Source organism: Bos grunniens, chromosome 19, assembly GCF_055505025.1.
Source record: "Bos grunniens cultivar Pamir isolate PY7600 chromosome 19, Bosgru_T2T1.0, whole genome shotgun sequence".
NCBI classification, from domain to species: Eukaryota; Metazoa; Chordata; class Mammalia; order Artiodactyla; family Bovidae; genus Bos; species Bos grunniens.
The window spans coordinates 49315276-49387364 of record NC_141183.1 but is presented as its reverse complement, the minus strand read 5'-3'; the positions used below and the strand labels follow the sequence as shown (position 1 = coordinate 49387364).

General features: G+C 44.4%; 1 protein-coding gene across 2 annotated transcripts; it reads right to left on the bottom strand.

Moving 5' to 3' along the window:
• Window positions 1–38494: 38494 nt before the first annotated feature.
• HEATR6 (HEAT repeat containing 6) lies at window positions 38495–71133 on the bottom strand. Of its 2 annotated transcripts, none has more exons than XR_015148271.1 (20): window positions 70904–71133; window positions 68354–68461; window positions 65752–65892; window positions 65171–65286; window positions 64222–64336; window positions 62653–62754; window positions 61467–61604; window positions 59404–59702; window positions 58454–58631; window positions 54410–54616; window positions 53915–54014; window positions 50682–51037; window positions 48322–48444; window positions 47874–47960; window positions 44886–45020; window positions 43944–44066; window positions 42877–42982; window positions 41986–42082; window positions 40746–40950; window positions 38495–39479 (listed from the first exon to the last, which is right to left on the bottom strand). XR_015148271.1 is itself a non-coding variant. In XM_086360353.1 (20 exons), exons 1-20 carry the CDS (start codon window positions 71120–71122, stop codon window positions 38908–38910), a joined length of 3546 nt encoding a protein of 1181 aa, XP_086216479.1. In that variant the 5' UTR covers window positions 71123–71133; the 3' UTR covers window positions 38495–38907. The 2 variants fall into 2 exon arrangements, 1 of the variants encoding a protein (XP_086216479.1); XM_086360353.1 differs by having other exon boundaries at window positions 42877–43001.
• Between the last annotated feature and the right edge of the window lie 956 nt (window positions 71134–72089).

Sequence of the window (72089 nt, the reverse complement as noted above, 5' to 3'; positions counted from 1 at the left end):
TTGGGAGCAATGACATGTGGCTGCTAATAGGTAGGGGGGTTTCTTTGGGAGGTGATGAAAATGTTCTAATATTGATTGTAGTGACGGTCGCACAACTCTGTGAATAGACTGAAAACCATTTAATTGTACACTTTAAATATGTGAACTGTATTTGAATAAGTGAAAGTGTTAGTCACTCAGTCTTGTCTGACTCTTTGCGACCCCATGGATCATAGCCCACCAGGCTCCTCCATCCATGGAATTCTTTAGGCAAGAATACTGGAGTGGGTTGCCATTCCCTTCTCTAGGGGATCTTCCCGACCCAGGAATTGAACTCAGGTCTCCTGCACTGCAGGCAGATTCTTTACCATCTGAGCCACCAGGAAAGCCTATATCTCAGTAAAGCTGTTAAAAAGATGTGGATCTAGGGAAAAGAAACGAATGGCTTCTCTCAGCTATGTGCTCTTCTGTGTATCTACTCCGGCAAGCAGTTATCTCGTAGGGAAAGAAACAAGATCCTAACAGTGGGTTTGAGACAGATTTCTGACCATCAGTTCTTCCTTTCCCTGCTCAGCACAGAATAGTCAAGTATCAGAGTGGGCTGCAGCTGGGTAGCCTTTAACATTCATTTTGCATTCTGAGTTTCTCCATTTTCTTCCTTCTTCCTTCTTCTCTTCAGGGACCCCATTGTCCTGCGAGGGGACGAGGCGGACCACAGCTTAGATTACAGAACTGCGACAGCCAGTCTGTCTGGAAAGGGCATTGAGTACAACACCTATTCAGGGAACTTTGAGTGCATGTGGATTCAAGATGGTCCTTCAGCTTTTCTCTGTGCAAGATGCTGTAAAGATGGTCCCCGCCTGTAGAAAGCTTGTGGTCAAGCAGAGAGATTGGCCAGTTCATGTCAAAAAAAGAGCTCGGAATGCAGGTAAAATTCCTGCTTTCTTTCCGATGAAATATTAAACTTGAGGCTGCCCATGGGAGGTCAGCTGTGGCTAGGAGGTACAGCACTAATCTTTTCATGTTTGTCACCAAAATTTGTTCAACGTGGAAAACTTGCTTTTCTTACAAACGAACACTGTTTTCTGTCCCATTGAACACTGAGACTGTGCGCCTCAAAGCAACGTTGATCCAACTTTAAAAGCTAGGAGACGTACAGGAAAGTGGCATTCGAGCCAAGGAAAGCCACAGAGTATTCCAAACTGCTGGAGTATTCCAGAAGTTTACCTTGATTCCATAAGAGGTACGACAGGGCAGGAACAGCTGGATGTGTGCAGTGATGTGGAGCAAACCAGGGAGTTGAGTTAACCATTAGGGCTTTGGCCCCTGAAGACTGTGTCACACCACAGATGTTGAGATTGTGCTGTAATAATTGCTGACTTGTTTCATGTTGCTTTCATATCCCTTGAAGTATGCCAGCCCAAATTCTAGTATTTGACATAGCTGAGAGAGCTAGCGATTATCTACTTATTTTCTAAAGTCCCTTCTGATTAAGATTGTTGGGTAAAATACAGGAAGGGCTTCTCTGGTGGCTCAGACAATAAAGAATAAGCCTGCAATACAGGACACCTGGGTTCAATCCCTGGGTCAAGAAGATCCTCTGAAGAAAGGAATGGCAACCCACTTCAATCTTCTTGCCTGAAAAATCCTATGTGTGGGGTGTTTTTTTGCCTTTTAAACCTTATTTTTTAACTTTTCATCTTGCATTGGGATATAGCCGATTAATAGGGCTTCCCTGGTGGCTCAGATGATAAAGAATCCACCTGGAATGCAGGAGACCTGGGTTCGATATCCTGAGTTGGGAAGACCCACTGGAGAAAGGAATGGCTACCCACTTCAATATTCTTGCCTGAAAATCCCAGCCCATGGGGGTCACAAAAAGTTGACAATTGAGCAATTAACACTTACTTAGTTAAATTAAAGGCAATCCAGTTAAATTTGAATTTCAGAGAAATAAGTAATTTTTTAGTGTGTGTCCCACGCAATATTCATTGATCTGAAATTGAAATTTAACTGGGAGTCTTCTATTTTTATCTGCTAAATCTGGCAACCTTACCTCTGATTCCCTTCTAGTCACCACAAAAATGATAAATGCAGCCCCACTTCAGGGCGAATATTTTGTGATGTGCACCATCTAGTGGTTACACGAAGAGGAAACAACTTGAAAACTGCAAACCAGAAAGCTGAAGAGAAACAACTAGGCTTAATTTTTTAAATTCTTAAAGAAGTTTTTTTTACTTACTTCTTTGGGTGTGCTGTCTGTGATCAGGTTAACCCCTTAAAATGTCCAGCAAATATCTGAAATCCTTGGTAAATTGGCCAATGTTTAAACAGCAACCCTCCCTGGGCTGAGGCTCTGGGCTCCTCCGTTAATACCTAAAGGCAAACACCCAGACCTTGTCCTGGTCTGTTGTGGTCCCCAGCGTTCCTGGTGATGCTTTACAATAAGCATGTGGCATCCAGCCATATCCATCAGGTACAGTAAATGTCAGGCTGGTGCAATTCTATTAAACCCAGCCAGGCCTGCATGAAGACTGGAGGAAGCAAGTATTTCCTGTTTACTATTTTACCAAGAGAGTACAGGGCAAGTGCCAAAGGGAACTGGTCCGATCTGATGGGCCTCTAGCTGCACGTTGCTATCACTTGGGGTGTTTTTTGCCTTTTAAACCTAATTGTTTTTATTTTTTAGCTTTTTATTTTGTATCGGGATATAGCTGATTAACAGGGCTTCCCTGGTGGCTCAGATAATAAAGAATCCACCTGGAATGCACGAAACCTGGGTTTGATACCCTGAGTTGGGAAGATCCACCGGAGAAAGAAATGGCTACCCACTCTAGTATTCATGCCTCAAGAACTCCATGGACAGAGGAGCCCAGCGAGCTACAGTCCATGGGGTCACAAAGAGTTGGACATGACTGAGCATGCATGCACGCATCATTGATTAATAGTGTCAACTTAAGAAATAGTCACAAGCTAAAAGCTAAGAGCTACGTTTTATTTGGTGGGAATTTTTAGGACTTCAAGCCTGGGGAGACAGCATCTCAAGTGACCCTGAGAGAACTGTTCCAAGGAGGAGGCGGTGGGGAGGAGTCAGATTATATAGAAGTTTGCAATGGGAGGGGAGGGGGTGCTGGAAGGTGGGGAGGTGGAGGGGGTGTGGGAGGGCAGCTAGTCTGCACATCAGAAGATTATTGTTAAGGAAAACCAGATATCTCAAGTTAAGGAATTTAGCGCTTTTCTATGTATGGGAAGATGGCTAGAGTCTGGGCTTACTGAAATCATGCCTTTCATATGCATCTCAGCTATCTGGGGCCAGTATCCAGTGTGTTCACATCCCCTCAGCTCCTTAGTGCTCACTGTAGGGAGTGGCTGCAGCTCTAAGGCTGCTAGATAGCAGGCATTGTTCTTTCTGGTTGCCCTCTGGGCTCAGAAATTCACTTTCGGAGGGCTGGAATCGCTGATGCCTGCGACATCCTTATTTATTGACATGGCAGGAAATCCTCCATTTCTCAATAGTGTTGTGATAGTTTCAGACAGACAACTCAGCCAAAATAAACATATCCATTCTCACCTGGTGGTGCTAGTGGAAAAGAACCCGCCTGCCAATGCAGGAGACATAAGAGATGTGGGTTCGATCCTTGGGTTGGGAAGATCCCCTGGAGGAGGAAGTGGCAACCCAGTCCAGTACTTTTGCCTGGAGAATCCCATGGACAGAGGAGCCTGGTGGGCTATAGTCCATGGGGTTGCAAAGAGCTGGACACAACTGAGCGACTGAACATTCTCACCAGGGGTGTTTTTAAAAGTCCGAGTGCCTGTGCCTTCCCACTTCAGCCTCTGTCTTTCCCTTCTCTTCCCTTGCCCTTCCTTCTCTTCTCTTTTTCTCCTATTTAAATCATGTGAGTTTATACATCCACGTGGGGTTACTCTAAAGACCAAGCTGACAACAGTAAGAGATGGTCAGATTTCCGAAAACTGAAATCAGATTTCACCCTAGAACTTGAGATATTTTACGGACAAAACCTCAGCATATTCACTGAGGCCCTTTCTGGGTTCTTTTGCTTTACAGACCAGGCTGAAAGGCAAAGGAGCTTCCCTGCAGCCAATTCAGTGTCTGTGGTTCTGTGATTTCATCATAAATGCTCCTTACAAAATGATATAGAAACTCCCCTGGCAGTTTAGCCTGGGAGAAAATTCCAGAGCTCAATTTGTTCTCTGAATAGGTTTTAGAATAAACCTGAGGGGGAGAGAGAATTTGGGGGATAGAAATTGAATTTCATAATACCCTCCAAATGGACAAGGTGTCTCTATCATAATAACAATTTTAATAGTGAAAACTAATACCTGCAATTTTTGATGGTCCCTTATTGATCAGGATGGTTTGCACACACACTATCCTCTTTAACTCTCAGAGCAACCCTAGCTGGCTGGGGACTATATCACCATTTTGCACGCATGCATGCTAAGTCGCTTCAGTCATGTCTGACTCTTTGTGACCCTATGGACTGTAGCCCGGCAGGCTCCTCTGTTCATGGGATTCTCCAGGCAAGAATACTGGAGTGGGTTGCTGTGCCCTTCTCCAGGGGATCTTCCTGATCCAGGGATTGAATTTGCATCTCCTATGTCTCCTGCATTGATAGATGGATTCCCTGGTAACTCAGCTGGTAAAAAAAATCAACCTGCAATGCAGAAGACCCCGGTTCAATTCCTGGGTTGGGAAGATGCTGGAGAAGGGATAGGCTACCCACTCCAGTGTTCTTGGGCTTTCCTTGTGGCTCAGCTGGTAAAGAATCTGCCTGCGATGTGGGAGACCTGGGTTCGATCCCTGGGTTGGGAAGTATTCTGGCCTGGAGAATTCCATGGACTGTATAGTTCATGGGGTCGCAAAGAGTCGGACACGACTGAGTGATTTTCACCTTACGACTAGCACCACCTGGGAAGCCCGTATTACGCACAAGCAAACTAAGGCTCAGGATTGGTGTAAATATTTCCTGCAAGGACACAGCTGGTGAGCGGCACAGCTGTTTTTCACACCCAGCGTTCTCTGACTGCAAATCCTGGGCTCTTCCTGCTCTGATATTCTGCCAAGACTACAATGCATAGTGCTGCAGATTCCTTTGCCTTTTACTCAGGCTTATGATGGAGAGCTCTCTGCCAAGTCACTCACATGTCAATGACACTCCATTGCCAGCCACAGCCGCCCAGTATGTTGAGGCCCTTAAGATTTTCAAAAATATTCACTTCCTTCTGGCTGGGTCAAGGAGGTCAAAAGGCAGTTTTGGTTTTTATGACACTTACCTTTGGGTAGCTGAGTCACCTTGGGGAGACTTACTGGGGCTTTGGTGAGGATATTAAAGGCTGTCTCTAAGGATCTGTGGAGCCCTCCCTGGAAAGAGCAACAGGAAACAACCACTGGTGAAAGGAATAGTGGAGATAAACCAACCCAGAAACTGTGTTGCAGAATCAATTCATTGCTCCTATCTGACCGCCCCTCATGCTGAAATGTCACCTCCTCTGGGAAGCCTTCTGGGATCTGCCTCTGTCCCAGGCCCATGTCCTTCTCACCCCACTGCCATTGACACTGGCCTCTGCTCTCCTTCTCAGCACACACAATCAGAAGCGGGAGTGTGTGCATATACATCTCTTTCCAGAGTGAATCCGTGGGTGTCCAGAAGAAGGGGTCCCAAGGAGCAGGCATAGGTGGTGGCTGGAAGGAGGCAATTTTGCAAGACTTTGCTTGGTGATTCAGGGTCACATGGATTAGTCACTGGGGAGGGTTTTGAAAATCTTTACAGTGTCCTGGTACGGTCAACCTTGTCTATGTCACAGCCTGTGGTTTTCCAGAGCACACTAGGTTTTCCCAAGCACCTTTAGCCTCTCCTCTGTGATCTGTCATAGGACTTAACACACTTACTCTTTCATTCAACAAGTATTTCTTGAGAGCTTGTTAGGGCCCAGGCACTGTGCTGGGTGCTGGAATCAGTAATGAACAAATCTGGACTTCCCCTGTAGTCCAGTGGTTAAGACTCAGTGTTCTAAGTACAGGAAGCACAGATTTGATCCCTGGTCATGGAACTAAGATCCAGCATGCCGCAGGGCACAGCCAAATAATAATAATAATAATAATATAACCATCAGGGCTCCTGTCCCGTGCAGGTTACTGACAAGGGGAAAGGCTTACAATCACCTGGACTGAAATGTCTCCCACAGGACACCAAGCGCTCCTTGAAGAAACAGACTAAGTTGTATCTACTTTTTAACATTTTCATTGTATGTTTCAGTTTATTATGTAGTTCACACATCATAAAGTGCACCCTTTTAAAGTGGACAGTTGAGTGGTTTTATATATTCACAAGGTTGTACAACCATCACCACTGTCTCATAGCAGATCATTTTCATCAGCCCCACAATAAACCCCACGCCCATTAGCAATCACTGGTCGCCCTCCCTGCCCCCAAGCTCTGGAAGCCATTCATCTGCTTCCTGTCCTCTGGGTTTGCCTTTTCTAGACATTTCACACAAATGAGATCATGCAATAATGTGGTCTTCTGTGAGTGACTTCTTTCACTTAGTGTAGTATTTCCAAGGCTCATCCATGTTGGACCAGGGCTCCATTCCTTTTTATGGCCAATATTATCCCACTCTGAATATTCCACCTTCTGTTTGTGCAGCCATTGGTGGCTCAGTTCAGTTCAGTCACTCAGCTGTGTCTGACTCTGCAACCCCATGGACTACAGCATGCCAGGCTTCCCTGTCCCTCACCAATTCCCGGAGCTTGTTCAAACTCATGTCCATCGAATCAGTGATGCCATCCAACCCTTCTCCTCCTGCCTTCAATCTTTCCTAGCATCAGGGTCTTTTCCAGTGAGTCAGTTCTTCACATCATGTGGCCAAAGTATCAGAGTTTCAGCTTCAGCATCAGTCCTTCCGATGAATATTCAGGACTGATCTTTAGGATTGACTGGTTTGATCTCCTTGCAGTCCAAGGGACTCTCAAGAGTCTTCTCCAACACCACAGTTCGTGGGTGGCTAGACTGTTACTTTAAAAAAAAAATCCGTTTACATTTAATGTAATTGTTCAGAAGGTGGGATTTATGTGTGCCAATTTGCTGTTTAATCTCTATATGACATACTTTTTTTTGGCGCCGTGCTGCATGTGGGCTCTTAGTTCCCTGACCAGGGGGTGAACCCACACTCCCTGGATTGAAAATATAAAATTTTTTTTAAAAATAATTTTATCTATTTATTTATTTTTGGTTGTGCTGAGTCTTCATTGCTGTGAGTGTTTTTCTCCAGTTGTTGCAAGTGGGAGGCTGCTCTCTAGCTGCAGTGCAGAGCTCCTCATCTTACGGCTTCTCTTGTGGAGCACCGGCCGTAAGATGCTCGGGCTTCAGTAGCTGTGGCACGTGGCTCTGTATCGTGATCCTGGGCTCTAGAGCACGGGCTCAACAGTTGTGGAGCATGAACTTAGTTGTTCTGCCACGTGTGGGGTCTTCCCAGATCAGGGACTGAACCCACATCTCCTGCACTGGCAGGAGGATTCTTCACTGCTGAGCCACCTGGAAAGTACAAAATCTTAACCCCTGGATTGCCGGGGAGTCCAGTGACAGTTACTTTTGAAGTCTGTACTTTTCGCTGCCTTCCTGCTCCCTCTCACCCTGTCCTCTTGCCTGCCTCTCTCCTCTCTCCTTCCCTCCTTCTCTCCCTGTTCCTGTTTTCCTCGCTCCGATGCTTGTTACTCCACACATTATGAGCCCTGTGATTAAACATCTCAGAAAGGTTCCAATCATAGGGACCATTTTAAAAATTGTTAAGTAAATGCTTTACTTTGAAATAGTTTTAGGTGTATAGGAAGGCTGCGGAGATGGTAGAGAATTTCCGCACACCCATCCCCCAGTTGTCCCCACTGTTAACATCTTACATACTGTGGAACATTTGTTCCAACTAAGGAGTCAGCATTGTTACCTTACTATTGACTAAACTCTGCCCTGTATTCAGATTTCGCTATCTTTTCCCTGATGGCCATTTCCTGTCCTAGGATCCCACCCAGGACACCTCACTGCATTTAATTAACATTGTCTCATTAGACTCTGCTCATCTGTGATGCTATCTCAGGCTTCCCTGTTTCTGATGACCTGGCTGGCTTTGAGGAGGACTGGGACCGTTCTTGGTGGAATGGCCCTACATTGGGGTTTGTCTGATGTTTTTCTCATGGTGAGGTGGGGGATTATGGGTTTGGAACAGGGGGATGACCACTGAGGTGACATAAATTGCTGAAAAGCCCCAGAACTAAGAAAGGAGACTAGATTTTTCAGAATTACTCAGAAAAAGCAGGGAAACTTGACTTTGAACACCTTCAAATGGTAGAAGTGCTGTGTGGGAGGATTCCCTGATCTTTTTTCCAGAGAGAGTGCTAGGCTGCCTGTCCTCAGGTTGACGAGGAAGTGAGTTTTTATCCGATGTGTGAGCACAATGTGACACGTGGTCTCTCTCCTGTCGGCGCTACAGTGACCTTAGGTGAGTCGAGCCCTCTTTCTCGGTTTCTGTAGGACTGGGAAGTTCAGACCCACAAAAACTCCAGGGCCTCTTCCACTGAGACAGTTTATACTCTGAGAGATGACCCATTGGTCCCCGCAACATCCGAGCGATTTCCAAAATTTGGCTTCCCGTTCTTTCTTGTCAGTCGCAGGCTGTCTGTATTCAGTTGTATCTTGTTCCCAAAGGATAAGCCCACCCCAATCCTATTTTTTTGTTTGTTTCCTGATTCACGTGTCCGTTCATTTCTGTCTGGCTGCATGGGGCCTTCACTGCTGTGCTTGCTTCTCTCCTGTTGTGGCGAGCGGGGGCTCCTTTCTAGTTGCGGTGCCTGGGCACCTTGCGGTGGTGTCTCTTGTTGGCGAACCCAGGCTCTAGGCACATGGGCTCAGTAATTGTGGCTCGAGGGCTTAGCTGCTCTGTGGCATGTGGGATCCTCTGGGCCCAGGGATCGAACCCGTGTCCCCTGCACTGCAAGGCAGACCCTCAACCACTGGATGGCCAGCGAAGCCCCCAATTCCATTTTTAAAACGTTTCTTGCAGACAAACACACTGAAAAAAGCCAATCCAGCCCTTGGCCCCCAAGCCACACTGAGGGGCCCTGTGAGTGTCCCAGAGCAGCAGTGCCCGGGGGAGGGGGGGAACCCCACGCTGGTCTCCCTGCTCCCCTGCTGACACAGCACGAGGCCCAGAGGAGGGTCACAGGCACATCCACAGCCTCACGATGCTGGACGCTCTTCACCCCAAGGGGCTGTTTTGGTTCAGCAGCTCCCGGGGCTCGAATAAGTTAATCACTGATGACGAGAGATTAATTTGTAACTGCCCGGCAGACAAGATAGTTCAGATTCCGGTGGGGCGGCACTGAACTGTGACGTGGGCATGTCTCAGAAACTTGGCGCGGAGGCTGAGAACTTCGGATCCACACCGCTTCCTAGAGGCCACCCCTCATCCCTCCAGAGGGAGGGGTGGTGTGCCGAAGACTCTCCCTTCCTCTCTGCAGCGTGTGCGCTGGCCTTAGAAAACCTGTCCACGCACTGGCCAGGCTCAGTAGCAAAGTCCAGCTTACTTTTTAAAGTTATTTATTTTTAAAGGTATTTATTTGATCCGTCAGTTAAATACATCTTTTTTACATCTTTTTTTTTTTTTTTTAATATTTATTTGGCTGCACTGGGTGGCGGCACGTGGGATCTTCAATCTTCATTGCGGCCTGGGGCTCTTGATCTTTAGCTACGGCATGTGAACCCTTTCGCTGCAGCACATAGGGTTTAGTTCCAGGACCAGGGATCGAACCCAGGGCTCCTGCGTTGGGAGCACAGAGTCTTGGCCACTGGACTACCACAGAAGTCCCAAAAAGTCCAGTTTGAAAAACCCAGATAAGGGGGAGCGTCTGCTTGTGGTCCACAGCCAAGGCCTGTGGACCTAATCTTGTGGGAAGGGAGGAGAGGAGGGGATGAGTAAGGAGAGAGGAGGCAATGGACGAATGTGGAAGGATGGATGGGACCTCAGGGTGGTAGGTGGTGGGTAGTGAGAGATGTTTCCTACAGCCTGAAGCCCCCAGCTTGTGGATTGCAGTCACTCCAGGAAAGCCAGGTCATTGAGGGTCTGCTCTCCCACCCCAAGAGCATCCCCTCTGTCATTCCCAACCTTAGCTCCCACCCCACCCCCCATTCTGGGCCCAGGAAAGACAGATGAGTCATGACACGCAGGTGCCCTGGGGGCCTGACCCTTGTGGTCCAAACATCACTTCTATATCAAGTAAAACAACTCTTTCCTGACACCCTGGACATCCATGGCCACAGATGTTGGCTGTGGGTGCTGCCATTCGCCAGTTTGAACCATCTCTTCTTTCTAGCCAGGACAGTTTGGAATTCTCAAGTCAAGCCTATTTATCAAGACAGGCCCTGGCAATAGTGCCCTGATGGCCTTGGGCTCAGAAGGCTATTCTTTAATGCCACAATCTCACTAGAGAAAGAAGATAAGAAAAAGTGAGTGAAACCCAAAGTAGGAATGGGGCCTGCATTAAAAAAAGGGGTGCAGAGGAAATTCTCTGTAGGCTGCTGGAATGTGAGTTCCCTACCCAGAAGGCTCTGGAGCTCAGTTGAGTAGTGGGTGATTTGTGCTTGACTTTTTTTTTTGGCCACACCACATGGCGGGATTGTAGTTCCTTGACCAGGGCTCAAACCCAGGTCACAGCAGTGACAGCAGCCAGTCCTAACCACTGGACCACCGGGAACTTCCCTGGGCTTGATTTTCTACCAGGAACTCAGCGCCTGTCATTCTGGTTCAATCCCACCACCCTTGCCCATGAGTGTGCCCCATGCAGTCTCCTGTCTCTCTTTTGGTTCATGCTGTTCTTCCGCCTGTGAGGTCCTTCTCTCCTTTTCCATGTCACTCACTTTGATCAAGACCTGGCTGAGGCATCATTTCCACCAGAAAGCCTTCATGAGCCTTCAGGATGGCCCTCGATTCCCTCTCTTTGGTATCTAGGCCTCCTTATACCCATCACAACCACATCTGTGGGTTCTCAACCATGACGGGTGGCTTGGAATCACATGAGGCACCTTGCTAAACATACAAATACTGGATGCCTCGGTAAACTTGGAAAACTGTATTTCTTTTTTTTTTTTTTTTTAATGAGTTTGGCTGTGTTGGGTCTCAGCTGCAGCCCTTGGGCTCTTCGTTGCCATGCCCAAGCTTGTGGTGTGTGGCTTAGATGCCCTGTGGCATGCGGGATCTTAGATCCCTGACCAGGGATTGAACCTGCATCCCCTGCATTGGGGGACGCAATGACTGGACCACCAGGGAAACCCCGGGAAGCTGTATTTTTATTCGTCTTTGTGTGTGTTTTGGATGCCAGGCCAGGGTTGGGTGTTTCTTCTCTAGTCTTTGTCCCCTGGGCCTGGGCACAGGGCTGAGGTCATGCAGACTGCATGTCCCTGTGCCCAGACAGCCCCTGTGGTTGTTCAGTTGCTAAGTCATGCCCGACTCTTTGTGACCCCATGGATTGTAGGCTACTAGGCTCCTCTGTCCTCTACTATCTCCCAGAGTTTGCTCAAATTCGTGTCCATTGAGTTGGTGATACTATCTAACCATCTCATCCTCTGCCCTCTTCTCCCTGGTGGAAAGGGCTGCAGAAGTGCAAGACCCATGCCCTTTCATTCACGCTCCATTCATAGTTCCTGCCCCAGATGCTGTGCTGGGGATCCAAGAGCAAAACCCAACATAGTCTGCCTCGCACAGCTGACAATCTGGTCAGAGAGACAGATGAACCAAATTACCTATACACATCTTATTGCAAAGTACAACATGAACTTTATAGAGGGAAAGCAGAGCTGCTCTGAGAACCCGTAACAGGGACTCTATCATCAGCTGGGAGGTCAGGGAAGGCAGGGTGGAGCCCTATGTGAAGGGTAGTGGGGAGCGGTCCCACTGGGTTCTTCCCAGTGGTCTTTTGGGAATTGACTGGGAGGCACTGGGGGGTCCAAGCCTCTCCAGATGCTAAGATGGTTTCCAGAAGGAGCTTCTCCCCACATTCACCCCATGAACTTCCTTTGATTCTGCCTTTCTGCTCTCTCTTCTTGCCATGAGCTCTGGAAAATGGTGTATTTGTAAGCAGGGATTAGGCTGTATCTCCAAACAGGGGCTGTCTGCTAATATCTGCAATGATGTTGCTGAATTTCCAAAAGGTTCACCTCTATTTGACCCAACATAATCATGTCATGTACTGGACACATGGCTTGGCTAGGAAAGGACAGGCTCCCCTCCAGAGTCCCTCCCCACTCATCAGCGGAACACCCTTGTGCAGCAAACAACACAGGCAACCTTCCGTGGTCGGCTTGCTGCCATCTCAAGCAGGACATTCTTGCTTCTTGGCTCTCCCTTGTAGCTAGAAGATTCCCTTTATCCCAGAAGGAGATAATTGCATCTTCTGTGACCATAACTCTATTTGGTCATTTAGACACAAATTTATATGTATTTTCTGGAGGACTGGGTGATTTTCTTATCTGAATTGAAAAGAGGCTTTCTTTAAGTATGATCCAAGAGAGCTCTTTCATATGGTAATTCACACACACACACTGGCGGATAAGCCCTAGACTTGGCAGAAGGTTCAAAGCAGAAATTGTGTTCAGATGAGGCCCATGGACGTTTTTGATCTGATGTGCTTTTGCCACTGACATTGGGATGATTCTGGCCTCTGAGTGGCAGTGGACCTCAAACACCTGGTAAAGGGAAATCTTTTTAAACAAAGTCCGAACCATGTAGAGTGAGTAGAGGAGTCCTTGTTACATTTGGGAGCTGGAAAAAGAAGCATTTTCTGGTGGAAGTAACTCATGTCACAAGCTGGCTAAGCTGGAGTGGCCCTAGAGAGTCAGCTCATCTCTTCCTGTTACCAGTGGGGAAACTGAGGCTTGGAGAGAGAACACGGATTAGCTTAGGTCACCGACTGAGTGGCAGAGCCAGGCTGACTCCTCACAGGCACTTCCTTCTGCACCCAAACCTGATGGCCGGCAGTGGCCAGTGTGAGGATGGAATGAGCTATGTGGGTGACCGTGTGTATGGGAAGGTGAGAGGGGACACATGGGCTGGAAGACAGGGTGTCTCACCAGGTCTAGTGGGACCCCCTCCTGTTTCAGATATGGGAAGCCGCTTTTCCTACTTAGGAAGGCTTAGGGATAAGCATCACCTACAGGATGGGGCATGGGTTTCCCTAGCGGCTCAGATGGTAAAGAATCTGCCTGCAATGCAGAAGACGCAGGAGACACGTGCTCAATCCCTGGGTTGGGGAGATCCCTTGAAGAAGGGAATGGCTCTCCAGTCTGGTATTCTTGCCTGGAGAATCCCATGGACAGAGGAGCCTGACTGGCTGCAAAGAGTCGGACACGACTGAGCGACTAACACTGCTACTAGTACTACAGGAGAGGATGCTGGCAATCGAGCGGGAACTGGGAGGGAAGAGGAAGGGGGAAGTGCGCCTTACAGACACCAGAGAACGACGAGTGAGCCACGTGCCGTGTGACTGTTTCACAAACGGCTGTAGTACTACTTGGAGCTGGAGGAGGATTGGCTGTCATCAGAGTGATATGCTCCCTCAGGCACCATATCTTCCCATGTCTGACCTGTGGGAAGACACTTCTGGTCGTGCAGACAACTTGAACTTCCTGAGCACCCACTAGTTGAGCAACCTCGTGAGTGCTCAGTAGAGATCCTGTGAAGGAAGGGCACAGAGGAAGGGTACATGCTTTCTCCTTCAATTCCCCTTAATGATAGCTTCGAAAGGTATGATTCTCTCTACCTACCAGATGAGGAAACAGAGAAGCTAAGTTTCCTGCCCACATCACACAGCTCAGCAGCAGCAGAGCCCGACTCCCGAGGTTCTGTTTCCACCAGCGTGCCTCCCCTCAGCTTCCACTGAAAATGCCTTTCCGAGCCTCCAGGCCCTGCCGCCCCTCCCCAAAGGACAGGCAACAGAACCTGAGTGCCTTTGAGCAGAGGCAGGGTGCCTCGTGCATTAGCTCTGATGTGGGGAGGCGTATGTTGGTGGTTCAAGCATTTGAGCACTTCCAATGCTGGAAGTGGGAGTCTCTCTCCCCAAAACGCAAGGTCGGCAGACACTGGGGGACATACCTGGGTGTGTTTGTTTTTCACTCCAAGACCAGCTTGTTTGCAGCAGGCCCAAGCTCCACCAGTATGCCAGGACCCTGTTCTGATGGAGACTTAGAAAGTCAGCATACACATCTCCACTGAGGCTGCTCCTTGGGCCTGAGAAATCCAGGGACCCCCTCTTCCCTGCTCTTGTCTCCTGGTTCCTCTGCTTCTGGTGACGAGGCAGGGACAGCTTGGAAGGAAGGCCTTCATCATTTCTGTAGTGAAACTGTCCCAAGATTTTGGCAACTGTGAGTTTTTTTTTTTTAATCAATATTCATTTCTCTAGTGAATTTCAACAAGAGTAACTCTAAAAAAATAAAATTTAACATTTCCATTCCCTGTGAAGGGTGTTGGTGGATATGGAAAGAGAAGTTCTAAAGATGAAATTGCCTACCTCGGAAGGGCGCATGCAGGAGTCCTGACTAGGGTGAGGGTGAGGAGATCTACTCTGTGGTCTTGACTCCCTCCTGCTGCCTGTGTGTCTTGGGCAAGTTGCTTGACCTCTCTGGGTCTCCGTGCTTGCTAAGGACTCTTTCGGTGCAAATATGTTATTATTATAAATAGGGAAAGAATTCTCTCAATTGTGCAGTTCCTTTGTAGAGCTGACTTTCACACATTTGCCGTGGACAATGGTACTTGAGTTATTTCCAATGGTGACTCTAGGTCTGTGGGTTTGGTAGGTCCATCAGGCTGTAGCGTGCGTGCTCAGTCACTTCAGCCATGTCTGAGTCTTTGCGACCCATGGACTGTAGCCTGCCATGCTTCTTTGTCCATGGGGTTCTCCAGGCAAGAATATTGGAGTGGCTTGCCATTTCCTCTTCCAGGGGATCTTCCCGACTCAGGGAATCAAACCCGCATCTCCTGCATCGCAAGTAATTTTTTACTCACTGAGCCACCTAGAGCCATATGCATTTTACATTGTAAAAATACTTCCTATTTGCTTAAATTAAAATCCTGGACATAAAATATGGTGCACACATTTCATGCTCTATAATTTCATGTATTGAAATCATACAGAGTCTGTTCTCTTATCATTGTGGAATTATGTTAGACATCAATGTCAAAAGATTGTTTTATGTCCCTGGCTATGTTCCAGTGTTTCCTAATTTATAGTCCATGGAAACGTGAATAGGATTTATATCCTACTGTGGTGTGAAAATTGTGTACATCTTAATTATGTTGAAAAAAAAAAATCCTAGAGGTGAAATGGTATGTCCAAATTGCTCTGAATTGTAGCCTCAAAACTAGAGAACCAGATCATGTGGTCCAAACTCCTCAGTTTATAGGGGTGAGGGCCCAGCATCAAGAAAGGAAGAACCCCAGGACTCAGGGAGAATTTTAACAGAAGTGAAGCTAGAACCTGGGTACCATCACGCCCAGTCTAGGGCCTCACTTATGTCCTCTCTGTATGCATAAAATCGAGTAAAAGCCAACTGGAAGAGTAAAAGGATTATAAATATCAGACTGTAATCTTAAGAACAACCTTAATCCATGTAAATACAGGCCCAGAGATTTCTATTTATATTTTCAGTTTAACACACATCAAAACCCTGTCGTCTTCAGACACCGATATGCTATGCTATGCTATGCTATGCTAAGTCACTTCAGTCGTTTCCGACTCTGTGCGACCCCATAGACGGCATCCCACCAGGCTTCCCCGTCCCTGGGATTCTCCAGGCAAGAACACTGGAGTGGGCTCAGACACCGCTATGGACATTCTATTTGCATTTCCTGAAGCCACCCCAGTGAGCAACTCTGAAATAAATTAAAAAGAGTGGTCAAGCCTGAATGCACACCGAGGTTTCCATGTGCTCAGCTCAGCAGATTCAGGTATGACCCCTACAGAGCTTGGACTCTGGACTGGCACTAACATTCTCTACGCTCAATGACCATTTCACACAATGAATTCATCTGTGTAATTGTGCTTAGCTGTCCCCAGATTAACTCCATGTTTGCATGAAGATCAAAATGCTTACTTTAAAAAGTTTGGTTTTCTTCCATTTCTGTCTTATCTGGGGAGGTATTCATGCTTGGAATTTCTTGGGCTTTTCTTTTTCGAATCTCTTCTAGGGATTGAGACTGTGAGGGTGTGTGTGTGTGTGTGTGTGTGTGTGGTAGAGGTGCTTTACATTTTATTGTTCTTTTTTAGAACAACTGGCAATCATCCTTCACTGTTTTGATGTCCTCTTGTCAAAGGCAAACCAGCACATTGGGAGCTTAAAGTGGGTGGCAGCATTCTTGATTGCCTCCACTCCCAGATCCTGCGTTAGTTAGGATTCTAGAATTCTGCTTTATTAAACATTTTTATCCTGGGTTACAACGTACGTAAAGAGAACGCACCGGAAGTGTGCCTTTTGGGACACTTTTATATGTGTCTGTACTTCTGCTGTGCTTATACCTTTAGTTACTGTTTGGTGGCACTCGGTAGTGAAATATCCATCCTGAGTTTTCCCAAAGGCTGCCACATTTCGTGGGGTGGAGGCTGAGGTTTGGAGTTGCTGGGAGGGTGGTGGTGTGATTGGAGTCAAGAGGATTCACTTACCACTGTTTGACCTCACTTGTGCCCTAGGCACAAGTTCTGGGAGGGACCCTAGAAGGCACACTGTGCTTTCGCTTGCCATGGGGATCTGCAAGGAGGAGGGAGACGTTTCAAGGGGGTGGGGTGTTGCCACTTAATCATTACCACTGCTGACACCAATGAAAAGCAGGCAGTGGGGATCGTCTGCCTGGACACCTACGATGAGTAGAAAGGAGGCTGGATTCCTATTAAGTGTTAGGATGAGGTAGGGATGGGCAGAATATAAAACTGAGAAGGGGGAACAGAGTGACCTGTATTTCAGCTTCAGTGTACGGTTGATTTTTGTGGTCAAAGGGTCCAAATTGCCCTGGTTATTTCCAAACACTATCAGGAGAGAAACGGTTCTGTTTTCCAGCACCCCAGTGCGTGCCCAGGATACGAGGCAGCCTTGGGGACAAATATGTCCTTCCCTGAAATAGGAAGCCAACTATTTACTTACACAAATAACACTAGAAAAGGGCTTTATAAGCAGAATTGCAGCACCTGAGCTTTGGACGAAACCCTAGATTCGTCTCAAAAGGTTCCTTCCGGAGGAAGGAAAGTCCTAAGACTCTTAGGTGGAGCACTGGCTCAAACAACAATTTAAATCAAGTACAGCCTCCACAGTCTCCAGATTGAACCTGCCCAGACAAACACCCTCGAGACCGCTTCTGAACAAAGATGACAACACTACCATTTCAACCCGAACGGGCATCACAACCTGGTTTCAGTATTCATTGTGTGAAATTAAAAAATCATATATATATCTATATAGTATAAAAAAGAAAATTCCCTTTTAAATCCTATGAATTTTCATCTTATTCACTTTCTCACCCCCTTCCTTCGTCACACTCCTATGACAAAACCACCACCCTGGTTAGATCTGACTCTGCTCACTTAGCTCCTGACCTCCATGTACCTGAAATGAGATTTGAAAAAAAGCACAGCAAAGCCAGGCTGGCAGCTCACACTTCAGATTCACAACCTCGAACCTCAGTGGCGCCTTAGTGCTGCTAGGCAACCGTACGATGCACCCCTAGTCAATGTAGGTTGCTATATATCCCACTCAACCCCACTGAGTGAATGGATTAAATAAATAAACTTTATTTAGGGTCCTGTTGATGCTACAGTTATGCTTGTCCGAGTTTAAAAGTGAATTTTATTTTAGAAGCATTTTTTTAAGGTGAGCACTGGCCTTGGCATATTACCAGGTCAAAGAGAAGTATAGTGAAACGCACTAAATCCAGAATCAGGGGACAAAGTTTCCATCATTTTGCCACTAGCTCTTGGTATTCATCTGGACGAACCACTTACCACTTCTGACACTTGGTTTCTTTCTTTTTTTTTAAATTGAGGTGTGGTTGATTTACAACATTGTTATTAACATTGGTTTCAGATATGCAGCAAAGTGATTCAGTTATATATATATATGTATATGTATATATTATTTTTTGGATTCTCTTCTGTTACAGGCTATTATAAGATATCGAATATAAAAAAAATAAATAAACTGAGCACTGTTCTTGTACCCAGAAGACTTACATTCCAGGCCAAGCCCTGCCACTTCCTAGCGGGATGCCCCTAAGAGAATCATGCTTCCTCCATGGAACTTGGTCTCCTCTATGAGCGGGGCAGCCGGACCAGGACTCTTAAAGATGGAGAGTCTCTCTAGGTATCGGTTGTATGAGTGAGATGAGGTCTCTACTTTCTGCCGGAGTTCACAGATCCATGATTCTTCCAGCCAAGCAAGCCCATAGCTGGGTGTCAAGCAGGGGAGAGACTAGAGGTCTCTGACATTTAAAGGAACCAAGGAGAAACACCGGCAGGAGGACGTGTCTCATCTTTATTGGTCTCTGGTTTTGATTTCTGGTCCTGCAGCTGGGATGAGTTTCCGAAGTACGCAAACCTCTCACACTAAAAGCAAACGGTGACTTTGGAGATGACATTGGACTGGGGTTCAAGGACCCGGATTCTAACCCAACTCTGTCACTGACGTTTGGTCCCACCCTCTTCTTGGGCCTTGGTTTCTTCATCTGTATAATGAATAAGTTTGTGTCCTACTCTTGTTGTTTAGCCGACAAGTCGCGTCTGACTCTTTGCGACCCCATGGACTGTAGCCCACCAGGCTCCTCTGTCCATGAGAATTTCCAGGCAAGAAGCCTGGAGTGAGTTGCCATTTTCTCCTCCAGGGGATCTTCTTCACCCAGGGAGGGGACCCACATCTCCTGCTTAGCAGGCGGATTCTTTACCACTGAGCCATCAGGAAAGAGCCTAAGTACTCTAAGGATTTTTTTTAAAATTATTTATTTATTTATATTTATTTATTTGGCTGCACCAGGTCTTAGTTGAGGCACGAAGGATTTTTGATTCTCGTTGTGGCAAGCAGACTCTTAGTGGGACCTAGCTCCCAGCCCAGGCATCAAACCTGTTTCCCCTGCATTGGGAGTGCAGAGTCTTAGCCACTGGACTACCCCGCCAGGGAAGTCCCCAGGTGTCCTAAGCTTTTATCTGGCCTCTGCTATTTCCCAGTACTGGTGGCATCCTTTTCCCCTTTTAAACTTGCCGGTCCTGTGTCAAATCAGAATTGGCACAGCATCAGCATGTTTATGGTTTTACAAGCCCTGAAACATGCTTTGCAATTAAATGATGAAGTCATTGGAGTATTGCATGGAAACACCAAGGTCTTGAACAAGGGTAGGACTTTGGAATTGTAAGAGGAATGGACAGGCGTTCATGGTAGAAACACCTGTCCTTGATCTTGAAACTGGCTGGACCAGTGACCACAGACTGAGGGAGACCCACTGTTTTGGGAATACTGTCTGGCACTTTCCTCTAGGATGTGGCACAGGGGGCAGTTTGGGTGCTACTTGGGCAAATCACTAAAAACAAATCAAAATCTCCAGGGAAAAGGTCATTTCAAATATCTTTCAGTCTTCCTGATTCCTTTAAGAGGCCAGTTGTGGGGCTCAGACATTTTAATAACTCTCAAACCTTTGCTATTCTGTCCCTCTATCCCCACTTTCTACTAAACAGAGCTCAGGCTCGGAATCTTTACCAGTCTAGAATTTGATAATATTGTCTTGCCTTTACTGCATTTATTTTGTGGTCACTTTCCATGAGTGAAAGTTGGTATTTTTTTTCCCATTTATCTTAAAAGACATATATTTAAGTTAAAAAAAAAGAGCTGATTTCTATAAAATTATTAAGAAATAGCATGTGTTCTACACAGATACTACAATATAGGGCCTGTGGTCCCTGGGGTTTGGTGGGCAGCATTCCCCAGCCCAAACTGGCATCATTCAGATAGGGGAGGGTTTTCTGGATACCACGATAGTGCTTATAATGCCATTTAGATCTACTGGATAACTCAGATTTGGGTCATTTTTTTTTTTCCTTTTAAAATCAATGTTTATCTTTTCCTGATTAATTTGTGCAAAACCTGGAACTACACAAAAACATGTAGAATTAAAGGAGAAAATACTTTTAAAAATATATGGAATATAATGAAAAATAATTATCTCTCTATTCAGAAATAAACACTCTGAGTACGTTGGAAAGTTTTTATTCCTCAGAGCACCAACATAGCCATTGTTATAATGGAGATGTTTTATTTTTGTAGCCAATTTTGCTGCCTTAACATATAACATAAATGCGACCCCACACCATTCAAGACTCTTTATAAACATCTTAAATGGCTGTAAGGTTCTTTAACACAGAGAAGCCCCATAGTGGATTTCACCATTTCCCAGCTGCTGGAAATCTGGGTTATGTCCAATTTTGTCTATTAAAATGTGATGGATAGTTTTATGCATGTTTTGCCTGCATTTGGGTTTCTTAAAAAATTTTTTTATTAGAGTATAGTCGATTTACAATGTGGTGTTAGTTTCAAGCGTACAGCAAAGTGAATTGGATCAGTTATACATATACATACATCCACTGTTTTTTTAGATTCTTTTCCCATATAAGGCATTACAGAGTACTAAGTAGAGTCCCCTGTGATATACGGTAGGTGTTGCTTGCACTTTGGGTGGTTTCTTAATAATAATTCGAGAAGTGGCATTCCTAGTGGGAAGATTTTTAAGGCTTTTAGGATACATATTGCCAAGCTTTTTCCAAAAGCGTGGGAACCTGAAGCTACTCTGATCTGAACCGATGTGATTGAACACACTCAGGTTTGTGCATGTAAGGCGGCCTTGTTATTGGAAAGAGCTCAGACTGGGCCGCTTCGGGTCAGTTACCGAAACTTACCACCTCCTGCTGATGCAGGTCTGACTAACCCCTCCCCCATCTGTAATTCAAGAGCAAGTTTTCTTCACAGCTAGGCTCTCAAGTGTTCATATTTTGGCTCAGAAAGTACACGTGTCATGAACTTCACCTTATGTGATTCTTCGTCATGTAAAGGGATCAACAACTGTTTTTTTTCTTGTTTTTGGCTGTGCCAGGTCTTAGCTGTGACATGGGATCTTCCATCTTCATTCTAGCACGTTGGATCTAGTTCCCTGACCAGAGATGAAATGTGGGCCCCTACATTGGAGCGTGGACTCTTAGCCACTGGACCACCAGACAAATTCCAGGAACCGTCGATTTTTGTTTGAGGAATCTCCGTACTGTTTTCCACAGTGGTTGCACCAATGTACACTCCCACAAACAGGGACCAAGGGTTCCCTTTTCTCCATATCCTTGCCAACACTTGTTATTTGTTTCTTTTTGATGATAGCCACTGCAAGAGGTGTGAAAAGGCATCTCATTGTGGTTCTGATTGCCCTGATGATTACTGATGTTGAGCATCTTATCATGTGTTTATCGGCCTTTATATATCTTTCTTGGAAATATGTCTATTCAGGTCCTCTACCCATTTTTAAACTGGGTGACAGTGAAAGTCGCTCAGTCATGTCCGACTCTTTGTGACTCCATGGACTGTAGCCTGCCAGGCTCCTCTGTCCATGAAATTCTCCAGGCCAGAATACTGGAGTGGATAGTCAGCCATTCCCTTCTCCAGGGGATCTTCCCAACCCAGGGATCGAACCTAGGTCTCCTGCATTGCAGGCAGATTCTTTACTGTCTGAGCCACCAGGGAAGCCCAATTCAGAGGACCTTTGAATTGGGATTGGGCTTCAGGTCTATTCAGGTCCTCTGCCCATTTTTAAATTGGGTAGTTGGTTTTTATGATGTTGAATTATATGAGTTCTTTGTATATTTTGGATATTAACCCCTTGCTAAATATATCATTTGAAAGTATGTTCTCTCCAGTGGAAATATGTCCTCCCGTTCAGGAGGACATATTTTCATTTTGTCGGTAGCTTCCTTTGCTATGTAAAAACTTTTCAGTTTGGTGCAGCCCCATTTGTTCATTTTTGCTCTTTTTTCCATTGCTTGAGGAGACATATCTAAAAAAAAAAAAAAAATACTGCCTTTGCTTTCTTCTAAAAGTTTCATGGTTTCAGGTCTTACATTTGTCATTAATCTGTTCTAAGCTTATTTTTGTGCATGGTGTGAGAAAGTAGTCCAGTGTGTTTATTTGCAGGTGACTGTCCAGATTTTACTGTATCATTGGTTACCTCTGGGAGTTCATCTATCAATACCAGGTAACCCTTTTTGGGAGTCTCTGTGCCTGATTTGGGGAGGTGTGTTTGTGCCTCATAGGTAAGACGGGGCACAGCAGCCTTCAAACCTAAGAATGAGATACATTTGGGATGTGTTGGTCTTTAATCTTCTTTCATAGGTCGAAGTTCTCATTATTTTCCTCCTCCGTGCCAACAGACTAAAATGCAAAACCACTCACCACCATTAACAGAGCCCTCTCCTTTTCACCTGGCTGTGTCCTAGCTTCCCTGTGCTCTGTTCTGGAACACTTTTCCACTAAAATGAACTCTGTGTTCTAAGAAAACACCCTGTCCCCAAATTCCTGTCTGTCTCATCCTTTCCAAGCCTTGCCCAGGCAGTCACCTCTGCCTGTTCCATGTCCCTGTCCCACTTCACCCCCACGCTGCCTGACAATCTCTGCAATGCTGAGCTCAAGTCCCACCTCCTAGAAGCTTCTGGAAGCCAGCATCGGGCTTTGGCATTAAACAGCCTGTGTTCAAACTCCAGTTCTGTCCCAGACAGGGCAGCTGTAAATATGTTACTCAGTCTTTCTGAGCCTCAGTTTCCTGATCTGTTAAAAAAAATAAAAAATAAGAGAGGGGGATATGTCCTTCACAGTTTTAAAGATTAAATGAGATGACGTGAATGAAACCGCCTGGTATGGAGGGGACAGTCCAGAACTATTTTGACTATTGATGGAATTTCCCTCCTGGACAAGTTGGATTTACTCTCCCTTTCCTGCAGTTCCAGAGCATTATGTAGCTCACTCCTGCCCTGACGGAGAGACTTCAGTGTTTGTGAGGTGGGATTGGAAGCTTATTTTACTTACCTTCGTATCTGCCCTGAGGCCTTTAGCATAATATTTGTGCTCAAAAAGTAAAATTAAGTTGAACCAACTCTTCGGGTTTTGCTCTCTTTTTTTCTGTGACATTCATTCCAACAGCCTCTGAGTCTGAAGTCAGTGAAGCTGCCTGATTTTTGGGGGGTGCTCCGGCCTCACCAGTCTGCTCAAGGGACATCTCCACATAAAGGCCTCATAAGCACCCCCCAACCCGACTTCCTGCGCACACTCCCCCCTACAGTCTGGAGCAGCAGTTCTCAGCCAGGGCGCTTTACTCCCCAGGGGATGTTTGGCAGTGGCTGGAGGTGTTTTGGGTTGTCACACAAGAGTGGAGGGGGCTCCTCCTGGCACCAGTAGCGATCAGGGATGCTGCGAAACATCCCATGTCCCCAGGACAGCCACCAGACGAGGAATTATCCTGCTCCAAGGGTCGACAGCACCGAGGCTGGGAGACCAGAAGGAGAGGGCAGCTTGTGTAAGGCAGTGAGACCGTGGCGCCCCTCTGCTCACAGCCCTCTCAAGGCCCCCATCTTCCCAGGGTAAAATCCGCAGTCCTCACACCTCCCTTTTTTCTGTCTAACAGCTTTGTTGACATTATAATCTGCACAGAACCCATCCTTCTAACATGTAAAATCCAGTGGCTTTTAGGAATCTGTCATGCTTCCATCGCCACCATGGATTTCATGTTTTATTGGTGTACTTATTTTTTAAAAATAGTCTATTCATTTAGTTTTGGCTGTGCTGGGTTTTCGTTGCTGAGGGGGCTTTTCTGTGGTTGCGGTGAGCAGGGCTCCTCTCCAGTCGCAGTGCGCGGGCTTCTCAGGGCAGTGGCTTCTCTTGTTGCGGAGCGCGGGCTCTAGGTGCACGGGCTTCTGTCGTGATGGCTCGTGGGCTCAGTAGTTGCGGCTCCCGAGCTCTACAGCACAGGCTCAGCAGTTGGCACATGGATTTAGTTGCTCCCCGGCATGTGGGATCTTCCCAAATCGGGGATCGAACCCATGTCTCCTGCATTGGCAGGCAGGTTCTTTACCACTGAGCCAGCAGGGAAGCGTTCACCATGGATTTTGGAATACTCTGATTATTCCTCCCAAGAAAACCCACCTACACCCCCTAAGCCATCAGTTCCCAGTCTCGCATTCCTGCCAAGTCCTAGGCAAGCACTGGTCTACTTTCTGTCTCTACAGAGTTGCCTATTCTAGACATTTCATATAAGTGGAATCATACAATATGTGTGTGTACTTCCTCTGTTACCGACTTCTTTGACTCAGCGTAAAGTTTTCAGGGCCACTCATGCTGTAATGTGTGTCAGTGTTTCATTCTTCTTTTCAAGGAATAACACTCTATGGTAATGATTTGCCACATCTTATTTATCCCTCCAATAGTCGATGGACATTTGGGTTGTTGCTACTTTCGGGCTATCGTGAAGAGTGCTGCATGAACATTTGTATACAAGTTTTTTTTTTTTTTTTTTGCGAACATGTTTTCATTTCTCTTGGGTGTGCATCTACGTGGTTGGCTGATCTGAAAACTCTATGTGTAACCTTTTGAGGAGTTGCCTGGCTGCTTTCTCCTCCCTTTTCTCTAAGGATACACATCTGACCAACCACTGCAGGCTGCGGTTCTTCTGCCCGAATGTGCGTCTTCCTCTGTCTCCAGACTTCTCACCTGGACGGCCACAGCGCCTCCTAATAGGGACCCCCGGAGAAACAGGGACCCCAGAGCACTTCCTGCACCCTGTCTGGAGGCTGGCCCGGGCATCAGCCTTTCTGACGCTCCCCAGGTGGCGTCGATGGACGGCCTAGTGGGAGAACCACAGCGCCTCCTTCCCTCCAATTGGTCATCACCCTGCCACCTGAACGCCATTTTCTAAACTAAATCTGATCGTATCACCCACACGCTTCTCGAAACCCCTCTTTGGCTCCCCCACAATAAAATCTGAACACCCTGGGATGTGCACAGGTTTCTGTGATCTCCATCTGCCCACCTCCCAGTCTTTCCTCCTTTCCCTTCCTGATTCAGGGCGCAGGCACACCCGGCCATGCTGAGGCACACACTCTTTCTTCCGTGTGCCCACTCGCCACACGTCTGTGCCCTTTCTCCAGAGCCTTTTTTCATCTTTCCAGCCTCCTCCGGCAAGTCTTGCCTGCCTGCTTCCCTGGGGACCTGGCTCAGGCTGAGTGAGTCTCCCTTTGGGCAGCCTTCCCTCCCCACGCTGTCATGCCTGTGTTCACTGGCCTCGCGTCCGTCAGGGCCAGGGCTTGTATGTCATCTATCTCTGCACCCTCCGCCTGCTGACACCCAGGTGCCGTTTGTCTGTCTGGGTTGGTGTGAAGGGTGAAGAGGTAAAAGCCTGTTGATCCACGGGGGCAGGGACCAGGGAGGTGATCCTACCACTTGCCCAGCGGTCCACTCCCGAGTCCCAGCAGGAGCCCTGGGGCAGCCAGCAGGCTGCTCAACGGCCTCCCTGCCTGGACCCGTGAGTCCCCATGCCTTCCACCCTGCATCTTCATCCAGCTGCGTCTCCCGCCCCGAGGTGTGGCCAGCAGGAAAGGGGGAGGGGGGCCGGGCGGGACAGTCCTTCTGCAGCTAAAGGCCAAGTACCCCAGCGCAGAGATAAATCAGATGCTTCTACTTTCAAAGGGCCCCAGTGGGGTGGAACGTCCCCTCTCCTGTCTTTGGCCATAAACCTCCAGGCTCAAGAAGTTAATTGCTCTCCACTGGAGAAGCTATAAAGAGCAGGGCTCATCAACGGTCGGCAGAGAACACAGGCTGGACCGACCCCCCGGGCGCGGTCCTGGCTGCAGGCGCCCCACCTGTTCAACCTCCTGGCCTTCCCCTCCTGGGGTGGGCCACACTGTCTCTGGGGGGACCTATTGGAGGATGCAGGCCTTGACTGCTGGTGCTGGAGGCCCCCGGGGGGTTTGCACCCTGTAAATCCTGGGCTCCTTTCTGCGGCTCTGTCTACAGGGACACGCTGCTTCACTTGCTGTGACTAAGAGGAGCACTGGAAAGGGTGTCTGGCTCTGCTGTCAGCCACGTGACCGTGGGCGACTCCTGTCCCCTCTCGGGCTCGTGGTTCCCTCTGAGGTTCGGGGATGGGGTGGGGTGGACCAGGTGACCCTGAAGGCGGCTGTCAACTCCAATGTCACAGTTTGTCCCACCTGAGCGCAAAGCTGTGTGACGTCTTCCTCTTAGGGCCTGAGTTGTTAGGAAAACTATAGTTGGGAAGATGAACCAAACACAGCAAAAAAAAGCAAACTTGAAAGTAACTCCTCTTTGTATTTTCATTTGTTCTACATCTGGCCTCTGCACACACCAGGGGAGAACAGCACTGCACGAAGCGTCTCCCAGACCTGAGTTTCGCTTCTGCTCTGACAGGCAGTGCCCTCTGGGGCCAGTCACTTTCCCCTCAGTAGGCCTCAGTTTTCTGATTGGAAAATGGGGACACTCATATCTCTACCTGTCATTCAGGAGACACGCGCTGAGAGTCTCCTGTAGGCGTGGCCTAGCCCCAGCTCGGGGAGGAGATAGAAGGCGGGTGAGATGCGATGCGAACGCGCAAGGAACTCCAGGTGGAGCCAGGAGACAGCCACATACACGATTGTGGTTCACGATAGTGAGTGATGCAAGAATCGTAGTAAAAAGAACGACAAGAGCTGGCATTCAGCTAGGGCTTCTCAGCACTGGGCTCTCTGCCAGGGGCTTGCTTGTTGCATTCAGTCCTGTATCGACCCTACAAGCTGACACCACAAACATCCTCGTTTCACAGGTGCTCAGGAAAGGTGCCCTAGAGGAAAGGGTGCGTGTATCTGTCGAGACCTGCAGTGTGTGCAGGAGCTTGTAATGCGCAGTCTGAAGGGTGAACCAAGGCCTCGGCCCACAAGCCCATACAGCTGGAGCCCATGTAGGGCTGGGTGGGTTGGGGGCTGGTGATGACAGGGAGGTGGGGGAGCAGCCATGAGGGCTTTTGTGAGCCATGTGAAGGGGTGAGGAAAGCCCTAGGGAACCAGCTTGGTGGCCGATGGCTCAGAGAATAGGTTGAGCAGGCTGAGAAAGGAGACTGGAGCCCCACAGACCTGCCAGTGACTGAGGGCCTCTTGGAGAATGTTGTCATAGTTTTCAGGAAGAGGTGAGGACCTGAGCTGAGGGCTGGGGGGCAGAGGGAACTGATGGCCTAAGCGGGTGACGGTGCATCATGGGGGCAGAGGGTGATCAAGGCTAGTGGGATCATGCACCAGGCAGGCTCCTGGAAATCTGGAGCCCAGGTTCCAGCACCAGGTTCATTGCCAGAATGACCACTGGCCCACCTGCCACCTCAGCTGTCAACATGTGGGGAAGGACCCAGAGGTGGAGAAGGACCAAGCTTTCCTGGCCTGGCAAGGATTCTGCAGAACAAAGATGCCAGGAGGCCAGACCTTACAGAAAAAGAAATTTATGGACATTTGTTAAACGGAAAAATTAAAAAAAAAACATTTCTTCCTCTTACAGCTTATATGCATTTCCTCTTAAATACAAGGTGTTTAAAAGTCAATACTAAATGTTCAATAATGATTAGCTGCATCTGAGATTCCCAAGCGAAAGCTGGAGTCAAGTGCCCTGTCTAGTCAAGAAAGCGAGGGCAGAACCAGACTTGTCTGGTGGGTCATCTGGCTACTGAACTTCCTACTACAAAGTCCAAGAGTTAAAGAGGGTTGGGACGAGCATGGGGATAGAGGAGCAGCGGGATGAAGACCAGGGAGCATACACAGTCCTGCGGGAAGATAAGATTGTGGTGACTGGGCAAGGAGGCACGGCAGACCCTGGGGGAAGGATGGCGTGATCACTGTTTCTATTACTATACATCGGTGGTTCAGCACCCGGCTGCCTGCTTGGGAAGGCATGGAGTTATCTCTCTGCCTCACCGCACACATCCCCCGCAAAACTCTAACATCTATGGGAGAGTGCATATAAATCAACAAACACCTGGAAAACAATGTCCAATAGAGAACTGGATATGTCATGGGATACTGATGCTATGAACTATTATCAAATCGTTGAAGTCAGGTTTTAGAATATTTAGTGCTCATGGTATATTATTAGGTGAAATGGCAGGCTACAAGAAAGTATACAGGTTATAACCACAATTTTGTTGACTGTTTTCTGACAATATATCTGGAAGAGTGTTTATTTATTTATTTTTTTGGCTGCAAGGCACGTGGGGTCTTAGCCCGTGGAGCAGGGATCGAGCCCTGTATTGGAGGGTGAAGTCTTAACCACTGTACCACCAGGGAAGTCCTGATAATAGAGCTAATCTTAAGACATTTTTACTTACATATTTGCTGCTGTTGTTCAGTTACCCAGGCGTGTCTAACTCTTTGCGACCCTGTGGACTGCAGCACGCCAGGCCTCCCTGCCCCTCATCATCTCCCAGAGTCTGCCCAAGTTCATGTCCGTTGAATCAGTGGTGCCATCCAGCCTTCTCATCCTCTGTCACCCGCTTCTCCTTCTGCCTTCAAGCATACTTACACAGACTTACTGTTTTGTTTTTTCTTAAACTTCCACAATGAAGATCCGTCACTTGTATAATATGAAAAATCGAGAAATGTTATTTAGAAAATAAACCTAATATTAAAATGATTTAAACCCTTTGGTAAAGGAGAGTGGAAGCAAGCCAAGGGAGCCTCCCTCTTGAAGGCTGGGCTGCAGTTGCTGGAGCAGCTCTACTTCTTCCTGATGTCCTGCTGCGGAATGACCACACACCGCTATAAACTTCTGGAACCTGACACCGCGTGTGGGCTGTGCTTCTCTGCTGAGGGAACCTGCTGGCCCAGTCTAGGAACCTGCTCTTGTGTGACACCAGACAGTCAAGGGGTGACCGTCTCTCCGTTTCCGGGGGGAGGGAAGTATGTTCATGGTTAGCATTTTCTCAATTAAAAATGTTCTCCTATAAAATGTTCTTAAACATTTGATGCCTGATGTTACCCTGATATATTAGCATCCAGTTTTGAGACTGTACCAGATATAGTCCCTTTTTTTTTTTTTTTTTAAGCTGCACTGGGTCTTCATTGCAAAGCTCAGGCCCTTCATGGCGGTGTGGGGCCTTCTCTAGTTGTGGTGTATGGGCTTCATTTGTTGTGGAGCACCAGCTCTAGAGCAGGCGGGCTCAGTAGCTACGGTGTGCAGGCTTCTCTAGGTGGGGGCTTGCGGGCTTAGCTGCCCTGCTGCATGTGGGATCTTAGTCCTCCAACCAGGGACTGAATCTGCACTGGAAGATAGATTCTTAACCACCGGACCACCAGGGAAATCCAAGATTTATTCTTGATTATATATCTAACTGTCTTAAGTTGATGGGCTTCCCTGGCAGCTCAGCTGGTAAAGAATCTGCCTGCAAGGCAGGAGACCCCAGTTTGATCCCTGGGTCTGGAAGATCCCCTGGAGAAGGGATAGGCTACCTACTCCAGTATTCTGGCCTGGAGAATCCCATGGACTATAAAGAGTCACAAAGAGTTGGACACGACTGAGCAACTTTCACTTTCACTTTTTCACTAAGTTGATACATCAACATTTCAGTACTGGTTCTTGAAAGAATGAAGATTACAACAGCCTGGGTGTCTGTTTTTCAAGTTCTTCTACATGATTCTGAAACATTCCAGCTTGAGACCTCCTGTTGGTGTGTGTTCTAAAGTCGGGGGCCTCACAGTTTGCTATAATTAGAATTATTTGTGCGATTTTAAACCTCCCCGTGGCAAAAGTACACCCCAGAAGATGGGGGGAAAATGGAAACAGTGGCAGATTTTATTTTCTTGGGCTCCAAAATTCCTCCGGATGGTGACCACAGCCATGAAATTAAAAGACGCTTTCCTTGGAAGAAAAGCTATGAAAAATCTAGACAGCATATTAAAAAGCAGAAACATAATTTTGCCAACAAAGGTCCATATAATCAAAGCTATGTTTTTTCCAGTAGTCATGTATGGATGTGAGAGGTGGACCATAAAGAAGACTGAGTGCCAAAGAATTGATGCTTTCAAACTGTGGTGCTGGCGAAGACTCCTGAGAGTCCCTTGGACTGCAAGGATATCAAACCAGTCAGTCCTAAAGGAAATTAACCTTGAATATTTATTGGAAGGACGGATGCTGAAGCTGAAGCTCCAATACTTTGGCCACCTGATATGAAGAGCCGACTCATTAGAAAAGATGCTGGAAAAAAAAGAAAAGATGCTGATGGTGGGAAAGATCGAGGGCAGGAGGATAAGGGGGCGACAGAGAATGAGATGGTTGGATGGCATCATTGACTCAATGAACATGAGTTTGAGCAAACTCCAGTGAAGGACAGGGAAGCCTGGCATGCTGTAGTCCATGGGTTCACAAAAAGCTGGACACGGCTTAGTGACTGACAACAACAGATCACTAAACTCAGAATTGGTATTTTTTTAAGTCCCCCAAGTAATTCCAATGTGCAGTCCAGTTTGAGAACCATTGTTTTAAAGCAACCTGAAATTCAGGTGCTGTGGTTCCCGAGCCTGAGAAACACAGCTTTGGTGAAAAGCCTGCGTCTGACTCATTTTGTGTCCTCTGTCTCCATCTCTTGGCCATTCTGCTACATTGCTATAATTTGAGGTTTGAGTTTCCAAGACATGCTGCTGCTTTTAAGAATGTTTGTCAACTAGTGAATATAACAAAAACAGGAAGGAGTTTCACGGATACAGAGAACAAACTAGTGGCTATCAATCGGGAAAGTGATGGGGGAGGGGCAAAATAGGAGTAGGAGATTAAGAGGCATAAACTACTATGTATAAGATTAATAAGCCACAAGGATATACTATATATAGCTCAGGGTTTATAGCCAATGTTTTATAACAACTATAAATGCAGTATAACCTTTAAAGATTGTGAGTCACTATGTTGTACGCCTCAAACTTATTATATAAGTTTATTTATATATATATATAACTGCAGCCCACCAGTCTCCTCCATTCATGGGATTTTCCAGGCAAGAGTACTGGAGTGGGGTGCCATTGCCTTCTCCATATATAACATATATATGTATTATATATATTATCATATAATATATAATGTTATATATAAAAAATATCTCAACTTTTAAAAAAGAATATTTACTGAAAGAAATTAGAGAACCAAAAAAAGTTAAAACTTTTAAGTAACAGAAATAGCTGCAAAATATATTCTTATTTATAATAGGATGATTTAAGTGTTAGAAAAAGAAGTAATGTAGTGCATCTAGGATCTTTTCTGTGCTTGGCAAATAAAAAGCAACCAATGGGGTAAAGAATCCACCTGCAATGCAGAAGATGTAGGAGATGCAGTTTCGATCCCTGAGTTGGAAATATCCCCTGGAGGAGGGCATGGCAACCTACTCCAGTATCCTTGCCTGGAGAATCCCATGGACAGAGGGGCCTGGGCGGGCTATAGTCCGTGGGGTCGAAAGAATCAGACACAACTGAGTGTTATAAATTTCCATCAAAGCCTTGCTTTAACTGTACCTATACATTTTGATATGTTATATTTTCATTTTTGTTAAGTTTCAAGTATTTTCTTATATGCTTTGAGACTTCCCCCTTTGACCTATGGATTAATTAGAAGTATATTATTTATTTTCAAGTACTTAAGAGATTTCCTGGTGATTGATTTCCGGCTTAATTCCATTATGGTCAGAGATCACAGACGGCATGATTTCGACTCTTTCAAATCCATCCAGGTTTGTTTCATGATGCAGAATATGGTCGAGCTGTTCTGTTGGTTGCTGAGAAAGGAGTGAGTGCTGAAGTCGACAACGGTAATTGCTGACTCGTCGTTTCTCCTTTCAGGTCTATTGGTCTTTGCTTTGTGTGTTTTGAAGTTATGTTGTTAGGTTCACAGCCATTTAGGATTGTTAGGCCTTGTCTGTGACGTGACACTCTTATCTTTATGCAATTTCCCTGTTTATTCCTGATAAGTTTTCTTGCTCCAAAGTCTATCGTGTCTGATAGCATATAGCTACTCCAAATTCTTTTTTATTAGTACTAATATTTGCATGGTATAGTTTTCTTTTTTTCCTTTCAAACTTTACTAATTTTAAATGGGTTTCTTATAAATAGCATATAGTTGGATCTTGGATGGGCTTCCCAGGTGGCAGTAGTGGTAAAGAACCCACTTGCTGGTGCAGGAGACATAAGAGACGTGGGTTCGATTCCTGGGTCGGGAAGATCCCCTAGAGAAGGAAATGGCAACCCGCTTCAGTATTCTTGCCTGGAAACCCAGGGACAGAGGAGCCTGGCGGGCTACAGTCCACAGGATCGCAGAGAGTCAGACACGACCGAATCATTAGCCTTAGCACAAATCTTGGGTATTTTTACATTCTGACAATCTCTTTTAATTAGTATATTTAGACTGTTCAAAACTTAATGTAATTGTTGATATGCTTGGATCTACTAGTTTGGGTTTTCTATTTGTCCCCTATGTTTTTCATTCCTGCCTTCTTCTGTATTATTTGAATAATTATTTGAATAATTTTTTCTGTGTGTGTGCATGTGGTTTCTCTAGCAACTACAAAATACTTAACTTTTCATAGGTTGTTTGGAATTAACATTTTATTGTTCAAGTGAAATGTAGAAATCTTACTACCATATAGATCTCTTTACCCTTCCTCTTTAGATGGTAATTTTTACGTGAATAATTGGGCTTCCCAGATGGCACAGTGGTAAAGAATCTGCCTGCCAACACAGGAGACAAGAGATGAAGGTTTGATCTGTGGGTTGGGAAGATCCCCTGGAATAGGAAATGGCAACCCACTCCAGTATTCTTGCCTGGAAAATTCCACGGACAGAAAAGCCTGGTCACACACAGTCAGACCCGACTGAGCACACACACACAAACATACCTATATTCACTGAAGATTCTATCAGACAATATTAGAAGTTTGTACATGTTATGAAAAGCTTAAGATGAGAAAAACAGTCTATTTACCCAAATATTTCCCACATCTATTGCTCTTCCTTCATTCCCAAAGTTTCAGATTTCCCTCTGGTGTCATAGTTTTATCCACAAAATGTTCCCATGTCGAGAGGTCAAGTGAGAAAAACGCAGAGAGCAAGAGAAAGCAATGGGCTTCACTCTCTTGCTGTTGGGACCACACTTCCTCTGGTCAAAGAAGGGCTTCCCTCCCTGAAGCTTTAGGCACCTTCCTGGCTGTGACAGCCATAGCTGCATTGGAATAGCCAACGGGCAGGGGTGGAAGGGGAGAGAAGCAAGAAACAGGGGTGTCCCCCTCTCTCCCTGACCCACACAGTCAGTCCCTCATGCCCCATCCTAGGGCCAGAAACAGAGAGCTTCTCTGGGAGCTCTGTCTGGGTGGTCCAGGATTCTGTCCGTCTAGCTGGGTGGTGCTGAGTTCCCCTCTCCTTCCCTGGTCTCCCTGTTATGCTTTCCTTTTCGAGATTAGCAGCTGCACACATTGAGTCTCGGCACTCTAGCTGTGTTCAGTGGGAGGGAGAGGGTGGACTAGCACTGGAGTGAGAATGAGAGATGGATTTTTATATCACAAACAGAGCCGTGGATTTACAAAGGCTGAACAACGCGATGCACCCTTAGGGCACCCTATAGTGTATAGCGTATAGTGAAGTCGCTCAGTCGTGTCCGACTCTTTGCGACCCCGTGGACTGTAGCCTACCACGCTTATCCGTCCGTGGGATTCTCCGTCCGTGGGATTCTCCAGGCAAGGATACTGGAGTGAGTTACCATTTCCTTCTCCAGGGGGAACTTCCCGACCCAGGGATCAAACCTGGGTCTCCCGAATTGGATGCAGACACTTTAACCTCTGAGCCACCAGGGAAGCCCTAGGGCACCCTAACTGAGGATAAATTCTCTCCCTGCACACCCTCCCCCCTTACCCCTGACCCTGCTCCTCCAGAGCACAGTGTGGTGGCTAAAAGTCAAATTCCTTGGTTTGAATTTTTACGTTCATTTTTCCAGATGAACTTTAGAATCATTTTGCCATTAAAAGTATTTTTTTTTTAATCTTGATAGGAATTTAGCTAAATTTCTGGATTCAGAGAGGAATAGTCTTTTTATAATTTTGGGTCCTTCTATCTAGGAACATGGTATATCTTCTCATTTTTTAAAAATGTCTTCTTCAATGACATTTAAAAAAATTTCAGTTAAAAAATTTTTTTTTACAAAATACTTGTTACAATTTGGTTAGAATACTCCTGATATTTTGTCACTACTGCGATGAGATCTTTTAAACATAAAATCTTAATGGTTATAGTTGATATATAGCAGAGCTATTGATTTTGGCCTAATTTGTAACCAGCTACCTTATAAAACTTTTGGAGTTGATTTTCTTGATTTTCTACAAATAATGATTCATGAATTCAGTCTCTCAGACTGGTGTTTTACAAATAATGCTAATTTGGAATCTCTCTTTGAAAAAACTTCTGAAAAATTCTGCTTTTGGTTTATTTAATCATATTGACCATCAAATCTTATACAATGTTAGGTAACAGTGGTGATGATAGACTTGTCTTGGTTGTGATTTTAGCAAAGTCACTCTTCAAGAAATATTTCATGATGTTAATGAAATATCTTTTTAAGTTCTTTTTAAAAGGAATTTTGATCAGAAAAGGACACTGAGTTTTATCAAACACTTTCAGTATCCATAAAATGACCATTTGCATTTTCTTACTTGACCTATTAATGTGGTAATATGTTAATAGAACTTCTAAATTAAGAAAAACACCTGTGTTCCTACAGTCAATCCTAGTAGGTCACAGAATAGATTGCAGAGCAATTAATTCTCAAGGGAAGGGCTTTTCCCCAACACAGGTGCTTTTCTTTGAATTATGTCCTGGAGAGGCCATACCACCACCACCTTCCCCCTGGATACTGTTACTGGTGTCAGCATGAGGGTCCTTGGGAGTGTTGGGCAGAAATGGCAAATGAATGCTGGTTTGCTGAGAATTTGGCCCAATCCTAATATAATACTTTGGCCACCTGATGCAAAGAACTGACTCTTTGGAAAAGACCCCGATGTTGGGAAAGATTGAAGGGAGGAGAAGAAGGGGATGACAGAGGATGAGATGGTTGGATGGCATCACCAACTCAATGGATGAGTTTGAGTAAACTTTGGGAGTTGGTGATGGACAGGGAGGCCTGGTGTGCTGCAGTCCATGGGGTCGAAGAGAGCTGGATACGACTGAGCAACTGAACTGAACTGACTGAATATAACATCCTCACCCACTAGAGCTGAGCTTTAGTTTAGACCTGAGGACTCAAGGACTGTACTAGATTAGAAGCTCCTTCCCCAAGATCCCACTCCAGAGATCTCACCCTAGTGAGGAGACAGTAAGCCCAGGGAGGAAGTTAAAGAAAAGGGTAACGAGGGCAGTGTCTGCTTTGTGCTGGCTCCAAGATAATGCTTTACACGTATTATGTGACTGATTCCTGAAACTCTATGAGGTAGTTATCCCCTTTTTACTAATTAGAGGTCTAGAAACTTCCCCAAGGACATAATTACTAAGAAGAGTTGTTATTTAAAAAACGGGTGTAATTCCGAAGTTTGTGTAAACTGGATCTGTAATTTCTGAAGACTGGCCCTCAGAGATGGGTCACAAGGCAGAACTCACTTGCAGTCCTTGCCCTTGCCCATTAGGGATCTGTGGGGACCCACAGGGGACTGTTTCTGGCTGGCCACAGACGTCCTGGGGGCAGTGCCCATCCCACCCTGCTGGATCCAGGTTCACTGCCTAGAAGTGCAGTCAGGGGATTTCAGCTGTTCAACCGGCATCACAGAAGCGCATGGTGTGTTGACAGCTTCTGCCTGGTGCTCTGAAAATTTAAGGAAAACAAACAACTGACTTTACGGAGTACCAAAAGTTGTTTTCGGAGAAGGCAAAGGCACCCCACTCCAGTACTCTTGCCTGGAAAATCCCATGGATGGAGGAGCCTGGTGGGCTGCAGTCCATGGGGTCGCTAAGAGTCAGACACGACTGAGCAACTTCACTTTCACTTTTCACTTTCACGCATTAGAGAAGGAAATGGCAACCCACTCCAGTGTTCTTGCCTGCAGAATCCCAGGGATGGGGTCCCACAGAGTTTGACACAACTGAAGCGACTTAGCAACAACAACAAAAGTTGTTTAAAGAACTTTCCATGTATTAATACATTTCACTGTTATAACATCCTTATGAGGCAGGCACCATCATCCCCATTTCAAAGATGAGAAAACCAGGCATAAGAGGTGAAATGACAGTCACAGATGGAGAGCAGAGCCAGGATTTAAGCCCAGGCTCTCAACCACTGCACTCTGTTAATGACATGAAGGCCGAATGAACCAGAGTAACTAGAACTCACTTAAGCTGGTGGTGAGCTTCTGCTCCTGGTCTGGATTCACGCACAAATATCAGAATCAGGGGAGCTGTTGCCTGGTTTCCTCGACGAGGTTTCTGTCTGACCTCTCATCACCTTAGGGCACTGACTCTACCATTAACTAAATCTGCAAGAGGTTACAGTGCATCTTCCTTGGGCTCTAGAAGTGGGTTTATTATCAGTGAGTTTCACAGCAAAGGTTGGAAGGTAAGTGATGTTTCCTAATGCTCTTGATTCAATGAGTTTGCTCTAGACTTCTGTGCCAAGCTGACTCCTCCTCCAAATTTCTTCTTTTAAATATCAGGAGAAACATCGGTATCATGTATCAAAAGAAAGTTCAGAATGTGGCATTCTGAATCAGAGCCAGACTTCCTACTGTTTCTGCAGCACATAAATCCTGGCCCTTTATTCTCTGGGTGGCTTCCTTCCATGACGGCAGCTTTCCAGAGCCTTCAGCCTGGGTGTACAGCCACAAAGTCACAGGGCGAAGAGAAGTAGCATCCGACCCGGACAGAAGCCCTCAGTCCACACTTATGAATTTCTGGGAGTGCTTATTAGCCTTGGTTTCTTCCTGCACATGAACGTTAATATCTGTTTTCAGAAACCTGGAAACCTCAAAGGCAGTGAAAGGTTTAGAAAGAAAAAAATTTTATTCAAAGTAAGCAAATGCTAAGAGTGAATCAGCAAGGGAAACCGTTCAAAATCATTTCAGAGATCTTTTATCAAGAAACCCACCAGTGAAAACTCAAAGAACCAGGCATGAGTTATATATGGCATATTTTTACTTTTATGAAAATAGCAAGTAAACAAGCTGCTACTTAAGAATATACTCCTTCAAGAAAAGGAAATTCTAAGATTCAAGACAGGGTTGGTACAGGTTCAACTCAGTTCCATGGGCTCTATAACAATTCTTGCCCAGAATCCTCCAAAGAAAATCAAGTCTAGACAATGTTTCATGTGGTGGTTTTTACTGTGCTGGTAGTCTCATGCTGTGGAAACTGGTATTCTACCAACAAAAAGAAGTGAGACTTCAGCTATTTGAATACTCTGCTCCCTAGTCTCTGCCTAAACGTATTTTCTGAACAAAGCAACATAGATGGGAGAGGGTAACTTAAGGGTAAAGGAGAAGAAAAGGACACATGGATGCTCTAAAATACGTATTTTAAGCGAAGTAACTGCAGTTAAATGATATACTGCCAAATATCGTTAGTCCCTCGGTAATGTCTGACTCTCTGCGGCCCCAGGGACTCTGGCCCACCAGGCTCTCCCATCATTGGGATTCTCCAGGCAGTAACACCGGTGTGGGTAGCCATTCCTTCCTCCAGGGGATCTTCCCAACCCAGGGATCAAACCTGGTCTCCAGGATTGCAGGCGGACTCTACCGTCTGAGTCGTAATCTACTGCCAAAACTCACTCTATGTACCCTGATTCTTAATTATCCACATCAAGTGGAAGTGTGGGATCTTTTATCATATATCCCTAAATTCCTGACTGAAATCACTTACAATAAAGTTGGTGGTCAAGAGACATATGCAAAATTTAAACATAAATAATGTTTCAATGAGAAACGACTTTTATAACTGCTTGGGCATTATCAAAATATAATCTAAAAACTTCTCCTTGTAATCATGTAAATTAAACAAATAATCCTTTTTAAGGCACAAATCCAAAGGTGGCAAAATCACCAAAAATTCAGCATAGGGGACCACATTCTCCTAAGGGGCGTTAGGACATTCAAATAGGTGCTGATGTTATGGCCAGGCTGAAATGGACATGGGCCTTGGCCAGAGGGCCCTGAACGCTAGTTCATCTTTACAGGGCTGTGGGAAGGCATGGAGGGGGCTTCCAGGGGTGCCACTCGGGGAGCTCAGTGCAATAGCTATTTATCAACCCGAAAGGAACTGATTCAGTATTTTAGCAACCGATATAGCTGAACCAGCATGAACTGGCTGAAGAGTAGCTCTGCTTGCAGCTTTCTATAAATGCAACTTGACAAAAATGGTAGACTACGGGCACACTGCTTTACATGAGTTTATTACAAAAGAAAAACAATTCCCAGAGGCACAAGATACAACATTCTAACTCCTAAATCCTTTTGCTTTTTCCTTTGTTTAATACGCTTCTGAGACCACTCTTTAGAACCCAAGCCTACTCAGTCCACAGGACAACCCAACTCCTTGGCTCCCAGATGCACAAGTCAGAGGTTCCCGCAGCCGCAGCCACAGCCACAGCCACAGCCACAACCACGGCAGTGGAACCACTCTGCAACGTGGATGAGCCCTCTGAGAAAAATTTCATTAGCTGCTCACCCGTTCTAAATTAACAGTGAAAGGACTGTTTCTGCCCCTAAGATGAAACCCCACACATCTGATGCTCAAGCTCAGGTCTTCCTGTTTCCACCTGACACCTGGAAAGTATGGTGGACTATTCACCGATGGGTTAATCCTAAGGGTGCTACTTGAGATCCAGATGAGTCAGAATAAATGCTCAGGGTATCTTCCAAAAAGGCCACGATGGCCCTTTTGGCTGGGTCGCCAGCCAGTGCCTGGACACTGTTTATGTGCCCCAGGGCCGTTCTGACCATCTGGTCTCTTTCCTGCGGGTGGTGGGGTGCTCCGGTGTCATCTCTCTCTGTTCCTGATTTTAAAAACTGTAGGATATAGGACTGGACCATGTCCCTGTGCAGTTCGAGGGTTTTCCTGATGCAGGACAGGTCTGAGGGGCTGGCCAAGCTCAGGAGGTGAATCAGCGCCTGGCAGATTTGGGTCCGCAGGCTGGCACAGTACTTGAACTCCAAAAAGTCTGTGGTGTCTTCGCTCTTCTGCAAAGCGGTGACCAGGGCATCCCAGATCTGAGCGTACTGCTCGACCGACCCATAGTGCTCCCTCCTGCGGGGGACGGCCAGGGCGGCGGCTGATCTGATGCGCACTTTGAAGTTCTTGCATGATGTCACAACTGATGTCAGGGCGTCGTAGGCCTGGGAGGTCCACGGGGCTGTTTCTAGAAAGAATCCATAGTCATTAGAGCAAATGAAGGTTTAAAAGTAAGTGGGGGGAGAGAGAGGGGAGCTAAGGGAAGCACATACACTAGTGCTCAAGTTAGTCCTTCCATGTTTTCACTTAATTCTCACTTAAAAAGCGGGTCCTGCATTTTATTGCAAAGGAAAGGAAAATACTGTTTAGGCAGTGACTGGGGGACAGAGTACTCAGATTAACTGGAGGCTCAATTTCCTAATACTGAGAAGATGATGCTCAGATTTCTGTCTTTGCTCCCTTCCTGTTGGCCCCAGAACGTCAGCCAGCTTTATTTTCGTCAGAGCTACCACTACACACTCTGTTTTGGAAGTTCTTATTCCTCAAGATGGGCAGCAGAGTAAACTGCAGCTTCCTTAACGCTCCCAGCCCTTCCCTACTCCTCTGCTGCCTCTGAAGACAGGAGGGAGACACCCAGTCCAAAGAGTGCCAGTGCCGAAGGCCACTTCAGGCTGCTTCCTCAGTGGATGAAGCCCCGAGGCTCCCGGCTGACTGGTCTGCCTGGACACTTCTGGCAGTACAAGGAGCAGAACAGACCTCCCTAAGGTGACGTAGGTTCTGCTGGTCCAGAAGAACGTCACCTCTCCAGGAAGACACCCTTGTGTTTCAGAAATGCTGGCAATTCCAGCAAGTGGGATCTGGAGGCTGTGATCCAGACCCCAGAGCAGCTATCAGCCGCTGATGATGTACCGAGGTGCGGGGCCTGTCATCCTCAGAGGCAGATCCCTCCCTGCCTGCAGCATTCCACCCCGGGGCCAACATCTCCTGTGGGATTTCCAGTTAAACCCTCTTTCTCCCATGTCTGTTTCCCCTTTAACTTTTTTTCCTGTTTGCTAAAACAATGTATGCTCACTGCAGGAAATTTTGAAAAAGCAGAAAAGAATCCTACTTATCATCCCATTGAGAGACAATCACTGTCAATATTTAGGTTAATTTCCTTTCAGTCTTTTTTCTACCCATTTATTGAGATCATACTGTAGAAACAATTTCCATATCTCATTTTCATTTGCTTAACATCAGAACTATCTTCCCAGATTATCAAAAACTTTCTGTAAATGTAATTTTAAGTGGCAACACAATACCCCTTTAAATATATAGACCATGATTTACCTCACTTTTCCCTTAAACTGGGGTGTTCAGTAAAATACCATGAGTAACAGTGTGGTTTTAATAATGGAGACGGGTGTATATTGCCCAAAGAAGCCTTCCATCAGAGAGAAGGAGACGTTCTTACCGAGGGGAAGAGCAGGATTTTTAAATACATTTCCCATCGCATAACAGGCATTCCATCGGACTTTCATGGCAGCCTCAATCAGAACAGTAGAAATCAGGGCCTGGATAGCCTCCTCAATGATTTCAGCAAATCTGGGTTTTTCTATATGAGAAGGTTGCAGAAAATGGAGCAAATTTCCAAGGGCTCGGACTGCATTGCTTTTTACCTGGAGTAAGATGTAAAAGCATCAGAAATCTGTTTTGCCAAAGATATGTGTCAGAAAGTATAATTTTAGTTTAAAAAAAGAAATCGAAACACCAAACAGGAGGCCCAAAACATCTTAAAGCAATGAGATAATGAAAAATGTAGCTTGTAAAGGTGTAAGTTCTTAGAACTCTGCAAGGTCTCGTGGGGTCAACATTCTGAGTCATCAGAGAGGTGAGGTTCTACAGTTCCTTGCCCTGATTTTTTTAATGTCAGATGGGACTTCAGAGAGGTCTATCTTCCTTGTTTTACAGAGATGGTGTGTAAGGCCCAGGGGCTAAGGGACACGGTTGATTTGCAGCAAGGCTTGGAAAACCCAGGTTTCATAATTCCAGTCCAATACTTTTCTGCCTAAAGTCTCAAACTTTGCAGCATACTAGAATCATCTGGGGAGCTTTTTTTAAGAAAACAAAAACCAATTCTGATGGAATTAACCTATGGTAGGGCTTCCCAAGTCTTCAGAACCACTGACTAAGTCAAGCACTTGGTTTGGGCCTGGTGCTATGCTAGGTGCTGTAATAAAGGCATCATGTGCTGTAATAAAAGGCATCTTGGAGTCCAATGAGGTATATGGAATGATTTTCAGGTCACAGATGAGGAAATTCACCTTCAAAGAAGTTAAATAATGCACCAAAGGTCACTCAGCTACTAAAGGGCAAGCCAGGATTTGAACTGGGCTGATGTCTGCTGACCCTAAAGTGCACGTCTACACTTTTAAAACTTAATAGTGTAACAGGGAATATTCAAAGCCAAGCTGCTCATCTTTCTGACTTGTCAATTCTACTAAGAGATTTTTGGAAAAAGCAAGCATGGAATAGTCTTACAAACGGCACTGATATTTTTCATGAGATAGGAAGGAAACTGTCAAGTATGGAGTGTACACTATACACCCTGAGCACACTCTCCATCTCCTTTGAACAGGGATAAATTTGGTGAGATAGAACTGTAATACACTAAGTGTCTCACTGAGAAATATGAGGTTGTGCTGTCAGCCTACCTTGTCTTTATCCTTGGAAGCATCTATAGCTGACTGCAGCATCTTCAAGAGCAGGAGGCCTGAGAACTCTTCCTGGAAACTTGGGTCTGGTGTTTCCCTGTCCCACCCAAAGCAAGCAAAACATGTTAACTGTAAAACCCACCTACACATACACATGTACAAATATACTCACTCAGTGTAATTACAGAAACAGCTCCACATATCTGTTCAGATTATACTGAGAACTTATTTAGGGTTTACACCTTTTGATTTAGTAGGTCTACATCTAGGGATATAACCAAAAAGGGTATCTCACAATGGAGATTTCACGCACAAAAATGTTCAATGCATATAAAAGCCTACACTAACACGAACGTTCAGTTACAGGGGAATGGCAAAATAATGAGCACATAGTGAAGACTGTGTAATAACAAATAACAACTTATAAAAAGTCTACAGAAGTCAGCAGAATGCTTATACATGTTACATGTCTAGAGTGAAAGAACAAAAAGCAAGATACTTGTGTATGTGTAAGAGCAGTGGCCTCTGGAGAGGGAAATTAGGGGATAAAGCTGTGAATACATTACTTAAAAATATACAAATACAGTATTTAAAAACAGGGCAACTATTACCAAGGTTTTGATTTTCTACTTTTATAGTTTTCATATTTTCTATAATGTGGATATATTACTTGTATCAGCATACAGTATTTTATATATATATATATTAAAAACAGGTTACTAATAGTATATAAAACAAATATAAATACAGAATATAAAACAAAACAAAGCAGCAAGACTGACTACATAATATACGGGAATTACTGCTAATTCCTTTCTAGTAGGATCAAAGATGTCCTCTTGGGACCTTGGCCTTGGCAGTCAACCAGAGACAATGAGCTGAGTCACCTACATGTTGACAATCAGAGTGTCGGTCAGGTTGCCGAGGGACCAGGCTGCTTTGGCCCGGACATTAGGAGACTTGTCCTGAAGTGACATCAATATTGCATTGGCTGTGTCTGCAACAAATATGACATCCTGTGAGGTAAACAAAACAGAACACTGTAGTCACCTTAAGAGTTCACACTGCTGCCTTCAAAGTTCTCAAATTTGTTTTCAGATAAAGCTATATAAGCCTTTACCACAAACTTGTATTTTTAAATCAAAATTCATTTAATCAATTTACTGTTTTCTTATATGAAATTTAGACACTCATTAAAATTCTACGGGAAGGTCTCCCATGATTCTGATACATGCGATACACACTCAAGGAGACTACAGATTTTGCTCTTGCAAACATCTTATAACCTGGCCTGTGACAATTATCTCTGAATCCTGCGCTTGGCTTAATGATCACCTTGGGAAAAGATGTGAACAATGCAACACACTTGTAAGCACATCCTGTTCACTTACACACTTCTCAGTGAGGTAAAGGTCACAAATAAAAGTGAAGGAGAAATTTGTTTCTTTGTATTAAAATTTTATTAATTTTCTAAATTATTACTATTGTATGGTAATGTCCCATTTCACTTCTTTTTTTCACTGTATATTACTTTAAACATTCACTGGCCTAGGGTCCTGGTCAGAGTGCAAAATAGTTAAATGAACTATCAGTTCAGTTCAGTTGCTCAGTCATGTCCGACTCTTTGCGACCCCATGAATCGCAGCACGCCAAGCCTCCCGGTCCATCACCAACTCCCGGAGTTCACTCAGACTCACGTCCATCGAGTCAGTGATGCCATCCAGCCATCTCATCCTCTGTCGTCCCCTTCTCCTCCTGCCCCCAATCCCTTCCAGCATCAGAGTCTTTTCCAATGAGTCAACTCTTATAGACATTAGCATATTTTAGTAGCAATTAAGGAAACCAGATTCCAAACCAATTTAATCGCCTTTACTGTCCACTTCAGGAGCTCTATATCATCACAAAGAGTAATAAAATGACTATAAAGTGGCACGGTGGAGTTATGTGGGCTCACTGACCTGTCTGAGACAAGGAAAAAGCACATAGACCCCGAGGGCTCTCGAGGTGGCAGCTTTCACTAAACGGTTCTTGCTGTCGTTCAGCCCCAGCAGCATCGTGATGCACAGGATCTGCCTGTCACTCTGCAATAAGAAAGGGAGGCCACGCAAAAGCGTGAGTGAAATAGTTGTGAGCCACTGCCTTCGACAAGTGACTGTGACATGTCTGTGTTGAATCCACAGTCAGGGAGGTGAACACAACTGAGTCTTTGAGGCTAACTTGGCAGAGAACAAAGGTTCAACTCAGATCCAGTTAACATCAGAGGACCCACTGGAGACAGGCATCACACAGCCTCGTGACTACATGTAACCTCTGCCACCGTGGGAATCAGGTCATTTTGTTCTCCTACTTTAATCATGCTGCCTTCCTTATAAAAACTAATTTATATAAATAAGAAGGGATGCAAATGCCATTAAGGGCTAAAGGAAGCAGCAGTCTAAACACAACATGTATTGGGCACCAAAGTAAGCATTTTCACATGCTTCACATTATCACACATATCATTTCCATCTTATAGGTGATAAAACTAAATTTTATAGAAGTTAAGATAACTAAAGAGCTAGAAGGCAGAAGAGCTACTAGGATTTAAACCAACTAGGATTCAAATCCAAAGAGCTAGGATTTTCTAACTTATAGATTTGAAATCCTAAAATATGAGTTCAAAGCCTCTGCTACTCTCCCTCCCCCCACCCCCAATCCTGCCTTCTAAGCACAGGGAGGAAAAGCTCCCCTGAGACATTAAGATTTCAGTGCTGTTCTCCTTTGCCCTCACCCTATACTCAGGTAGAACATGCACCTTTTCCTCAGAGATGATGAATACTGGTTCAAAAGAGTCAAAATCAAACTCAAGCTCTCATGCTTAGCATCACAAATTAAAGATGAGAAAACACCCTGAAGGTTACCGGCAGACTGCCGAAGGCTTCCGGCAAGATGGAAGACAGGGCGTCACAGGCGCTGGCCTGCAGCGTCGGATGCTCTGCGTTCTGCAGGGCTCTGGGTAAAGGACCGTTGAGCATCGCGGTCCAGAACGTCACCACCTGGAACAGGTAGAGCTGTAAGTGCGGCCCGGGAGATGACAGTGGAGCCAGCACGCTGCTCACACTACGGCCAGGGACCAGTGACGGCGCGTTTTCCTTAAAGCAGTCGCTCGCTGCAAACACTTTCACTAGTACTTCCTAACAGCAACGAAAGGAACTTCAGAAAGCAACTAATTAAACGCTTCCACGGTCTGGTACAGTGAGGCAGCAACAGTGACGGTAGTAATGGGGACAAGAAGAGGACAGCAACAGCTTATACTCTACAGAGCTTCCCAACGCCGGGTGCTGCGCTGCGTGCTTTCCACGTATCAATGCACTGCATGTTTAAAAAACATTTATTTATTTATTTGGGCTGTACTGAGTCTTAGCTGAGGCACCTGGGATCTTCTCTCGCTCGTGGCATGTGAACTCTTAGCTGCGGCATGTGGGATCTAGTGCTCTGACCAGGCATCAAACCCAGGCCCCCTGCACTGGGAGCATGGAGTCTTAGCCACTGGACCACCAGGAAGTGCCCCCATGAACTCTTTAATTTCAGCCCCACTAAATGAAGACTATATCATTACCTCCATTTTCACACGGGAAACTGAGGCACAAAGAGGTAACCTGCTCGTGGGCAGCAGGGCTGGACTAGAATCAGATCAACCGACCCGCAGCCAGGCGCTCGTTCTAGCTGCCCTCGGTGGGCACAGGGTCGGAGCTCCAGGGTGGCCCAGAGGCCGTGTGCTGGATCCAGAGGCAGAGCTGGGGGCTGAGGCCTCCAGCCGCTGCTTCCCGTCTCTGCAGCCTTGGGTGGTCGCTGAACCTAAGTTTTGGTTCCTCTTCAGTACACGCAGGGCAAAGGCGTCTACTTGGCTGAGCTTGTGTGATAATAAAATGTGAGACTGTGTGTGAAGTCTCCAGCACAGCGCCCGGTGCACAGTGGAGATTCTTCAACTGAACAAAAAGCTCTGTTTTGAGCACTTGGAAGATGTTCTCACTTCAGTGCCCCTCAAGGGAGGCATCTGCAAGTGCCTTTAACAGTTTCCTTCTTATGCCTTTAAAAGCCCTGAAGAATCACGCCCCAGATGCAAATCTGTCTGGGGTTTTGGTGTCTCCATTTCCTCCCCATGGACCTAGTCCTAAATTTTGCCATGTACCCATGTGCCAGTTCTTTCACCTCCACAATCCTGTCACCCAGACCCCCAATCTGGGCCCTCTTGCCCCAAACCAGAAGATGACAGACAGCTGTGGCTGCCAGCCTTCCAGCTGGCCCCCAAGGATCCTCACCTCCTGATGTTTAGGAGGCCATCCCCTTCCACACTGACTTGGGCTGATCAGTGAGGAACTTCCAAAGCTAGATCGTAAAAATCCTATAGCTCTATCTTGCTCTCTCTTAATTAAACTGCTATAATGGTGGCCAGGGCATTCCCTGTGGCTCGGTGGTGAAGAACCCACTGTAGGAGATGCAGGAAACGTGGGTTCAACCCCTGGGTCAGGAAGATACCCTGGAGTAGGAAATGGCAACCCACTCCAGTATTCTTGCCTGGGAAATCCCACAGACAGAGGAGCCTGGCGGGCTACAGTCCTTAGGGTCACAAAAAGTGAGACACGACTTAGCAACTGAACAAGGGTGGCCGGCTGCCTTGTACAGAGAAGACTCCAGCAGGTCCCTAGGGAGGTCCTCAAGGGGAGGGAGCGAGTGAGATCTGCCACCAGGCAGCGCTAACCTGCAAGGTATGTGGCTGAGTGAGACACCGCAGGAGAGGTGCCACCCATCTTCGTCAAATTCGGATGACTGCAGCCCCTGCCAGCAGCTGGCTGTAACCTCATGAGACCTCAGCCAGAACCATCAGGTAAGCTGCCCCCAATCCCTGGCCCACAGAAACTATGTGAGAGAATAAATGTAGGATATGGCTTTAAGCTACTAAGTGTTTAGGATAATATCAGTCAACAGTACATCAGTAATACAGAAAGTCTATCCCTTTTTGGCATATGAAATAATACCGAAGTGTGAGCGGTTAAGAGTCTTGCCCAAAGTCACATGGAGCAAGAGAACGAGTCTGGATTAAACCCAGGTCTGTCTGATGGCGAAGCCCAACACAACTCCCTGCAAATGGTGACACTTCAGTTTTAGTGACTGTCTAGGGAAGGACTAGGGCTAGACATTCTTAATTCCCTGCAAGGATGCGGAAACAGTGAAGAGAAAAGGAACGGGCAGGCTGAGGAGGGCAGAGGGAGAAAACCTCACTCGTGTAGAGCTGACTCTGCTTTTGGCACTATGTAGAAGGTTTCTCTGGTGGGCTCACGTGTTCCTCCTCCAGAGAATAACTGGCACAGTGTGGAGGGAACACAAAGAATCTAAGTCACAAAATCTAATGGAAATAATGGGGAAAGGGGCTGGCAGTGAAGGGGTTAAGGAAATTAAGATTCATTGAACATCTATCTGGCAGTTTTCACACCTCATTCAATCTTCCAAAAGTCCAATGAGTCAAGGATTTTTATTCCGCTTTATAACATGGAAATTATGTTCATAATATTCATTAAGTGGTTTAATCTCATGACCTGGTATTCCAAATCCTGGGCTCTTCCCAGCATCCTAGTGTCTCTTGGGCATAATGAGTAACAGAATTAGGTTTTGTGCAACAAAACTGGTTCTTCCATTGCTGGCTCTACGTTACACATTAAACACATTGAACTGCAAACGAAATGCAAATAAAACCTACTCATCCTAAATTATAAACCATAATTTCCGGTACTGAAAGAAACCAAACTCTCTGATACTTTCTGATACCGAAAGAAACCATCACTGAACCTCAAAATAAAACTGAATGAAGCACTAAGAAAAGAGAAAACCATGAATACACATTTACTTACCAAGGGGACTGGAACTCTCTGATCAGGTGCTACGGAAGAATCTGGTTTATACTGGTGTATTAAGCTGGTACCCAGTTCTTCCAGAAGCTGCCAAGATAAAAGAAACAGATTCTCAGAGATGAATATTAGAACCATGGAGGTAAAAAGCAACTTCAATTTACAGACTACTTCAAATCAAGGGGAAAAATAATTTCCAATTGCTTTTCTTTCTTTCCTCAGCAACTCCCATCTCAGAGGCATTCTCAACAGGAGCAAAATCACCAAGTATATTTCATTAATTTATTACCAAATCAATTTTTTTGGTTTATATGTAGAGCTGAAAATAGAAGAACGTATCACTTCCCTCCCTGAAACGTCCTAAAGAAACTCAGAACTCATGGACATGTGGCAGAGGATAGAACCTAAAAGGAGGAAAAGAGAAAAGCACGTGGCTTTTAATGAAAATTACCTTTGCTCCATGAAGCTGGATAGATGGATCTGCCTCCCCCAGGCACTTGCAAATCACCTCTCCAAGCTCCATCAAGTAGACCTGTGTCATCGAAAAGTAGCCCCTTGCCAGATGAGCCAACACCTGCAAGGAAAACGGGATTAACCCTGAGAACGGAATGCAGGACTACAAGATCCAAAAGTGTTCCAGTATTTCAGAAATCACTCACACTCAACAAGGGGCTTAAACCTGATGTTGAATAACATGAAAAACAACCATAATCTTTATTTTATGACTAAAAATCAACTAAGTGCTATCATATAATTTTATGGTGCTTTATAATCTACAAAATGTGTTTAAGATTATCATTATTGTCTCACTTAAGCCGGGAACAATTTTTCAAAGGTGGTATTAACTAAATAGTCTAGCTGAAGAAACTATGACTGAAAAAGTTTAAGAGGTTAAAGTGTTGTGCATTAGTCGCTCAGTTGTGTCCAACTCTTTGTGACCCCATGGACTGTAGCCCACCAGACTCCTCTGTCCATGGAATTCTTCAGGCAAGAATACTGGAGTGGCTGCCATTCCCTTCTCCAGGGGATCTTCCTGACCCAGAGATTGAACCCAGGTCTCCTGCACTGCAGGCAGATTCTTTACCAACTGAACCACCAAGGGAAACCCTAAGAGGTTAAAGGACATGTATAATATCAATCAGATAATTAGCAGCAGACACCAAGACCAAACCTGTGTCTTAGGTCATACCTGAATACAGAAAAAACCAACACTTTAATATTCAGTTCCCAGTTACAGCCAGCTGCACTGGGAGCCAACCCCATACACTACCACACCTGCAGAAAGCACGGCCCAGGAGCAACAGAAGGGCAGGCGCCACGCACACAGGGACACTCCTGGAGCACTGGGCTCTGGTGACCTGGGGGAACCACACTCCCGGGCCTCAGAGTTCACCTTCTACACTTAGCTGCTCTACCAAGAACAGGAGATGCAGCTGCTCTACCTGATACATACAAACAGAGGATTAGGCAAAATAAGTGCCTAATTAATAAGATTAAACAAACACTTAAGGGTGTCTACTAATAAAGCAGATATAACAAAATATTTTGTTGTCTCTAAGCAGATACAACAAAACATTTATTCCTTCAAAGGAAGAGAACCACCCTAGATTAAAGTAAGCAGATACAACAAAACATTTATTCCTTCAAAGGAAGAGAACCACCCTAGATTAAAGTATTTGTTTTTTCTGTATTCAGGTATGACCTAAGACACAGGTTTGCCAACAAAGGTCCGTCTAGTCAAGGCTATGGTTTTTCCAGTGGTCATGTATGGATGTGAGAGTTGGACTGTGAAGAAGGCTGAGCGCTGAAGAATTGATGCTTTTGAACTGTGGTGTTGGAGAAGACTCTTGAGAGTCCCTTGGACTGCAAGGAGATCCAACCAGTCCATTCTGAAGGAGATCAGCTCTGGGATTTCTTTGGAAGGAATGATGCTAAAGCTGAAACTCCAGTACTTTGGCCACCTCGTGCGAAGAGTTGACTCATTGGAAAAGACTCTGATGTTGGGAGGGATTGGGGGCAAGAGGAGAAGGGACGACAGAGGATGAGATGGCTGGATGACATCACAGACTCGATGGACGTGAGTTTGAGTGAACTCCAGGAGTTGGTGATGGACAGGGAGACCTGGTGTGCTGCAATTCATGGGGTCGCAAAGAGTCGGACACGACTGAGTGACTGAACTGAACTGAAGCAGATATAAGACCAAAGAGAACTAAACATTTATTTTAATTTTCAAATGTAGATATCAAAGATAAACTCTATAATTTCTTTCAGAATTATTATATAATCTATAACACCGATTGGCCATATAATACCTGAGATGACTAAAATGGCTGGCAATGGATGAATCTGACATTTTACAACCAAGCCCCTCCACCTACCCCCCACAACAAAACAACAAAGCATTCACACCTAAAACGTGAATTCACGCACAATTCCCACTAATACCAATGACACATGGCTTGGTTTTACATTATTTTCAGACTTACTCCTCATGAAGTAATCACGCTGTGAAGAAAGAATGTGTGTGTGTGTGTGTGTGTGTGTGTGTGTGTGTGTGCGCGCGTGCTAGGTCACTTCAGTTGTGTCTGACTCTTTGTGACCGGCTCCTCTGTCCAAGGGATTCTCCAGATAAGAATACTAGAGTGGGTTGCCATGCCCTCCTCCAGGGACTCTTCCCAACCCAGGGATCAAACCTGTGTCTCCTGTGACTCCTGCACTGCAGGCAGATTCTTTACTGCTGAGCCACCAGGTAAGCCCCGTGAAAAAGAATGATTACTTCCATTTCAGAGAAGAGGAAATGAAACCTCCTACCTGCAAGGCCTCCAACCGCATGGGGAATGGCTCATAGATGCTTCCTCCTGCAGAACCAGCATCGCTACCTGAACAGGAATCCTCCCTGGGTAGAACAACAATGGAAATGCAAAGTCGAATGAGCCAGCAGGGCTCTGAAGACAACTTTGGTGAGCTAACAGCTCCTTCTTCTACAAAGGGTCCTGAAGGGGCCTTCTTCCACCATTCAGGAGGACTGAGGTGAGGAGTGGCTGAGCTGCTGCCGCTGAGTCCGGAAGAACAGGGCTGTTGTAGAAGTAGCTGGACTTCAGGTAAAGGTGCGTGAGTGGACACTATTGCTCCCAACAGTGTGAGACTTGACACACGAACATTAACGTCTGTCAAAGGGAACAGTAAGAACCTATCACCATGGGAACGGTGACCACAGAGATCATAATTATCCGTGCAGGCAATTAAGAATTATGACTTTCTTGTTTAACCTGAATCTAATTAAACCTCTAGACAGAACTTCCAGTTTACAGGAAACACATGTATAAGTTAAACAATATCATAAGGAAAATATCCCACAAATTGAGGGTGAGACATACTGTAACAACTGGTAGGACTTCCCAGGTGTTCCAGTGGTTAAGAATCCACCTTCCAATGTGGGGACACGGGTTAGACCCCTGGTTGGGGAACTAAGGTCCCATGTGACTCGAGCAACTAGGGAGATGCCCCTGCATACCACAAAGAAGACCCAGTGCAGCCAAAAAAAAAAAAGACAACTGGCTTAGACCCTTCCAAAATCAATCATGAAAGAAAGAAAAAGAGTGGTGGGCCACTGTAGAGTCCAAAAGGCTAACGTGAGGGGACAGGACAAGATGGCACAGTAGGCTCTCTTCTCATAGAGAGGAAAATTACAGTCAAGTAGAGCTACCATCTCAGAGAACGACCTGATGACCAGCAGAAAAAATTTTCCACAACTAAATTTTTTTTAAAGCCATATTGAGACAAGTAGGAGGGGCAGAGACATGGTCTGAGAGGGACCTACACCCCTTGAGTGCTACAAACCATAGGCAGGAGGGATTTCACAGCCTTAGAGGTCCTCCTGAGGAGTGAGGGTTCTGAACCCAATGTTGGGCTCCCCAGCCCAGGGGACCTGCACCAGGAAGATGATTCCCCCATAAACCAGTGGGGGTTACACCTGAGAGAGAGTCGGAGGGCTGTAGAGAATTGTGAATCCACTCCAAAAGGCTGTGCACAAAAACTCACTGGCTCCAGGTTATGGCACACAGACAGCAGTTTGAAAAGAAGCTGATCAAAGAAGGAGATTCACTGACTACTAATAAAGCATGCGCCTGAGGGTTTCTGAGAAGCTAGAGAGCGCCACTTAAAAAAAATTTTTTTTTCCCCCCGTCTCTCTTGCTCTCTCTACTTAGCCAGGCACCGGCAGGTCCCTGTTCTGACTCTTGCCATTTAATTTATTAGCATGGATCTGTGGATCCCACCCAACACATGCTCGTCTAATTCAGTTCCCAGTTACAGCCAGCTGCACTGGGAGCCAACCCCATACACTACCACACCTGCAGAAAGCACGGCCCAGGAGCAACAGAAGGGCAGGCGCCACGCACACAGGGACACTCCTGGAGCACTGGGCTCTGGTGACCTGGGGGAACCACACTCCCGGGCCTCAGAGTTCACCTTCTACACTTAGCCACTCTACCAAGAACAGGAGATGCAGCTGCTCTACCTGATACATACAAACAGAGGATTAGGCAAAATAACACAGGTCTCAATAAGTTTAATAAGACTGAAATCATATCAAGCATCTTTTCCGACTAAAATCCTATGAGACAAGAAATCAACTACTAGAAAAACACAAACAAGTAGAGTCTAAACAACATGCCACTAAACAACCAATAGGTCACTGAAAAAAATCAAAAAGGAAAACCTTGAGACAAATGAAAATGCAAACACAGTGTTTCAAAATCTACTGCGTAAAGAAAAGGCTGTTCTAAAAGAGAAATTCATAGCAATACAGGCCTACCTCAGAAAGTAAGAGAAATCTCAAACAAACCATTTAACCTCATACCTAAAGGAACTAAAAAAAGAAAAACAAACTCAAAGGGAAAATAAAGATCAGAGTAAAAATAAATAAAATGATACACACACACACACAAAAACAATAGAAAATATCAATGAAACCAAAAACTGGTTCTCAAAAAGATAAACAAAATTGAAAAACCTTTAGCCAGACTCATCAAGAAAAATAGAGGGTCCAAATCAATAAAAGAGTCTGAATAAAAGGGCCCAAATTGCAAAGAGTCAGACATGACTGAACTGAACCGAAATCTGTAAAATTAGAAATGAAAGAGAAGATACAACCAACACCACAAAGGATTTACAAGAGATTACTACAAACAGTTCTATGCCAACAAATTGGACAACCAAGAAGAAATGGATAAATTTCTAAAAACATTCAGGGACCAATTACTAGTACTGAAATCAAATCACTGATCAAAAAATTCCATCCAAAACAAAAGCCCAGGAGCAGATGGCTTCAAGGGTGAGGTAAATTCTACCAAACATTTAAAGAAGACTTAATACCACTCCTTCTCAAACTATTCTAAAAATTGAAGAGGAAGAAATGCTTCCACATTCACTGTATCAGGCCAACATTATCCTGATAGCAAAACTAGGTTTTATATTCCACTTCTTTCCAAAAAGAGGAAAATGTCTATATGTCTATCCATTTTCTACTTATATCTAAAGACTATGAATTATTATATACCAAAGCAGAAGTGAAGAAGTGAAGTCAAAGTCGTCAGTTGTGTCCAACTCTTGCGACTCCCATGGACTATATATATAGTCCATGGGATTCTCCAGGCCAGAATACTGGAATGGGTTGCCTTTCCCTTCTCCAGGGGATCTTCCCAACCCAGGGACTGAACCCAGGTCTCCCACATCGTGGGCAGATTCTTTACCAGCTGAGCCACGAGGGAAGCCCCACTAGAGCAGAACCCCTACGATTTGCTCGGTCTTAATTGTAAAGGGATACTCCAGTCACTGCACTGATGCATTGAAAAGGCATTGAACTTAACAGCTGATTCTCCAAGTTATTTCTTATCAAAAGTAGGGTTCTGGCGATAGCTGGTTCCCCTCAAAGTTTGAGGATAATAAACAGAATTATCTTAGTGTTATAAAAATGTTCTGAATATTTTAAACTAGTAATCTAGATTTTATTGATATAAAGAAGCAATCAAACTACCACCAACCTTTGTGGCGGATATAAGGTTTTATCTGGTTCCAGACTTTGGTCAGCAGGCTGAGTTTCAGACGGTTATAAGGTGAATTTGATACCAAGTTTGCAAGACACTACAAAACACAAAGAGTAGCTCATTAATGGGCCTGATTAAGCTGCAGCACAGAGACAAAATTTAAAGCATTTAATTAAAAAACAAAGTCTTTACATTCATTTGAAAATCAGTCTTTTTTTTCTTTTCCCTTTTTAAAGGGAAAAGGGCACTTGGTACAACTTAAAAGGAATTGTCTTAGTAAATCATTTATTTGGCCATACAAAGAGATCACATATACAAAGATCACATATAGCTGTGATCAGACAAGTAGGAAGAACAGACTTCCAATCAGGTTATCTTTAATAAAATTACTTATATTCTTAAGTCAATTTATTTGTGGGCAATATAAACATTACACAAAACTGAAGTAGAGAAAGTGCCTCTGCCAACTCACTGATATCTTGGCACATTTACCTTAATGATCTGAGTGAGGGTCTGTGAGGATGATTCTGCCACCAAAGCTAACAAAAGACATCTGTGCAACTCTTTAATGCTGGAAGCGATCATTACGGAAAAGGGAGTGAAAGCCCTTTTGTGGTCACTGGTATCTTCAGCAACGGAAAGAAACTGCTTTGAGCCTTCCAAGATGGCAGATAAAACTTGCAGGGCACAGGCACGTGTCTGAAATTTCAGAAGGATTCACTTCAGTGAGTTAAAAATCAGGAGTCAAATCCCCTTCTTCCTATATATACTTTTCATTTTCAAAGTATTTAGATAATTTTAATTAGACGAATAAAGGCAATGTGATTTCTATCACGTCCTAAAAGTAGCTGTGGACTAAGGCACTTGCACCGTCATTCCCTACCCTCACTTAAAAAAAAACAAAGAACTTTAAATCACATTGCTCTTAGGTTTTCTTACTATAGGGAATAAGTCTAAGCTATACCATAGTATAGAAACCTAAAATCACGAGCATGAAAATAACTTAAGGACGAGAAGCCTAGTTTAGTCGAGCATAAAGCCAACGGACAAGAGATAAGTCAACAGCCTGTGGGGTGGAAAAAGATAGACCCATCTACGATCTGTTTTACATCAAAGTTCCTGAGGACATTCTGCTTTACATTCTACCCTAAAGCATCCATGAGCGCTCAGTGTCAATTAAATAGGATCTTTGGAACTCCATGCATACTCAGCTTGGCAGACACCATTAGTGACCAACTTTCAAAAATATTCTTAGGTACAGAAAATAACACTAGCTCCAATAAAAACCTTTGATACTCAAAGAAATACTATTAAATATAACCTTATGGATGGAAAGGAAAATACGGGCACCTCTGTCAGTGGACTGCTGTTATCTGTCAGGAATAGTGCCTTTGAATCAAGATTTTCTTTATAAGCTTAATTACTTTTAATTGGTACTCTGACAATTCTGCGGCATTAAAAATCAGAAAGGAAAAAATAAATGGAAAGAAAGCCAAATTTAACCAAAATGGAATGTAGGTGATAAATGCAGGACTACTAATGAAACACTACTGTACTGTCTTTGGTCAGCTCACCCCAAAAGGCCAATTGAAAAGACTTTTAAAAAGCAAGGAATCAACATTATAACTTTAGGATCTAATCTAAATATTTACTCAGTAAGAAGCACATCGGAGTTTGGTGTGAAAAAGGTTTTCCAGAAAATCTTCAACTGTGTTATCTCCAAATTGCTGTTGTTGTTCAGGAGTTAAGTTGAAACAAATCATTTCTACATGCCTTTTAGAGAGTAGAATCATAAACAAAAAAACCAAAGTTTTTGTGAGAACAAATTTATAGTACAGCAGAATGAATCTTTGGAATTAAGCATAATCACTTAAGAAAGTTAGGAAGTTGACAATGTATGAGGACAGTGGTGTGTGTGTGTATGTGTGTGGTGTGTGTGTGGGGGTGGGGTGGGGTGGAGAGAGAGATCTCAAGCACAAGTCAGCTGATCCAAGAACTTAGATAAGGGGTTACCAAAACTCTTCTGTAAAGGGCCAGTAGTACAAATTTTATATTCTAGATTTTGCACACCACAGAGTCTTTGTTGCAACCACTCAACTCTGCTATGGCAGCACAGATGCTGTATAAATAAATAAATGTTTCTGTTTTCAAATAAAATTTTTCTTTTCGACAGTGAAATCTAAATTTCATATAATTTTTGCATGTCACAAAATATTCTTTTTATTAAAAAAAAATTAAAGCATTAAAAACCACTTAACTCATAGATCATACAAAATCTGGTAGTGAGCCAGATTCAGCCCATTGGCCATAGTCTGCCAACCCTCTGATTAGACCACTGGCTGGTCTTAACTGAAAAAGGTAGATGTTATGCTAAAGAAACTGCCATTTCTATAAAATGTAATTAAAATCTACAATTTTAAGAGCTTGCCAACCAAACAAAATTAAAAGCCAAGCCGTAAAAAGAAACTAATATTCAAAATAAAAAGTTTTCAGCTCAATTAACTTTGCTTCCTAACTGGGAAAAAGCATTTCTAACTATCACAGATGAAAACAAAAGAATGTCAGTGAGGGGCTTCCCTGGTGGCTCAGTGGTAAAGCACCCACCTGCCAATGCAGGGGACACAGTCTGGTCCACATCCTGGCCCCGTATGACCCCACCCCTGTGCAGAGCAACTAAGCCTGTGCACCACATTGTCGAGCCTGCACCCTAGAGCCCATGCTCCGCAACAAGAGACGCCACCTGCGCACCGCAACTAGAGAAGAGCCCCCACTCAGCGCAGCTAGAGAAGAGCCCACAAAGCAAAGAAGGTCCAGTACAGCCAAAGTAAATAAATAAAATTATACATAAAAAATTTCTCAGTATGTCAGTGACGACTGTGCTTCCAACTGAATGCACCACAGGTTTATACCAGAGCTGCCATGACCTCCAAACCATCATCAGTGTGCACTTGAGGAGAAGCTATGACACTACTGTCCTGTCACGTTTCATCCTGGCTAAGGGAAACCTCAGTCTATGCTCCCCAACTCCATACTCAACAAGCACCCGAGAAAACGACCACTCAGCTTTTACACATGGCTGCACCTTTAAACCTAGCTCTGATCAATCCAAAATGCTATTCCACTCCAGTGACATGAACTAGGTACTTTTAATTTTCACACATAACTTTCTAGCAGTCTTTCTAAAAAGCCTCTCTCACCGATAAAACACTTCTTAACATCATTAAACATTTCAAAAATAAAAAAGATATAAATATCATGAAAATTATGTCAACCTACTTTCTTCTGCATATTCTCAGATATTTACTGCAGTTCTGTTCAGCTGGAGGGTCTTCAAAAATATAAATACATATATATATTTTTTCAATTTTTATAGCAGTTTTCCTTCCAATTACTAGACTGTCCTCATTAGTTATTTATTTGCCACCATCATTTTCCATTTTCCTCCCAGGTTCTCATTTGTTTATGATTCAGTCAGTTGGAAACATTTTTACCAGTTTAACTATTTAGTATAGAGAGTATCTGAAATTACCCTATAAAACATTTTTTGTGCTCATAATTGAGGCTAGTTTATTTTTCTTCACTCTATGAAAAATGTCGAAGGGTCCTTTAGAAGTTTCCTTATATAGTAATCAGCTAATCAAGGAGATGATCAAAGGGAGTTCCAATGCATTATGAATTGCTAGCCTTCCTCCTTGCTTTTAAGGGAAAAATTCTAAAAACAGAAAAGAAATAATACTATTGACCTCATTAAAACTATTTACTTTGAGAAAGTAGGTTGGTTACCTGAGGACATGAGATACCATTCAGCATGACTTTTTAATGTTCATTATCGTTAAGGGGAATCTAAACAGCAGACTACTTTCCTTATTTGGGTAAAAAGCTAACTTCCGGAGAAGAGTTAACATATCCAAGAAGAGGCAAATATCTGATCAGCCACAGCTACCTTGCTGTAGCTATCCACGACTGCCAAGTTATTTTTTCTTCTTTTTTAAAAACAAGTTTTTCTCATTAGACTATGTATTACTATTTATTACTATGATTTGAAAAATACAGAAAAGTAGGAAGAAAAAAAACCACGTTGGGATCATAAAATTCTCTATCAATACTTTCATAAAACATCATCCACATTCCGCAGCCTTACATATCTTTCATAACCACTATATATCATGATATTCCAGTGTGTATTTAAGCCATTTTGAATTTTTTTTCTATTGTAAACACCATGGCAACACTATCATAAAAGAAACGGACGCACAGCTGCTTCAGTGCAGTTCAGAGAGGACACTGAAGCAGCAACGCAGCGTGCTCATGCCGCAAGCCAGCCCTGGGGCAGGAGGCCGCAGCGTGGTCTCCCTCAACCTGACAGCCACGTAAGCCCTATCCTCCTATCCCCCTGCCCATCGAGTGCTTCTCAAGTCAGGACTTGGGTCAGTATTAGTAAGAGCCTTGTTCTGATGCGATCAGATGGGGCAGAGGGAACAACAAAGACTTGTGAAGTCGTCCTAGTTGTAACACTTAGAATTTAAACGCTCTTACCTTTGGAGAAGGATCTTTTAGCGTAAGAGTCATCAGGGACACAGACTGTGGGCTTCCAAGCTCTGGTGTATCAGGAACAAAGGCTGACCAGTAGCCATAGAGAACTCTTTTTTCTATTGATTTTATAGTAGAAAGAAAACACGCTAATGCTCCTTGGCGAACTCTGGCTTGGTAAGACCTTTAACAACCAAAAGAAGGAAGAAAAAAGTCTTTTAACTGCTTTTAAAAACATGAGCATGAAACACTATTTTTTACAGGCAACTCAAATGATACAGTGAGAAATTCAGCATTCCACTCCACATAAGTCTGAAAGATGCTAACATATTTTTTAAATTACTTCAAAATGTGGTCAAAACATGTTAAAGCAATTTGTTTACAAAACAAGTTAATAAGGTTGATAGTTAAAAAAAAAAACTACTAGCTAGCAAATAAGAGGGCAACATTTTGATATTAGGAAATTAGTATACAATATGAGATACTCCAGAGTACCCATTCATCCAACAGACAGGTACTGAGAATACCTAAGTATGTGCCAGGCACTGTGCTGAGGCTGGCAGCCAGAAACAAAGCTCCTGCCCTTGACAAGCTTATTATGGCAAAGAAAGACAGTTAAAGAGACCTTAGCACAGTAATCAGAGACGAGTCACGTAAGGGAGTGACTGGCATAGGGAGGCAGAAAAGGCTTCTCAGAGCGTGACTGTTGAGCTCACATACAAGATGAGTAGTGGTTAATAAGGCAAGAGGCAAAACAAGGAAAAGAAAGAATAAACCCAGGCAGAGGAACCACATGGACAAAGGCAGAGGAGAGAACAATGCAAACTGCAGAGTAACGCAAAATCCCACATAAATGAGAATCTTCAAGTTACAGCATGTGCAATAGACTTTAAGGTTATGAGCTTATACACTCAATTCAGAATATAAAGCATAAAAATATAACAAAATACTACTACCTCACTTTATTCTGCATGCCTCCTTCAGCATCAGAATAGTCTGACTCACTACTGCTGACCCTCTTCCAACTGGAAGAGCTGAAGGGTGAAGAGACTCGGTCTTCTCCTGCCGCTCCACTTGCAGCTAACGGCAAACTCTGAGCACCCGGGGGGGAGGGGCACTGAGTGTCCCCTCTGTGCAGGTTCAGTCTGCCTGCGCCAGCGACTGGGGCCACTTCTCTTTCACCACTGGACTCCTCCTCCTCCTCCTCTCCTTGCTGGATTTTCTTCGCTTTTACTTTTGATTTTTTCTTTTTATTCTGATTTTAGGAGCAAATGAAAACATGTACATGATAGCTATTGGTAACTTCTCATTTGATAATTACTTAGTATGTCCCCAACATGTAGTATGGACAAAGAAGAAGAGAAGAGAAAAAAGCGGCACTCACTCAACACTCTCTGTGTCAGGCACTACGCTAAGTGCTGACGTACACCTTTCTGGACTGTAAGAAACAAGGTGTGAGATACCTGGGACAGAGCAAAACGTGTCATCTGGGTTTAAACACTATTGCTGTGAGCCGGGGCAAATCATTTAGCCTCGCTGAGCTTGCCCATCCTCATCTGTTTAAGTACAAGCTAATGCCACCTGCCTTGCCCGGCTGTGAAAGCATTCAGGCTTTTCAACAGAGGTTCTGCAAGAGATTGAGGTCACAGAAAATGACCTGGGTGACTGTCTTCTCAGTTCTCGCAAATAGGATATACAGCTAGTACCACTCTAGATGCCTAGGAGAAACATGACTCCACTACATACAATCCATGTTTTAGGGCACTGCTGCTGCTGCTAAGTCGCTTCAGTCGTGTCCGACTCTGTGCGACCCCATAGACGGCAGCCCACTGGGGCTCTGTAAATACAATGTAAACACCAATTTCTTCCTTTCTTCTACTTGCTTCTCTCAGACATCCAAAGGTCTTTGGAATCTGTGCCCTCCTCTGCATGCCCAAGGTCCCTAACCTCATCACCTCTACCTTGGATAATTACTGTGGCTCCAGACTTCTTACCCTTTTACTTGCTACCACTGAGATTTTTCTGAAATGCAAATCTGATCATATCACTCCCCTACGTTAAGATTCTTCATTTCTACCACCTAAAAGATAAAAACCCAACCTCCTTAGCACAGGGTTGAAAGACCCTTATGATTTGGCCTCTGCTACATACCTGCCCCACCTTCCCTTCTGCACACCTGACACTCTAGCCCACTGGTTAATAAATAGGCTGCATGCATTCACACTCCCCATGGTTGTTACCCATTGCTCTCTCGGGAAAAAGCACTCTCCTTCCTTCTCTGTACTCATTCCTGAGGCTCAGGTGAGCCACTGTGTCTTTTAAAAAAGCACTCCTTACTCGTCTATTGGTTGCCCTGAATGTGCCCCTAGAATATGCTGTGGATATTCTGATGAAAGAAATCATAAGACTGCAATATGGTTGTTTGTTTATCCACCTTCACCTTTTCCCTCAAATTCCTAAAACCAGAGTCAATGTTCCTAATGCCTAGCACAATGTCTGGGATATAACAGGTGCTCAGTAAATGATGAGTAAGTCAATGAGTGAAATAATTTCGAATTATAAGCATTTCTCAGGTAATATACTTTTAGGTGCAATACCTAGGCCGTGTATCTGTATGGTACTCCAACAGAAACATGAGGGAGATGGCAGCTGTCTGGAAAGACTGAGAAATCTGACAGTGGCAACAGAGGCCTATAATGTTTTGCAACCAGACTTTTAGAGAAAACGTCTGCTGAGCTGTGGTCCAGAGCATTTGAGGGGTGAGGATGACTGGCTATGGGTATAAAGTGAATGCCCATGTTTATAGCTGTTATACTGCCTGAACCACTTACAAGTATTAAGATGCTCTAACTGGTATTTTTAGCCATCTGATGAATTTAAACTTACTATGCTAAAAATCCTAAGCTGAAATAAAATTCAAGGTGAGCCTTGGCACAGCAGTGATGCAAATCATAGAAAACACACGGAGCAAGCAAGTGAAAACAGTCCATAGCTTAAATCTAAATAGACGTAAGTGTACCACAGCTGGGCGAGAAGTGCTGGACTCCGACTGCTGCGGCTGGATGGGCGGCCGTCCATCGTACTGAGGAAGCGGAGTTGGGTACAACACAGTGGGCATCTCTATGTTTAGTCCAGGGAGTCCGTGGAACATGGATTTCTAATAAAGATTAAGGAGACACACATACACAATGAATCATAAAACAAGGTTATTCACCATATTCTGAATCACACAGATGAACAAACTGATGTTTAAAAGCTTTACAAAGAAAACTAAAATGGGATAGAAAACAGATTCCCTGAAGGATTAGGGCTTAAAGAAGAGTTTAATCTCATCTAGTCCAGAGAGATCTGGTTTGGCTAGGTTTAAGTTAAAATTTTATTTACTTATTACTTTTGCTTATTAATTTAAAAATTTTATCCAATCAGTTTTACCTAATTATTTTATCTGTGATTTTTTAAAACTCATCTCTCATATCCATATCCAAATCTAGCTCTCTATGTATTTGGAAGCAGGGGCGATGGCACAGGAAAAAAATCAAAATTTTAGTCATAATAAAGCAAAGTTATCATATGTGACTTTGATCTAAGACCACCACAAAGTTCTTACTATTTCCCAGTTGAAATGAAGACAGCTGGATCCTCAGAGAGGCTGACCTGACTTTCCCACTGACTGGCAGGCTCAGAAGCCAAAGGATGACCCCCTAATTATACATGTCTTCTTCTTTTTTTTTTCGGCAGCACCTCACGGCATGTGGAATCTTAGTTTCCCAGCCAGGAATGGAATTCAGGCCCCCTCCATTGGAAATGTGGAGTCTTAACTGCTCTACTGCCAGGGAAGTCCCCCTAACAATACACATCTTGACTGGCCTGCCTACTACATGGGAGCTAAAGGCAAGGAGAATATCTGGTTCTTCTTCCAAGTCCAAACAGATTCAAGACAAACTAAAATAATCTCAGATCATACCTCATTAACTAGTCCTGATAAAATTTTAGAATTCTGGTAAGTCTACTAAAGCGAGATTTATTCTTTTAGGTTCTTAATTTTAAGTATGTTTGAAAACGAACATTTTATTCTTCTCTCTTAAAATATGATATTCTAAAGCTAGCCTTGGAGTAAAGAGGTAAGCCGTCCTTATGCCTGAGGTGTCCACAGGAAAGACACTAACCACAGTGAGGACTTGGGGTTTAAAGAGGCAATGCCTTACCTTCAGCACAGCTAGAAGAGCTCCCAGTTCATCAGTCTGTGTCAGTTTCATCTTCCCACCATTTAGGAGAGACTGTATACCTTTTAAGGCATTTTGCAACAACTAGGGTGAGAAAAGAGAAAAAGTTAAAAAGTAAATGAAATTTGTTTGTCCAGGGATCAACTTTCTAGCACTTTGTAGGATGGGAAAGGAAAAGACCTTTAGGCGATTAAAAAAAAAACAAACTTTAGATGTGGGACGGGGAGAGAAAAGCAAAGATGAAGATCCAGAGAACAGAGCTGATGATCGACTACCAATTATTTTCTTGAAGAATAGAGTGCTTTTATTGAGTACGAGTGGTCTTTTTGTACATGTTCCTAAGCCAGCATATACTAATGGTGAGCAAGAAAAAAAAAAAGATGTTTAGTGGGAAGAATATGATAGGAATAAAAATGTGGTGGCAGAGATCAGAAACAGGAAATCTCTTTTATCATGTAACCACAGGAGCTCTTTTATCTTATTTTTTTTTACAGCAGCTTTTAAAAGCAAAGGAATGCATGTGGGAACAGGATTCTGGAGGGCAATTCTGATCAGCATTAACTTTTTGGCCAGTAATCTCGTTTATAGGATTCTGTACTTAAGAAAAACTCTCTACAGGGAAAGGATATGAACTGTAGCCTTGTGTAAAGTAGTAGAAATGCTGAAAAAAACTTTCATTTCCATCAGTTATGACAATGATTATTTAAGAAGCTAAACCTCTGCTACATATGAAACTTAACAATAACAGCAAGCACTTTCCCAAGCATTTTAAATGCTTTTAGATCATATATACCTCATAAGACCTCTACAAGGTAGTTATAACCTCTGTCCCATTCCAGAGATGAAGAACACATAGGCTCAAGATCTTGCCAAGGTCTCCCAGCCGTAGCAGTTGTAAAACATGAGGTACATCAAGAGGTACTAAGAAGATGTTCAAGATGTATTAACTTTAAAAAGGAGAGTTGCAAAACAGCACACTAAATATGATCCCATTTAAAAATTTAAAATATGCTCATTTTTTAGAAATACAGAAAAAGAAAACCTGGGGGCATGGAGAACAAATTGCTCCCAGTAGTTTTATCTAAGCAGACTTTATATAAGAAATTTTCACCACCTTTGATCTATAATTTTTGAAAAGTGTTACTGAATTTAAATCACATTAATAAACTATCATCTTTGCATCGGATTTTTTTAAAAAGAAATAAACTACTGCAGATTTTGTTGAAATCCACCCCTTTACCTTCCATCTAAAAGACAGTCACTAGTCTGAAACTGTACAGCTTTTAAAGTCGGGAGTGGAACAGTAGTTTTAAGAACTTAGAATTGCAAAACAAAAAACAATGGCAAAACAAAACAAACAAAAACATTTCTTGTGATTTAAATCTGAAAGATGATTTCAGTCTTTTTACGTTATAATCATTCCCCTATGCATGTATCTCTAGACAAAACTAATACAAGCAACCAAATTAAACTCTTAATAGCAGCTTTCATTCCACTGCTGCTTCTAGACACATCGGTAACCGTCATAAGATTAGAGGTAGTCTCACCCACCATGCAGAACGTGATGTCATCCATGTCAGATGATTTTGGAGACTGTAAAGTGGTCAAGAAAACTTGGAAGCAGATATTTTGGTAGGGCTCCTCCAAGTACGGCTGTCCGGGCACACTAAAACACATACAGAGAAAGCGACTCAAAACGCAGTTGCCTTTGAAATAGGGCTTGCGAAAGAGTAACAGTACCATTGACTAATGGAATTGGGATATATCCTGAATCAAACTGTATCACAGAAGATTATGCACTTTGGTTAACTACTGCTGTGGACAGGCACAAGGCTGGAAGGAACAGGAAGAAGAATGGTTTCCTCAGGGAAACGTTACAGAAGTTGGTAGGGAAACAAATACACAGAAAGAGAAATCTTTTTTATTCTGCTTTTTGGTTCTTAGAGGGAAATAATACAGATGTCCAGCTAGAATCACACCGTTGGACCTGCCTCCTGAGCCACTGGACAATACGGCAATGTGGAAACAAGATATTACACATCCGTTCAAGCTTGGGTTGCTCACTTTCTATTGCATGAATCCAGAACTGGGCAGCTGGTATTGCTTCTATTTTCTTTGAATAAATTGGCCATGACAGATATATCTCACCAAAGCTTAAATTAGTATGAATATATCCTTCTAAAAGATTTAATACGGTTACAATTTATACCAACAGAAAAACAAAACCTCAACACACTGCACATATTATCACTTTCACCATATTTTAGAAATAAGGCCCTAGTCTATTTTTTCCTTTACTTCTTTATGAGCTTTCTTTACAAGCAATGTTAAAATTAAAAATAAACAACATAAGATGATCTTATTAGCAAAGAGCATGAGAAATGCAACATAAGATTATTTTTCTAAGTTGGCTCTGGCTTCAGACAGATTGAACCACCTACAAAAGGCCCATGAGAGGCCCTGTCTTATCACAGCTTGGGAAATGACTGAATCCACATACCTGAGACATAAGTTTGCCATACAATGCACTGCAGCTCTCCTAACTTCAGGGTCCGACTGAGCCAAGTCGCTCAACTTCATCAAGAGTCCACTCTTGCCAAGCAAGTCTGGAAGGTACTGAAACAAAATCACAGCCAATGTTGGCCGAAGGAAAGCTGCTAGGAAAATATTATTTTTTAAACAGATTTCTTTTTTTTTCAACTAAAGGAAATTTAAGTACCAAGAGACTAGTTGCTAGGTAAATCCTTCAGATAGGCATACAAAAATATGCCAAAAAACATCAGTAAGGATCAGTACTCTCAGCCAAGCCTGCTGCTGAAGCTCTCTCGTCTTGGCTTGGCTGAATACATGAAAGGTAATGATAATAACGACTGATATGTACCAAGTCCCAAGCACTTTACAAATGAGACTTCACCCCCAGAGGAACTATTTTACATATGAGGAAACAAGGCTCAGAGTGACTGAGTAAGGGTTACTCAAGGTTACACATTTAAGTAATGGCAGGAGAGAAATCTCAACACATGCCTGCGGGTTTAGAGCCTGTGTTCTCAACCTTCAAAGCAAAGACAGAACACAGTTTACCTTTTGACACTTTGAGCCATTGCAGTAAACCAGGGCTGCCAGAGCTTGGAGAATCTGCATGTGCGTCCAGGAACTGCACTGCTGAATAGCAGAAATAGTATATGCCAACAGAAAATCCAGGTTCTGCTCGTCAACAATCACCTATCGAGAGGGAAAAATAAATATGATCTAACTTTTAAAAAAATATTCCTTTTCAGACATGAATGCTCACCTGAATCAAGCTGTGTGTGAAAGAGTACGTGTGTGTCCATATTTTTTTGTCAAAAAGATCTGATCGAGAGAACCTTCTTCTTGCCCCAGTGTCTGCTCCCTTCTTTCCCTTTAATCCTTCCACTCCAAATAGAACCTGGCAAAGTCCTTGTAACTTTTTCTTTAACTAACCAGACAGTGGCAGTTGTAAATACACAGATGTTAAGTCTGATCCACTGAAAAGAAATTTTTTAAATTTTATTTTTTTAATGTCTACAATGTTGTATTGGTTTCAACTATGTTTCTTTATACCTGGTAAATGCTTGACAAACACACTGTGACTAAATATGCCTGCTAAATAGCTATTATGTCTTTGCTATGATGTGGGGAATATAACAGGAAGAAATAGCATATTCCTGTCCTTAAGGAGTTTATGATTTTATTGGATAAAGTACACTAATCCAAGTATCAATTCATGGACAACTGAAATAAACTGTCTTCAAATGCCAGAAACTTGTTCAGGGCTATGGGTGCCATGCATGATCAGGAACTTTACTAACTGTCAGTGTTAAAAAGATGATATAGCTAAGAATGTAGGCTTCCCAGGTGGTGCTGCTGCTGGTGCTGCTAAGTCGCTTCAGTCGTGTCCAACTCTGTGCGACCCCATAGACGGCAGCCCACCAGGCTCCCCCGTCCCTGGGATTCTCCAGGCAAGAACAGGTGGTGCTAGTGGTAAAGAAACCAACTGCCAATGCAGGAGATACAAGAGACGCAGGTTCGATCCCTGGGTTGGGAGGATCCCCTGGAGAAGGAAATGGCAAGCTGCTCCAGAATTCTTGTCTGGAGAATCCCACGGACAGAGGAGCCTGGCAGGCTATAATCCATAGGGTCACAGTCCATAGAGTCGGACATGACTGAAGTGGCTTATTAGCACACGTAGCTAAGGATAGCCAATGTTCAGACGCCACCACATTAGTCTGAAAAATTCTAAACTCTAAAACCGTCTTATTTCATTTAGGAAGTCACAAGTATCAGACACAGTTGGCCACCTGCAGCATTCATCTCCTCTTTCCTTGCTGGCAGAGGGCTGATCTTATTTGGATGTCCACCTTTCCCACATGAGACCTGAAGGTAAATCCCAATTCTGCTAAGACAGTGGTTTTCCATCAGTGGCGATTTTGTCCCCCAGGGAACACCTGGCACTGTCCTGTAGACACTTTTGACTGTCACAGCTGGAGGAATGCTACTGGCATCTGCTGAGTAGAGGCCAAGATGCCGCTAAACATCTTCCAATGCACAGGACAATCCCTCATAACCCAGATTTATCCAATCCAAAATATCAACAGTGCTGAAGATGAGAAACCCTGATAGAAGGGTTGAGCTGCATACTGTTAATCATTTAGGGAGCAGAAGTCCTCCAGGTGATTCTAATGAGCAGTCGAGGTTGAAATTCCTGGTTTAAGCCATTCACGGTAATTCCATTCCCTGATTAGACTGCTACAGAGGGGTCCTAATACCACCTAGGTCTCTCCAGCCTGGTATCAGGGAAAATTTGCTGGAGAGTCTAGGGGGTAAGCTTCCTCATTCTTAAATAAAAGAGAAAGAAAATAAATAGTTCTTTTGCTTCCGCTGGGTGTTATTTACTTATTTTCCATGGGATTCCTGGATTTTAGGCATCTAATGAGTGTGAGAGATGTTAGCTCAGGACAACCCATCCACTTAGCATGGCAGAATGGAAAGATGCCAGAAAGCTTCTTAATTATTAAATGCCCTTAAAGCTGCATTCCTTGGAGCGTGTGATGTAAGATAATTAAAAAAAAAATTATTTAGCTATTCTGGGTTGTCTCTTCTGTTTCTTGCAACCAGAAGCACCTCAGATTACTTAGTTGATAAGTTTTGTGCTAACTACATTCAAATACTCATGTAGTAGTTTACAGTAAGAGCCTCAATTTTTGAACTGTTCCTAAAAAGATATCAGGGATCTTTTTATCTAGGGCCCCACCCCAGCTAAGCAACTTCTTAGGTTAGATGACAAAAATGGTAGCTTTGGGAGAGGGAAAAAAATATTGATAGGAAAGAGGTTGGGGATATTTCAACTTATTCTTAGATATACGTTTAGTCAAATATTAATACATCTTTCCTGAAAAATTCTAAGGTCTGGGGGCTTGAATGATATTGGTTTCCTGAAACAAACAGACAGGAATCCCTCTGATGGACAAACTGGCGGAAAACTTTCTTTTTTTGGTCAGTTATATTTGTTTTGATATAATTCTTAGTAAGGCAATTGTTTCTCATATTTGCAAAGCTTTTGAAAAGACCAGGCTATCATTCCTAACACAGATGTAGTATCTCAAAGATAGTTACTTATTCTCAAAACTCATGATCTGAATTCTAAAGTTACCTACAGGATTACCTGTAACGTGTTAAGTAAATGGTGGATAAGCTGAGACAATTTGCTGACAAGATGATTCTGATTAAGAGGCACGAGTCGGCACGCTTGGACAAGAAGAGTACTGACATCCTACAAAAACAAACAAACAAAAAAGAATGAAAAGGTGCTACACCTATTAGTCAAGGGAAGACCCGCCCCCAACAGCCAAATGAGAAACTAAAAGTGAACATTCACACTCAAAATGAGTTAAGATGAAAGCATAAACACAGCATGTGCTAAAAAAGGAGGAAAAGAATCAATGATTTTTATACAGTCAAGGACTCCACAGAGTCTCTACATATGTAGAGACAGTACAAATAAATAACCTAGTAAAGGATTCCAGAATATAATAGCACACACCAAAATTAAAAATACCAAAGGTAAGCAAACTGAATTTGCAATGCCACTGGGAAAATCAGAAATCACACTTGCATAAATTTAATGCAGTTAGAAAATTTTTTTTTTTTTTTAAAGGAAACTATCTGAAATCACACCTCTCATTCATCTCTTGATGTTTATTCAACTAAAAGGCTCTGAGCACCTGCTTTGTGCCAGGTCTTTGGGCTCCAAATGTGAACATATTCCTGAACCTCAAAGAGCTCACAATCTAGCGAGGGAGACAGAAATACTGCTCACACATAATTAAAGTGAATTGGGTGCTGAAAGAATTAACTGCAAATTCTACTGGGAAACAGTAATTAGGGAAGTCCTGTAGAGACAATTTTTAAACAGAACCTAAAATGATCTGAAGGATGAGTACAACTGCCAGTCAAGGTTGTAGACGTCAAGGTCGTAGACAATGCAAGCAAAGGGAATGGAGTGGGCAGGTCTGGAACAAACACCAGTACCTGCCTGAGGAACGGCAAGTTTCAAATGACTGCACGCAACCCACAGAAGCAAGAGTGACAGAAGACTGGAAAGGCACAAATTATACAAATAAAGCAAAAGTCTCCGATTCCTCCCTTAATTCCACTCCGCTCCCTGGTGACACAAACTATTACTGCATTGTAAACTCTCCCATACATTGTTTTGAACTTTTTGCATCTATAAATGTATATTTATTTTCAAGCCCTCCGCCCCCTATAGTGGTCTCATACTGTAACTTTGCTTTGGCCAGTTACCAATATGCACTGAAGATCTTCCCAGGTCAGAGTTTCACTTTTCTAGTGAGATTCCTTTCCCACTAAAGAAAAGACCACTCCCACAGGAGAGAAAATAATGGTATGCAGAACGGCTGCAGACAGCAAGTTAGAGGAGACTGGTGAACAGTCCAGGAGAGTCATCTTGCCTCAGGCATTCGCAATGCAAATAGAGAGGAGGGGATGGAACTGAGAAACATTTCCTAGACAGATTCTGAAGAATCCAGATTGGAAGGATCTGTAAAGGAGGGTGAAGAACCAGTATCTGCACCTGTGTCCTATGTGACTGGGCGCACTCTGTTTGTATGCGTTGAGGCATGTGACAGATTGGGGATGGAGTGGGTGTATGGAGATAAAGAACCAATTTTTGAGAACTGTCAAATTTGAGATGCCTATGAGCGCCAGAAGACAGCTTATGACTGGGTTTACAGAATTTAGTAAGTAAGTAGTATCCAAGGCCTGATGCGTGTGAATAATATATACAAAAAGTACTTCTAAACAGACAGAGAGGGTGAACTAGCATGGAGGAACAGAAAATGGCCAAAACTCATAGTTCTCATTCTAGTTCTGCCTTTTGCCAGCAATATTAGAGTGGACCCTTGTAAGCGTCCGTATGTTTATCAATAAAATAGACCTAATAACATCAAGGTGAAAGAGGAGAGTGAAAAAGTTGGCTTAAAGCTCAACTTTCAGAAAACTAAGATCATGGCATCTGGTCCCATCACTTCATGGGAAATAGATGGGGAAACAGTGGAAACAGTGTCAGACTTTATTTTTTGGGGCTCCAAAACCACTGCAGATGGTGACTGCAGCCATGAAATTAAAAGACGCTTACTCCTTGGAAGAAAAGTTATGACCAACCTAGATAGCGTATTGAAAAGCAGAGACATGACTTTGCCAACAAAGGTCCGTCTAGTCAAGACTATGGTTTTTCCAGTGGTCATGTATGGATGTGAGAGTTGGACTGTGAAGAAAAGAAAGCTGAGCGCCCAAGAATGGATGCTTTTGAACTGTGGTCGGATACGACTGAGCAACTGAACTGAACTGAATAACATCCAAGGTTCCAAAATCCCTGGAACTGTGCACGGTGAAGTGAAGAACGTGGTAGTAGGGAATTTTATACACACAGAGTTCCGGACGCGGGGAGCGGAGGGACGGGAAAGCGGCACCAGAGATGACACCTGCGATGTTATCAGAGCACAAGTCGGCAAGCTGGAATTTTAAAGAAGCGACTCTACCAGGCACCGCAGTGTCTTCCGGAAAGAGGAGGCTAGAGACTGCACCATGGTCGGAGGGGGCAAACTAAGCCTGCGACTAAGCATTGTGAAGCAAGGCTGGGAAAAGGCCACAGGCCGAGCTCCCTGAAGGGCGGGGCCCAGGCCAGCGGGCCTACCTCAGGGGCCACGCCGCAGCCCTCGCTGTAGGTCTCGGAGATGAGCTGGTCGAAGAGCAGGTGGATCTCCGTGCGGCCGGAACTGCTGTCATCCGGGCGAAGGGCGCAGAGCCTGGCCGACAAACAGCGAAACCCACGCCCCTGCTCGAAGGGTGGCTCCCCCGGCGTCTCTGGCGGCGGCCCGCCTGGCAGGGAACCCACGACTTGCGCCGCCGCCATCTTTCCTACGTAGGACAACAGACAAACACTTCCGGGGCAGCCCCCCGCCTCCACGCGCCAGTTCCGGAAATGCCTGTTTCGGGTCGGAACCTGAGGTGGGAAGGGGTTCTGAAACTACAGGCTCCCTCTTTGAAAACGTATCAGAAATTCTCTGGGAGACTGTTTCGGCGCCCACCTCTCCTTGAACCCTGACTAAAAAGCGAGGACTGTTACTTGTGTCCCTACCCCCCGGAGGGTTTGTTATTGGGTAGGGCTGACAGTCCCGTTCCTCTTTTCACGCTTACTCCTTGGAAGAAAAGTTATGACCAACCCAGACAGCATTGAAAAGCAGAGACATTACTTTGCCAACAAAGGTCCGTCTAGTCAAGGCTATGGTTTTTCCAGTGGTCATGTATGGATGTGAGAGTTGGACTGTGAAGAAAGCTGAGCGCCAAAGAATTGATGCTTTTGAACTGTGGTGTTGGAGAAGACTCTTGAGAGTCCCTTGGACTGCAAGGAGATCCAACCAATCCATTCTAAAGGAGATCAGCCCTGGGTATTCTTTGGAAGGAATGATGCTAAAGCTGAAACTCCAGTACTTTGGCCACCTCATGGAAGAGTTGACTCATTGGAAAAGACTCTGATGCTGGGAGGGATTGGGGGCAGGAGGAAGAGGGGACGACAGAGGATGAGATGGCTGGATGGCATCACCGACTCGGTGGACGTGAGTTTGAGTGAACTCCGGGAGTTGGTGATGGACAGGGAGGCCTGGCGTGCTGCGATTCATGGGGTCGCAAAGAGTCGGACACCACTGAGCGAGTGAACTGAACTGAACTGACATTCCCGTTTAGCACTAAGCGTTTCAGATTCGGCCTAGGATTGCAGAGCGGCAGCTGTGGATAGGAGTGGCAGAAACTGCTAGTTCGACATTCTTCTTTTCTTACATCGTATTGGAGCCCCTAATTTTTTTCTCCAGACACAAACCACC

Bases quoted from the DNA above. Each gene is read 5' to 3' on its own strand.
- HEATR6 (XM_086360353.1), bottom strand. From the start codon at position 71,122: ATGGCGGCGGCGCAAGTCGTGGGTTCCCTGCCAGGCGGGCCGCCGCCA. The intron at 54,617-58,453 runs GTAAGAGCGTTT...CTGAAATTTCAG, and splicing joins TAAAAGATCCTTCTCCAAAG to ACACGTGCCTGTGCCCTGCA. The intron at 54,015-54,409 runs GTAAATGTGCCA...TGTGTTTTGTAG, and splicing joins CCCTCACTCAGATCATTAAG to TGTCTTGCAAACTTGGTATC.